Genomic DNA, 71,359 nt, shown 5'->3' with positions numbered 1-71,359 from the left:
TGCAGCCTGTGTTCTATAATAGGTGATTAGTGTTCAAATTCTGTGTAAAGTTGTGAGGTCGCATTTGCAATTATTGATTTATGTGTTCTTTTTGGTGTAACTTTAGGAGTAACCTCCAGTCCCTGTTACAGGTGTCTGAAATACAATTGTAGGTTATAGAGTAGTACTTCCTCAACTTCCTTGATTAGAAGTTTACATGGGGCTCTCATTAACAGCACAAATTCCTGGGTCTTACCCAGGAAAAAAGTTGTGGAATCAGGCTCTCCACAGGAGGGTCTCAAGTGGATGTATTGTTTAACAAGCACCACAGGTGAGTCTTAAGATCAAGAACCTGGCGGAGGGAGGCAAGAAAATGAGTGGTCACTAGCAATTAACATCTTTGTGGGAATTAACCCATTGTGTTATATGGAATGGGGGAGCAGGAGCAAAAGCCACGAAAAACAGGTTTCTGGGAGTAGAGATGGTGAAAGGATTTAGATTCTGACCAAAGGCATGATAGCAATAGTTACTCCTTTCCTCTGAAGCATATTTTCCAAAAACTGACATCTTTTTGCAAATGTGAAGGTCTTCTACCATGATAGTTAAGACTATGATGGGAAGACAATAGAGGATGGAGAATGGAAGGAAGATTCAGAGAGACTTGGTAAAAAGTGGCAATAGGCTAATGTGTTGCTCCACCTTCCCAGGCCCCACACCCAGGCTCTGTTTCCCCATTCTATGCTTTTTCTCCAATGTGTGAGGTCTTACCTTGGAAAGGGCAGCTCTGGTCTCAGCCCCAACTGGGCATGCTGGGAGACTAAGGGGCAGCACAAAAGCCCTAAGCAAGAGGGATGGTGATAAGGACATCGGAGACTAATTCATTAGTACACTTTGCTAATTACTACAAGACCTCTCCTCTCTGAGTGGGTCTCTCCCTGAGGGTCCCGAGGTCACTTCTCACTTGCTAATCACCAGACATTTCTTGAAGGGAATTTTAGGTTGTTATGCTTAAGAACAAGGCAGTGTTTTTGCCTCATTTAGGCAAGTACCCTTCTTACTTCTGAAAACCAGTTCTTATAAACAATAGTTTACAATTCTTAAATTCCAAGCTTGTTGTCTTTTTACAATTTAACATATTAATTGAAGACAACCTAAATGTTGTCATCAGGAGATGGCTAGATAAACTATGAATATCTTCAGATACTGAAATGAATCTGTGGATTCAGGTGGATCTGTGGATGCTGATATTAAAGATGTCCACAATGAAATTGGAGTCTTTGAGTTGTATATTTAATATGTTTTCATATTTTACTTTAAAAACCCCACTATGTGTATGTCTATAGATTTATGTGCCTGTGCATGGGTATATAAATGTGTATCTGCATTGAAAATCCAGGAAGGTAAGGCACCTGGGTGGCTCATTGGTTGAGTGTCTGCCTTTGGCTCAGATCATGATCCTGGAATTGAGTCCCACATCAGGCTCCCTCCAGGGAGCGTGCTTCTCCCTCTGCCTATGTCTCCACCTTTCTCTGTGTCTCTCATGAATAAATAAATAAAATGTTTTTAAAAATATTTTAAAAAACATTTATTTTAAGTGTTTTAAAAAATATTTTTAAAAAGAAAATCCAGGAAGGCATTTCCAGAGAGCTAACCATGTTACCCAGGGGAGGCGACCCTGCAAGTAATCAGGCAGTCCAGCCCAGTCTGGTTATGCTGGCTATTTACAATTTTTTTTTAATGGGTTAAAAATTGTAATTTATTGAAACTCAATTCAAAAAAATATAAGATGCTGTAGTGTACAATGTATTACACAAAGCACCCTCAGGTGCACATTCAAGTCAAGTAAGAACTCCATATCCCTTTCCCTAGCCCTCCCGCTCTGGGATCTTAGTATTTGTTCCATATACAATCATGCACACTTAATTTGAAAAAGGAAGCACCAACATATTTTATTAATTAGCACCAAACAAGAGTACAGTTCCATTTTTTAATAAACAAACAAACAAACAAACAGACCCAATCAATAAACCAACTGGAGAGATAATGGGCTCAGCCAATACTGCTGACATAGATATTATACATTCATGTAAATACACAGCCTATTCTACCCTAAACAACAGTGTGGCTGGTTCTCAGCCTTTGTTCAAATTGGCAATTGTCCTCATGTTGCAGTACAACTGTTGTTGGTTCTGATTTGTGTTCTCATTCTTCTACTGGTTATAAATATATGTACTAAATCATCCATGGGAATGGGGAGATGGGAAACTGCTGTTTTTCTGACTTTATTTTTTTCTATATTGATTGAATTGTCTTGGTGATAAAATAACAATTAAAATAACTTTAAAGTGATAACAGCAGTAACAGTAAATCTGAGTTGTTTTTAAGTGATCAGTGTAAGCTGTAGAATCAAAGGCTCATGAGTTCAAACTTCATGGTATAAAGGTATAACACCCAAGTGAGTAGATTTGGTTCATGAGGCTTCCAAAGTCCATATCCCTATTGTAAAATGAAGAAATGACACCTAAGAGGTTTGGTAACTTGCTCAAGATTATATAGAAATTAGCAACAGAGCTCTAGTGATAAACTAAGTCTCCAAGGTCCATTCCCAAACTCTTTCTAATTTGTTATGATTTTCTCTCTTTCTCTCTTTCTCTCTCTCTCTCTCTCTCTCTCTCTCTCTCTGTGTGTGTGTGTGTGAGGGGGTGTTGTAAAGCTCAGTGCTTCTCCTGCAGTTTAAGTTAGCTTTTAGAAGTACAATATGGCATTAATTAGAATTTAGCAGTATAAGATAAATAAGAAGTCTAGAAACTTCTACCAGCTATGCTAATACAGCTTAAAATAGCTTTCAAATGTCAAATATGAATTTTACTTAGGAAAATAAGTTAGACTATGTCAATGAGAATGTTCTTAAACATCATAAGGTAGTTCCTTGAACAGTGTAACTATACAATGTTGTCATTTCCCCCCATGGTTCTTTAGACAGATCCAAGTTGCACAACCCTCCTAATAGTCATGGGCTCAGAAAGAACTAGGACAAAGGCATATGAAGCTTCATCAACCTGTAAATATAGAGATAGGGAAGCTGAGGAAAATGGATGACTCAGAAGTTCTAAATAAAAACCCATACATATGAGTATCAATACAGATTACTGCATAGGTAGTAGCTAGGGCAGTGGTTACCACAGGTTTCCTTGGCAATGTAGCGTATTCCTTTTAGTTGATAGAATATGTTGAATATTAAAGTTCTGCAGCTGATGTGGAGATCTGTTGTAAAAGTCACCATCTTCCACTCCTTCCTGTACTCCCATCCCTTACAACATGCTTTGAGGTCAGCTTGTTCCCTGTGCCCTCCCTTCTCCTTAAATCTGGCTGGTTTGGCCAACAGAATGTGGTAGAAATGGCAATATACCAATTCTGAGCCTTGTTCTTGGAAGGCCTTTGTGTTTAGAGGTAGAGCCTCTAATTTAACTTAAAATGAGATCATTAGGATGGGCCCTAATGCAGTATGACTGGTGTACTTAAAAAAATAAAATTTGGACAGAGACATAAACAGAGGGAAGACAATGTGAGGACACAGGGAGAAGATGGCCATCTACAAGCCAAAGGGAGAGGCCTAGAACAGATCCATCCCTCACAGCCCTCAGAAGGAGCCAATACTACTGACACTTTGATTTTGGATTTCGAACTTCCAGAACTGTAGGAAAAAAATGCTATTGGTTAAGTCACCCAGTTTGAGGCACTTTGTTGTGGCAGCCCTAGAAGACAAATGCATATTCTCAGATTGAAATACAACTCTGTAGGGATCCCTGGGTGGTGCAGCGGTTTGGCGCCTGCCTTTGGCCCAGGGCGCGATCCTGGAGACCCAGGATCGAATCCCACATCAGGCTCCCGGTGCATGGAGCCTGCTTCTCCCTCTGCCTATGTCTCTGCCTCTCTCTCTCTCTCTCTGTGACTATCATAATTAAATAAAAAAAAATTAAAAAAAAAAGAAATACAACTCTGTGACTATAAAATATGTACTCTTTTTATTGTACCATGGTAAAAGATAGGATCAAAAAAGAAGAAGAAAAATGCAGAGGAAAGAGAAATTTGAAGAAAAGGCAGTAATTATCCATTTATGATTGACCTAAAGAAGGGAAAGAGAGTACCTACCTTTCTATTAGTACTACTACTACTTCTACTCTACTTCTGCTTCTATTTCCAGTAGGATGACTACTAATTTACATCCACTGCGTAATGACTACACACCACACATTGTATAAAGCATTTTCCAAATACCACCTCTACTTACTTGCAACAACCCTGTAAATAATATTACTTGTAATAACTCTGTGGAGTTTTCTTTTCATTTACTGGTGAGAAAATTGAAGCCCAGAGGTCATCTACCCAAATTAATGGCAGAATCTAGTTTCTGGTTTAAAGATTTTATTTATTTATTCATGAGAATACACAGAAAGGAGACAGAGGCAGAGACACAGGCAGAGGGAGAAGCAGGCTCCATGCAGGAGCCTGACATGGGACTCAATCCCTGGTCTCCAGGATCACGCCCTGGGCTGAAGGTGGCGCTAAACCGCTGAGCCACCCCAGCTGCCCTAATTTCTGGTTTAGTGTCCATCAATCCCTGACTTAAGAATCTGTGTTCTTAACCATTACCGTATTAGAGCTTTGTTTCAACACAAAGCGTGGTGTTCACAGTTGCCTAGTTTCCAGTCCAACTATCAGCTTTGAGAGAGTTGAATGGTTTTGATAGTATTTGATGATTTGCTAACAGGTGTTATAACATACTTCCCTTGTGGTAAATTCTGCCATCTTGAAACAAAATGGCAGCTAATACAGGTTTTCCAGTGATCATCGTTCTTGCAACTTTTATAAGAACTTAAACTTTGGGTAAAGTTTCAGGTCATATGATTGTATTTGATTGAAGCCTTCAATTCACAGAGCCAATAATTAAGTAGAAAGGGGGAAAAGGCAAAAGGAAAAGGAAATCTGTCTAGTTAACAGTCAGTTGATTGAAGTGTAGAATTTAAATTAATAGTCCCTGCTTAGACTATCCAGCATTCACATTTTAAAGAATTTGTTTTTGGAAACCTTTATAAAACTCTCCACTGTTACAATGTAATGCCATCTGGGATTTAGCATTTATAAAATGTGCAGTTAAGAGATGCCAAGAGATTCCTCATGCAAACCAGATGGTACAATAAGAGCTCTGTGTGTTTTTCTGGCATAAAAACAGGGCTTTGAATGGCTTGAAACTTATGTGAATACATTAAGGCCAATCAATACTTTAGGGACATTACAATCTCAATAGTCGACTTACCCAACTAAATATTTTCATAAATATTTTCATTTGGAAAAGAAAAAAACAAAAAGGCAGACAATGGTTCCTTTGATTGCCTCATGTTTGTATTTAACAATGTTTCTAAGAAAAACAACACCAATGACCTTCAACACAGGAAAGTTTCTCAGTATTTTAGGGGTAATATATGTGTTTAAATGAGAAGCAGAGTTGTTCAATCTCTTTTGAATAGGAAAAATCCACATCAAATAGGTTGAGGAGTTTTATTGCTGTGCTAAAGATGAAAAAATACATGTGTAAGTTACATTTTCTGGATAATGGACTTGAAAATGTCTTTACCTCAATAGGTAGATTTCTCACAAACCCAAGTTCAGCACATACAATCATGTATAAACGATGCCTGTTATGATCTTGCTTAATTCCTGTAAATTTTCTGTGTAACAACAGGACTTTTGTAATCCTTTTTATTTTTTTTCACTTTCTGTTATTCCTTTTATTTTCATTAAAATTCATAATAAGATGCTCATTAGATGAAGTAATCTTGTTAAAAGCAAACATTTTGCTTGGATCTTTTCTTTATCCTTATTTAGTAAAAATGTGCTTCCCTACCATACAAGTGAATTTCCTCTGTAATTAGTAGTGAATAGCTTTGTAGAACAAATACAGGCTGCTTTTGAAAACCAGATCTCTTGGGGTTTAGGGGGCAATCTCATTAATAAAAATATGTGTTTCTGGATTGCACAAGCCATTGAATTTCTTTCCCAATTAGCAGTGAATGGTTTTTCAGAACAAGGGAGAAGTTTGGTTTCCATTTTGCTGGCATTGGTTTTTCTTGGGGTAGACTAGAGAGACCAACTACCACTAATCTTTGTTCCTTCCATCTCTCTCCCTGGGCAAAGGAACACACAGAACTCTTTTATAGATAAGTCAGAATCCTAGGTAAATTCTCCATCCAAGGGCTACTTCCTCTTAGCCAGGATTGGACTCCAGGGCATGTGGGAAAACTGTTTACAACACTCAGCTGTCAGGTAGCTGTACTCTGGCTGGAGAGACTGCAAAATTATAACACAGCAATGAAGAGTGGACAATGCCTTTGCTTTGTGGGGAGGAGCAGACCCATTAGTAAGAGACTCCAAGTGCTGTCCCTGGGGGGCCAATTAACCCTGTGTTCTCTGGGTCATCGGCAAAAAGAACTGTTTATGAATCTACAGGGCATCTTAAAATTGAAATAGTTAAATGCTTGAAGTGCCAGGTAATAAGTGAGTTTAACAAAAAAAAAAAAAAAAAAAAAAAAGAGGAAAGAAAGCCTACTCCCTTTGAAACTAAGTGGCAGCCATGCCACTTAGCCATGTCCCCAAGAGGGACATATGTCACTAGTTGGATATTTCTCTATAAAGTCATACTAATAAAGCAGGAATATAAGGAGGCAGGGCAGGGCAGGTTTGGTTACAACAGGAAGTTGATAAGGCTTTGATTTGCTCAGAAATATTCAGGAGTGTGTCATGGACATTTAAGTCTGATCCTTAAAGTCTCTCTACCAGTGTGTAAGGCAGATATTCTTCTTTGACCTTCAGAGAATCCAGCAACATACTCTAGCAACAGACTCAAATACTTAGAAATAAGTATTTCTTATTTCTTATGAGAAAGTAGTATTTCTCAAATACTAGAAATAAGTATTGTGTGGAAACACAAGGCCAGTTACTGTCAAAACATAAAGTCACAAGCCACAATTGCCCCACAATTATCCAGATCTCTCATGAGCAGTTATTGTCTAAATTATATGCAAATCTGTCTTAGTTATTTTCATTAATCTCTGCCTTCACCATCTCCTACCAATTTTGTTTCCTTTTTACTCTGATAAGTACAGTAGCAAATAAAAAAGACCAATTACTAAGTTTTAGTTCTCTCTCTCTCTCTGCTCCCTTCACATGGGAAGCCACAGTCACATGGCTTCTTCCCATTTTTAAAACCATATTTTACACTTCGTAATTTTATCTCCTTTCACCTTTACTACTATAGGCTTAGAGGATGATATGATCATGAGCAATATCCTCCAATTTTATCCACAAAGAAATGGAGACTCAAATAGATGCAGTAAGTTGTAGATCATATGGACTTCAGGTCTTCTAGGTCCAAGTTCAATCCTCTTTGTCAACCTCATTTTGAGGGAATGGGTTAAGGAGGATCTTCAAGTTCGGCATTTGTTTCTGTTTTACTTCCCCTTCATAATCCATTCTTTCAAAGTTTTTCCAAGGAAATGCCAAAGAGTGCCAGGATTTTTACCATTAAAAAATAATAAAAAAATAAAAGCTCCATTTCACAGGAGAGTTTAAGTCCAAGTCATAAGTACTCCTGGAGTTGAGATCTCCATTTTCAAGCCTTCTTCTCATCCATGGTTGCTCTGTTCTCCTTATTCTTTGCCTCCATCTTCCCTTTATCATTCTCCTTCTCCCCATCATTATCACAATATCATTATCCTCATCTTCATCTCATAACAGACTCCTTGTCTGATTGGCACTTAGCATTCTACTTCAAATAATTCATCTTTGAGAAGCCCTCTCTCAAGTTACATATAATTTTCTACTTTAGAGTCCATTAATGAATTCAATTATGTTTAAATTTAAGTGGCTCGTGCAAAAAATAGCTAAGGAACATAACCTTGTTCTCAAAGTATCCATAATCATGTTTGAATATTTCACACGCTGGGCTAAAAAAATTATTTTTCCCCCTTTACAAATAAAAAATGTTGCCCTCCAGGTTGCTTCTACAGTGTCTACTGGTGTTCTCATAGAAACCAGAAAAAGGAACAAACATTGACCCTGGAGCTAATTATTGTGAAAAACTTGCTGATGAAAGCCTTGTATTTTCTCAGAGTGGACAGATAATTTATCGTGGAATAAAGGTTTGGACAAAAAGAGATAAGAAGAATAAATAGACACAGACTTTGAAAATAGGTCTTCCTCACTTCAGTTACATGGACTGTTTTTAAAAAAAAATTATTTATTTATTCATGAGAGACACAGAGAGAGAGGCAGAGACATAGGCAGAAGCAGAAGCAGGTTCCCTGGACTGAGCCTGATGTGGGACTTGATTTCTGGATCCAGATCACACCCCGAGCCAAAGGCAGACACTCAACTGCTGAGCTACTCGGGCATCCCAGTTCCATGGACTATTGTCCAAACATATTAAACCTTTTGTAACAATATGGGAAATATTTATGGTGGTTTAAGGAGAAGAAAAGATAATGCAAAATGGTATGTATTTGATGGTAAAAACTATGTAAAAAATACCACAGGAGAATATATAAATAGTTCATCAGTTATATAGGGTGATAGATTCTAATTTTATTGTTGTATCTTCAGAGGACGAGGACATGGTCTCCATGAAATCTGTCATCTTATATTTATTGAGGCCTGCACTGGTTCTATTAGATGGGAAATTTTTATAAATATTTTCTGTGTGCTTGAAAAGAACATGTATTTTCTATCCAGTAAGAGTTCTACATAGGATTCTTAAATCAAGCTTTTTAATTGTGTTCAGATCTTTTATATTTTTTCTAATCTTTAGTTTAATTGATATGTAATATTAAGAAAGTGTATTAAAATCTATGATTGTGGATTTGTTCTTTCTCTTCCATTTCTATGAATTTTTGTTTTTTTCTATTTGGGGGCTATGTTATTACATACACACAAGTTTAGGAATATCATATTTTATTGATGACTTGTTCCTTTCATCATTATGTATTATCTGTCTTTATCCCTAGCAATTTTTGTCTTAAACTATATTTTGTCTGATGTAAATATAGCTATACTATTTCTGTCGGTATTTTCTTAAAAAAAAAAAGATTTTGGGGGATGGAGTAACTAGGTGATGGGCACTAAGGAAGGCACTTGATGGGATGAGCACTGGGTGTTATACTATATGATGGCAAATTGAATTTAAATAAAATATTTTAAAAAGGAACAGAGAAAGAGAGTAAACACATGCATGCGCATGTGGGGAGACAGAAGAGAAAGAAGGAGAGAGAGAATTTCAAGCAGACTCAACATCAGGGGCAGAGCCCTATGTGGGGCTCAATCTCACCATCCTGAAATCATGACCCTGGTGGAAATCAAGAGTCGGATACTTAACCGACTGAGCCATCCAGGCTCAGTATTTTCTTGATAAAACTTCCATTTTTTGCTTTCAATCATTCTGTAATTTTATATTTTAGCTGTGACTATGGTAAATAAGATATGGCTGAATCTTCTAAGTGATGAATTTGGTCCGTTTACATTTATTTTTATTATAGATAGATTTGGACCATGTTTTTGGTCTTATATTGTGCTCTTTATTTACACTAATTTTTCCATTGTTTCCTTCTTTCTTTAAGGTAGAACTTGCAGTTATTGATTTGAGAAATTTTTCCTTCTCTAATACAGGCATAAAAACTGCAAATTTCTTCCCCAAGCTCTATTTTAATTGCATCCTACAAATTTTGAGATGTTGCATTTTCATTTTCATTCAGTTCAAAATATATCAGATAAATTATTTTTGTTCAAAATATATAAAGAACCCTCATAACTCAATAAGACAATATCCCAATGAGAAAAATGGGCAGAGAATTTACATATAAATGTAAGAATGGCTAATAAGCATATGAAAATGTGTTCAACATCATTAATCATTAGTAAATACAAATTAAAACCATAATGATACCACTTCACATCCACTAAGGATAGCTATGAACAAAAAGACAACAGAGGCTGCAAGGATATGGAGAAATTCTCACCATCCACTGCTGTGGGAATGTAAAAGAGTATGGTCACTTTGGAAAACAGTTTAGCAATTTCTGAAAAAGTTAAATATAAATTGCCATATATATTTATGCCATTTCACTCTGTGATATAAACCCATGAGACATAAAAATATATATCTATAGACTTGTGTGTAAATGTTCATAGCAGCATTATTCATAAAACCATCTAAATGGAGAAACAATCTAAAAGTCCATCAGCTACTGGATGAATAATGAAAATTTGATGTATTGGTATAATAAATATTATTCAGCAATAAAAAGGAAGTACTGTTACTTCCTTCCCAAAAAAGGAATTGAACTTCAAAACTTATGTGAAGCTAAAAAAAACCCCTAGACACAAAGAATATATATTTTGTGATTCCATTTATATGAAATGTCCATATAAGGCAAATCTATAGAGACAGAAACCAGATTAGTAGTTTCCTAGGGTTGGGAATGGGAATGGGAATAGGGATTGACTACATATGAGCATGAGGGATATTTTGAGAGTGGTAGATATGTTCTAAAATTGGATTATGGTGATACTTGCACCGCTCTGTAAATTTACCAACAATCATCAAATTATACACTTAAAATGGCTGAATTTCATAGTATATAAATTATACTTCAATAAAATATTTTTTAAAAATAGACCTCCTCAGTGAACTAGACTAGTTTTGAATTGTTTGGAAATTATTTTGTACACTCTGTGCCTAGATGACCAATATTGCATTCAAGACTTGCTAATGGACATAAAAAGATTAAATGTGCCTCACAACATTCAAGATGAACACAGAGGTCCTTAATATTCGATGTCATGGCCATGCCAGAAAGGAAAGGTCCAAGTTCAGTGCTGTGAATCTTTCTGGCTGCCTTCCATAGAGGAGGTTAGAATGAGCTTTGTCCTGGGGTGACACTCTTCCTTGTCACTGATTAACCAGCTTTATAGGAAGGCTGCTCCACTGACAACCTGCTTTGCCTGGAGAGTGATATCTGGCCAGGCTCTGGTGAGCAGAAAAAATGTCCACTCGCTACCACCAAGCTGCTAGTGATAGCTACCTGGAACTCTTGAAAGAAGCTACCAAGAGAGATCTGAATCTTTCTGATGAGGATGGTATGACTCCCACACTCCTGGCAGCCTACCATGGGAATCTGGAAGCCCTAGAAATAATCTGCAGCCGAGGGTAAGTTCAATCTGATACTTTTGATTGGAGACCATGTTTCCGGTAGGCTTTTTCAGACAACAGAGAGAGGGAAGCCAGTGAAAATATTTGGTTCTTTATAGACTGTCTAAATAATTGTCTTTTTTAGAGAAAGGGAGAAAACTACCTAGAGATTTTCTTTTCACACTAAACTGCCAACCTGAGGATGGCTCATCCCTTACGAACCACACATAGAAAGATCCTGAACTCTAAGTCTTTGTTATCTGCTTTGGGTGGGTGGGGGGACTATTTTAATTCTGCACTTTTAAAAAATCTTTTCCATGAAATGTAAATGGTTGGCTGTTTAAAAAGGAATCACTGTTCTACCTGACTTTAAGATGTCAACCTTGATTGGAACAAATGATGTGTTTTTATTTTATTTTTTTAAATTTATGCCATTATAATCCCACAGCCTTTTATTAATATTCAGTCCTAATGCAAGCCCATGATTCTTAGATGAAGTAGTTGGCTTCAAGCTATAAAAGGGAATCTCGGCCTGTCTGAACTTTATTATCTCTTTAGCTATTAGATACATACAAATGCCCCTGTACTCCCCCCAAATTCTAATGCAGGAATTAGCTAGCTCTTTTCTTTTGCTTGTTACCAGAGTGGCTAGGCAGTGTTGGCAACCAAAATCCAACAGGAGTAAAGAATGGAAAAAAGAAAATGCTAATAAAAGAACTAAGTGAATTAATTTCCATTTAATACATATTTATTTATGTATATATCTGCAATGTGCCAGCCATTTTACTGGCCACTGGGGATGCTGTGATCAACAAGAGAGATACCATTCCTCTCCTCATAGCGATCAGATTTAAGAGATGAAGACAGAAATTAAGTAAGTCATGTATAATATATGTTACAAAGGGGGAAAGAGAGAGCACTAAATAAATAACACAGGAATCTATCCCAATCCAGAGACTGATAATAGGCTTTTTAGAACTTTGAAGTTGGGACCTGAAAGGTGAGAAGCAGCTGGCCAGAAGATGGAAGACAGAATGTTTCCCCCAAGTGAGAGCACTGTGCAGTCTAGGCATTGAAGTTGAGCATAGCTGGATGTGGCTGTAAGGGGAGAGGCTAAGTTATAAGAGACAAGGCCGGATCACAAGAGCTTTGTAAACTCTGTTGGAGAGTTGAACTTTGTTCTAAAGGCATAGGAGCTATTGTCAGGTTTATCAGGTTTATATAGGATAGCCACCTGGTAGATTTGTGTTGTGTTGTGTAAACACACAGCTCAGGTAGCTGTATAGCAGTCACAGAAAATGTTTAGGGGCTGTTTTAATGGTTGAGATGAAAGACAAATTGGACTATGGCAGTGGCAGTGGGAATGGGAAGACAGGGATGGATTTAATTGGTAGTTCGGATGCAGAATCAATTATAGTTGACTGGACATTGTGGTGGGTGGAGGAAGAGGAAGGTAAGGCCCCACATTCTGTTAAGTTGCCCTGGAGTACACAAGCTGAAAAAAAAAATCTTGTACAAGTTTTTTAGGTTCCCATATTGACCATAGCTTAGGAATTGTGTGAGATCAATTTGCCAATTAAATTTAAGGGAGTTAAAAGGGAAACTTTAAAATTTGAATTTAGAAATTAATCCATCATTGATCATTGACAGTGGATCACATGGTAATCATTAATGTCCAATATCTGGCTTTGTTAAAAATTGTGTATTCTTTCTTTTCAAGATTTAAAGATGAAAAGCAATAATTACATATGTTATCTTACATTTGGAAAATGGCCCCAATTAACAAAATTTCATTTTGCCTATTAAGTGTACATAGATTTTTTTCAGTTTTGTTTCATTTTTTTTTTATTAACTTTTATTGGTGTTTAATTTACCAACATACAGAAAAACACCCAGTGCTCATCCCGTCAAGTGTGTTTCATTTTTTAATGGAAGCAAGTTATCTTCCTCCCTGATTCTTAAAGGGACACACACTTATTGCAAAATTTTATATTGTTTTAGAAAGATATAGTTAATAAAGTAAAAATCAAACCAGTTTTCACAGTCATTAACATTTGGGCATATATCCTTTAAGAACATGTGCATACATGTATATTTTTCCCCCTTACAAAAGACAATCATATTCTACAAACGATTCTGAAATCTGCTTCTAATTATTTAACAATAGATTATAGACTGTACTTTTTTTTCATTTGCAACTTTAAAAGTAGAAATCTATGCCGCTGTTTTTTAATGACTACATGCTATTCTGTTTTATGGTCTTATCATAATTTATTTAATCAGTTGCTTGTTCATGACACTTAAATTTGAATCCAGTCTTTTAACTCATAAATAAGTAGAGATGAACATCCTTGCTTATTCATCTTCATACAAGGGCCTAATACTTCCTTAGGATATATTCTTAGGATAGGCAGACCTCTTGGTTCAAGAGATTGCTATGTTTTAAAAGCTTTTGGCACATATCATGCCAGGAAATTTGAGCCACTTTATGATCCCTCAACATTGTTCATTTTCGCATACTCTTGTCAAAACTGAGTATTACTATTCTTTTTAATCCTTGTCTATCTGATGGGCAAGAAAATGGTGGTACATTGTTTTCATTTACATTTCTTTGATTATTAGTAAATCCAAATATTCCTTATGTAGAAAAACATTTTTGAAAGGCTATTTTTTTTTCCTGAGAACAGCTTCACACACAAAACATCAAATTAACTCCAAAACAAAAAATTGAAATGGACCAGATGCTCAGAGTAAGTTAAGCAATTTGCCTATTTAGTGACAATACCAATCCAGCTTTAAGAATTATTGCCCAAATGTGCTGACCTACCAAAAAGCAAGGGCAAAATATGGATTATTTTAAAATCTCTTCAGTGAGTTTCTCCTTTGGAAAAAAATTGGAAAAGAAATCCATGCTAGACTGAATTTAGCCCAGGCAAGCCGTATAGCATCAATATTGGATGCAGATCATTGAATGAGGGGGATTAGTTAATGAATATCTGGCAGGTATGTGTAATGGTTCTATCAAGAAGTACAAAAGACACCAAGGATTGAAAGACAAAGATTGAATTCAGAAGGACCTCATGAAATTTGTCATTAGAAAATATTTTTACTTCAGTTATACACAAGCTTGGAAAGTTGCCTTTAAATAGAATTTTTGCAAGTGAAAAATAGCTTAAAAGCATGAGAGAAACACTTAAATCATCTTACCAACAGTTTCATTTATAAATTTTGGAATTTTGCATTTTAAATGTTCTTAAAATGAGACCCATCTTTGGGGTCATCTCAAGGTTTTCTTCATGTTCTTCCTCCCATTTTGGAGGGGTCATTTGAGTTCCCTTGAGACAGGAAAATTCTACTTCATATGTCCCAAAGCATGTAAATTTAACCTAAACTTTTTAATACCCTTAATATCCCCACCATAGCTCACTTCTCTCAATAATTTCCTTTTTAAGTTATGCAATCCAACAATAATTTCAGGAAAATTTAACCAGTATGTTTTTGTTTAGCTTTATAGTACCATCTTGGATGTTTTTACAATCCCTCTTTGATGTCTAGAGTACTTAAGGAGTCTTTTGAATATGGTGCTTGGCTAAAATAAATAAAAAGCAAAACTACATCTTTGGGGGGTGAGACACTGCCCTCCTAAGATATACAACTGTGCTAAGGCTGAAAAATGTTTCCTTTGATCTAAAGCAATTAAATCAGGAGTACTGACCAGACCTCTTGGAACTGGCTGCCCAACAGAACTGTCTTATTTAATATTTGCTTTAGATTGAATTTCATTTTCTTACCTTCCTCTTTGCACTGATTTCTCTTGCCCCATCTCCATGCACTCCTGTCACGCTGAAATGTACCCCTGATTCCCCAGATATGCCATGTTTAACATCACCCATATGTGCATCTGTTCATGCTGTTCTCTGCTCAGAGTGAAGTTGCCAACTACCAGCTTATGGGCTGGATCTAGTCCACAAATATGTTTTATTTGGGCTTCACTGTATTTTTCTTTTAAATTCAAGCCAACATCTAAAAATCAAAAAATCCCACATGAGACTGTGGATTTCTGGCTCTGTTTGGAAAATGGAAGCTCTCACTATATTGTGTCTGCTTTTATTTGAGGTGGCAGTCAGTTGCTACAGAGTGACAGCTCTTCTTTCCTGTTGGAACTTGCACTCGACTATGACTTTGGCTCCATTTAGTTGCTTACTTACCTGCTTGGTTTCTTTAGGTTAAGACTGAGACTTCTGCTAGGAGATATGATACAAAGGACAAAAAGACATAGGCTTGGCCCTTTGAGTCATGTTATCTTATCAGGGAGGTTGGTGCATAAAGGTTGAACAGATTAAGTAAGATTTTAAGTGTTAAAAAGTTGCAGGAGCTATTATAGCACTATGAGAATTTATTAGATGGGTGTGAGAAAAAAAGATATGAAATTAGGGATTATGAGTTTAGAGACAAGGGAAATGATAACAATGTTTATGGAAGATTTGCTATGTATCAAGCACTTTTCTAGTGCTTTATGTCAACTTATTCACATAAAAATTCCATAAAAACTATTCTCATACTCATACAGATGAGGATGCGGAGTCCTATGAAAGTTAAACTTGAGGCCTCATAGCTGGTGAAGTAGGAAAACTGAGGTGTGTTAATGTAAGGCTGTATTGTATTGGAGACTATTAGACTTGGAGGCAGGCCTGATCCAAAGTGTGCTCCCTGTGCAACAGTGGACAAATCAGTTAAGTACTTGGAGCCTTATTTTACCCCTCTGATAATTATCCTGGTCTTTCTCTAAGAAGGAGATGATGATGGTTGTTGGTGGTGATGGTACTGAATGTATAGATACTTCACAATTGAAAAAATGGGAGGAGATTAGGGGTTCCTACAGAGAAATGACAAATCTGACTCATCAAATTATTGGACACTGGTTGGGCCACATTAACCAGTGCAGCTCTTCTCAATCTGCAATGAGCCTATATACCACCTTGGGATCTTGTTAAACTTCAGATTCTGATTCAGGACATCTGGGCTGGAGTCCAAGACTTCACATTTCTAGCAAACTAGCAGCTGCCACTGATACTACTAATCCAGAGACCAAACTTTGAGTAGCACAGAATAGTGGAAGGGTCACAGAGCCTTGATGTAGTAGTTGCAAGGGCACGGATCATCTTGTCTGTTTCTACATTCTACTCCCCAAGAATGTCAAGAGGCTTTCTCAGACCCTCTCTCCTGTCCTTCCATGGGGCCAGCCTGGGGGAAGTTTAGTGAGATCCTGATTTGGGAGTCTAGTCTAGGGTGAGGGAAGATGCCCTTTAGCACCTGTATTAGCAGAGTTCTCAGCAGTGGTTTGGGCTTGGGGCCAGAGTCATATTAACAACAAGTTACTTCTTTACTTTCTGTTTGTGCCTATTTGTAACTCAACATCTTACAGGAGGGCTGGGGTTGTAGTCTGGGGCAAGACTCCATTAGGCATTCATTCATCTCAGGAATGCTTACTAAGCATCAACCATGAGCCAGTTTCTATGCTGCCATGAGGTCTCCAGCCTTAAAACCATCTAACAGTGCCCTCAATTCCACCATAAACTATTGCAGAACTATTCACATATATGACATTGTAATTGCATGGAAGTGAGTTGGAGAACCAATGGAGATGTTCTACACTTTATATGAATAATGGTTATATCAGACACAGTTTGCTACCTAACTAACATCCATTCCCCTCTTTTTTTTTTTTTGCTGGTGGGAACCTAGTTTTGTTTATTATTATTTATTTTCCTACATGTGACTCCAGTGTTAGAGTAGGAAACAGCTCTTACCAGTTTATGAGATGTGATTGCTAAATTTTCAGGAAGTCTGAGAGTCCATTAAACAGTCATGATTAAAAATAAAGGTATTTAAACTTATGACTTAACAAATTATATTTTTAAATACTCAAAAATTATCACTTCCTAATTATTTGAGTACATTTTACTGTTATCTATACTCTTCAAGTTTTGCATATCTATTATATCTACATATATGGTGGAAATAATTTATAAAGGTATGCTTTTGGACATCTCTTCCAAATTCCATGTCCTGTCTTATCACATTAGTAGCTTGAATTTTGTCATGGTGGGTGTATTTACAACACAAATATTGGCACATGCTATAAATCAGAACTTCGATCTTTTCTCCAGTTGTTAAGCATTTACCAGCACACCACTAGGTAATCTTATTCCTAGCTGCAGGGTAATCAACTTAAATTTAAAATGATAGCTCTATTTCTCTTATAGGCATGATCGACTGCAGACAATGAGACATGAAAGTTGCTTTTTGAGGGTGTTCTTGGAAAGCTTTTCTTCTAAAAAGGAGACAAAAGGGGATGAGCTTTTGTTTCTGATCATGTGATGTCTAGATAGATGTGACATATCTGGACTTTCAGAAGTTTTAGAATGCTAAGGCAGGATTAATTAAAATGTATTTTAAAAAAAATAAAATAAAATAAAATGTATTTTGTTCATTTTTGTTTTGTTTTGGACCCCATGTTCTAAGAAAAAAATGTTTTTATATATATTTTTGGTATTTTCTCTTCTAGAGGGGATCCCAATAGATGTGACATGTGGGGAAATACTCCTCTACATTATGCAGCTTCCAATGGTCATACCCACTGTGTTTCATTCCTGGTTAACTTTGGTGCCAACATTTTTGCCCTGGACAACAGCTTACAGTCTCCGCTGGATGCTGCTGCCAGCAGAGAACAAAATGAATGTGTTGCTCTCCTGGATAAGGCTGCCACTACCCAGAATATCATGAACCCCAAGAAAGTTACCAGGCTGAAGGAGCAGGCTCAGAAAAATGCTAGGAGGCAGATCAAAGAATGTGAGAGGCTCCAGGAGAAGCACCAAAATAAAATGGCTCGCAACTATAGCAAGGAAGAATCTGGGACTCTTTCTTCTTCCAATGGCACATTCTCCAGGTCATCCCTTGCAAATGCTTCTGCTTCTGGTACATTTGGGTCACTGTCTAAGGGCATTAAAGATACCTTCAAGTTAAAGCTCAAGAAGAACAAAGATACAGCAGAGCAGGTAGGGAAAGAGAGCAGAAGTGGGCAGAGGAATGTGATGGAAGTGTTCAGAGAAGAGGAAGAAGATGCATTCTCAGGGGACTTCCAAGAGAAGCCCCAGTTCTCAGCAGAGGATGATGGATGTGTGCAACATGAATCCATTCTCAACCGTCCAGGTCTAGGAAATATTGTTTTTAGAAAGAACAAAATATCAAGTCCCGAAGACATGTCAGACATAAAAAGGGGGTTGGAGTTTAAAATGTGCAGTGAATTGCTTCAGAGACAAGGAGCAGCTGAGGTTGATGAAGCTGAGGCAGATAAAGAGGGAGAGGAAAACAGTCATGAAGATGATCTGCCTTGGGATGAGGATGAAGTGGGGTGGGAGGAAGATGTGGTTGATGCTACTCCTCTGGAAGTATTTCTGCAGTCTCATCATCTGGAAGAATTCCTTCCCATTTTCATGAGAGAGCAGATTGATCTAGAAGCTTTGCTGCTTTGTTCTGATGAGGACCTTCAGAGTATACACATGCATCTTGGTCCCAGGAAGAAAGTTCTTAATGTTATAAACAGAAGGAAGCAGGTGCTACGAGAGCCTGGGCAACTGGTTGACACCAGCCTCTGACTGAATGTTGGGTCCACAGGGTGAGCCTGCAGCAATGCGGTGATGCTGTGGCTCCCTGGAAACACTCAGGCAACACCCCCTCTGCCCAATGCCAGACTGCTGAGAATGGTTTCTAGGGTTTCAGAAATACCCTCCTAGCAAAGACGCCCAAATGTACTCAGAAATACTCTAAACCATGAGTGAGCAACTCAAGGAGAATCAGGAATAAGAAAATGGTGTTTCTCTTCAATTATCCTTTTGATATTCTTGGCTATAGAAAGCATAAAATGGATGACAGAGAAGCGGAAACTTTACTTTTCCAACTCTGAACTATAATCTCTTGTCACACAAGTGTGCTGCTTACTTTCTGAGCTTCATAGCCTGGGGGACTCCCAACTCCAGTCATCTCCTTAGCTCTGTGACTTTGTAGGTAGAGACTTGAGTTTCTTCATTGACCTGAGGCTTCACGGCCAACTTAAATGTGTCTAAACCCTCAACAGATGTTTACATGTTTAGAAGTAAGAGACATGGGTCTATAACACTCCTTCCTGGTGACAGAGACAGAGTGGCAGACAGGGAGAGTGAAGAAAGAAATAGAATATGGAATATACCTTTTATGTAATATTAATTGTATCTCCCCAAAATTCATATGCTGAAGCCTTAAGCCCCAACACAGCTATATTTGGAGGTAGGATCTTTAAAGAGGTGATTAAGATTAAATGATGTCATCAGGGTTACAAGGGACACACACAGATGGTGTCCTTGTAAGAGGAAGAGTTACCGGGTTTGCGCACACACACAGAGAAAAGATCATGTGAGGACACAACAAGAAGGCAGCCACCTTCAAGCCAAAGAGAGAGGAGAAACCAAACCTTCCAACACCTTGAACTTGCACTTCTGGTCTTCAGAGCTGTAAGAAAATAAATTTCTGTTGTTTAAGCCACCCAGTCTATGGTACTTTGTTATGGCAGTCTTAGCAGTCCAAGTCCAGTGTTTAAGCAAGAGGATAGGAGTGGAGAGAAAAGAAGGACACTGAAAAAAGTCTGGCCTATTTGATGATTTTTCTAAAGGTAAGTGCCTTCTGAAATTTCAAAAGAGGAGGAAAAATCTAGGTCATTTGTAGGAGAAAGCTGATGGCAAAAGGAAATTCTACATTTTCACATTTGTTATGTACATATCTTTAATTTACTGTTGTCTGTCACCATCACCACATGTCTGAATACATGTAAGTTCTACAATATAAATTGGCAGCATTGCTGCTGACATTTTTGAGTGGCAGTCTCAAATTCAAATTGAAGCCCTACTGAATAACTAAGCTTCATTGGATTTTTATAGCCAGGACTTACATCAAGTGAATTTACCATTGCTTGTGTGTATAATATAGAAACAGCTGTTTATCTTCAGCATGGTTCCTAGTGCACATCTGTTTGGGTTACTTCAAGAGGCACCATGGAGAGGATACACTTAAGGAAGATATAGATGTTTACATCTGATGAACAATTAGCTCATTCTTCCTCAGTGGATTGATTCAGAAAGATTGCCAGCCATGGAATAAATATGTTGCACTAGGGGGATGATTATGTTTGCAAATACTGCATTTTGTTGGTCTAGAGTAAATGGAGGTTGTGCTTGCTTTTAAAAAATGTGCACGAAAGCAGTTGGCTTTCGTAGAAAGACATAGAAGACCCTCAGAAAAGTTGGTTGTGTTTGACTTTGTATGTAGAGACTTGAGTTTGTATCATATTTCATTATTTTAGATGCCTCTGTATCATATTTCATTATTTTATTTATTTTTATTTTTTTATTTTTTATTTTTTTTATTTCATTATTTTAGATGCCTCTCTCCACATGTTTCCCAGAATCTGCCTGGTGAGACACTGGTTCCTAGGATATAGGAGAAGCAGAAGCCACCAGGGTAGTGCTACTGTTAACAAAAAGGATGCTTTCTAGTGGTGCTTTCTACATTATTTTCAGAGATAAAAGTAATATAGAAAGCCTGGTGATGTATTCTAGCAAACGAGAGGCAGCATGAGGTGGTACAAAGAATTTTGAGCTGGAAACCAGCATTGCTATGCGGAGGATAGAATATCATGTTATGGAAATAAAAGGATAACTCTCTGGGAGAATAAGAAAAGGCAGGCCAGTGGAAATGTTACTGGAATTCAACCTTAAAGAATTTAGCCCTAAGCATTTTGTGGGCGTTCCTCATTTCTAGTTGGAATCTTCCATGCTGTCCTACCGGAGGGGCAGCACTTGGCTCAGAAAATACAGGAAGGGGAACATTTGTTTGTTCAGTAGAACTGGAAGTTCTTCATGACTATCCCTTCAGCCTTCATGTCAATTTTGTGATGAGAGAAAGGATATGAATTTGAAGGACATGTGGATTATAAAACATCACATGAAAATTCCATCAAGAATTGCTGGATTAAAAAGAAGGGACCAAACATAATCCCTTTATGTTGTCACAACGAATAATCATAAACGTCTGGAGGCCAGAATGGGTTGTGAGACTTACTTTTTTTTTCAACAGCTGAATTTTATTTTTATTAAGGTAACCCAGCTTGTATATTCCATTGGCTCACCTACCATTCCTGAACATCTCCTGTTGCCCCATTTAAAGGGTATCTTTATATCCATATCTGCAATTGTCACAAAAGTTGGCTCAAAATATATGAATGAAATATAATTACCAAGGGTCCTATATACCAGGGAGCAAAGAAGGTGAATTAAAAAGTTCCCCCTACTGAGAACTCTCTTATGCCCACCTCCCTATCAGAGAAGCCAAGTTCTGCCTTAATACAACATAAGCCCCTTGAGGACACAGAGATTTTCTGTCCTATATTCACTGATGTAGTCCTTGCCCCAAGTGCTGGTCTGTCATACAGAAGGTGGTCAATAAATATTATTGCATAACTGATGTAATGAGTAGACTGGAGGCGAGATGCAATTATGTTGGTCTTTTGATTCCTGGAAGTTTCACTGACTGTAGTTTTCCACATGATATCTGAGGGTAAGAGTAGTTTATGTAACATCAAAAAGGAGTAACTTGGAAAAGTAAAACCTTAGCCCCATTGCACAAACCACTTTCAATCCATTTTCTGCCTCAACTGTAATATAGTTGGAGTCAGTCATTGGCCAAGTTGGAGAAATGAGTCTAAACATGAAACTCCCACCTCTTTTGGGGAGACATTTGCCATTGGAGGTCTTGCCAGGCACATTTATGCTTTTTTTTTGTAGGCTCTTGGCCTCTTATGATTTATTTACAGAATCAGTAAGTGAGGGTTCTCCCAACTTATCATCATCAAGGATATAGCCTCTCCATTATGCAGCATTGCTATAAAGAAGACTTATACTAAAAAAAAAAAAAAAAAGACGACTTATACTATATTATAAAAGGTTACTAATGTTCTAAAAATTCTAGACATTTCAAACTAAATGAAACAAAAGAGACCTAAGAGAAGCTAGAGCAATATAAATACCTTGTCTAGAGACAGATTAGAGGACTATGAGCCAGGATGAGGCTAAATATTCACTGAACTCAGACCTCCATCCCTTAAACTAGATGCTTAGAATAGCTCAGTCCAGTGCTGTCAAACTCTCCCTCTCTCTGTATTCTAACATGAAAGTCAATGAGAAAGAAAAGAAAGAACATTTCACTGAAGGAGTTTGAGAAGTTAGGGTGTGCAAATGCATGTCGTGCTTATATCTCAGGCCATCCTGTTACACAGTTCAGTTGTATGCTTGCAATTCCTAAATGAGTCATCAATTCAGACCATTGTTTTGGGCTTCAAATCCATAAGCCTGAGTGCTTATCTGACATCTCCCCTCGAATGTCTCACAGGTACCTCAAACTCAATATGCTTAGAAGTAAACCCATCTTCTTCCAAGTCAGTAGTCCTTAACTGGGATAATTTTGCCCTGGGAACATCTGGCAATGTCAGGAGACATTTTTTATTATATTGTGTTGGGGGCAGAGGGGTTTAGTTCTTTTAGTTTTGTTGGTTGTTTCCTTTGCTGTGTAGAAACTTTTATTTTTATGTAGTCTCAATAGTTTATTCTTGCTTTTGTTTCTCTTGCCTCAGGAGATGTATCTAGAAAGAAGTTGCTATGGCCAATGTCAGAGAAATTACTGTAATCAAGGTACTTTAAAAAAAATTTTTTTTTCAATTTTTATTTATTTATGATAGTCACAGAGAGAGAGAGACAGAGGCAGAGACATAGGCAGAGGGAGAAGCAGGCTCCATGCACCGGGAACCCGATGTGGGATTCGATCCCGGGTCTCCAGGATTGCGCCCTGGGCCAAAGGCAGACGCTAAACCGCTGCGCCACCCAGGGATCCCTAATCAAGGTATTTTAATGATTCCATTATCACATACCCTTCTCTACCCATCCCTTAGGGTTGTGACCATTGAGTTCCCCAGAAAGACTTCACAGTCATTTGCCATGTGCAGAAGCAGGTCATATGAATATATATATATATATTTTTTATCTATCCATGAGAGATACACAGAGAGAGAGAGAGAGAGGGAGAGACATAGGCAGAGGGAAGAGCAGGCTCCTCGCAGAGAATCTGATGTGGGACTTGATCCCCAGACCCCAGGGTCACGCCCTGAGCCAAAGGCAGATGCTCAACCACTGAGCCACTCAGGCGTCTCTGATCATATGAATATTTTATTCCAGTCCAAAGGCCTCCATCACACAGCCTGGTAAACATGATAAACTTGGGGCTAAGTCACATAGAACATGGAAAGGACCTGTTAGGAGGAGTTTGGGTAGGAAAACAAAGCAGTAGAAAATGATTTTTTTTTTTTTTTTGGCTTCTGACTTATTTGATAACCAGCCTAGGAGTGGGGGTGGATTTGGATGGGGTCTTTGGCAGGACAAGGGCCACACAACTCTGCTTATGATTCAGGGGAGCTAGGGAAAATACACCTCAGTTTCCCCATCTGTAAGTTGAGGAGGTTGGACTAGATAATTCCTACTGACCCTCTCAACACTGATACTTTAGTGGACATCCAATACCCATTCCTCTCTTTTTTTTTGCTAAGACCCTCTCCCTTCTGTCAAGTCATGTGGTCAGGTGGGCTAATTCTACTCTTGACTTCCAGGGGGTCATGTGACCCAGGCCTGGATAATAGGGGCATCAGATTCCCCTGGATGATGTTTCTTCAGGGATAGGTACATGGCACTGGCCTGGGCCAGAGTATTCCATCTAAGTTAGCTCTAATGTTAGGCACAAAAATGGGCACATGATCTACAATGTCCCATGAGTCTCAGTTCTGGGGTAATCTCCATTTCTGCTAGGGTTGCTAAAGAGGAAAGCCAGAGGAAAACCTACTTAGCAAAGGACCCAACATTGAAGAAAACAGAGTCAAGGGATGGAGAGAGCAAGATGAGGTGCTGTGGACACCTGGAGCCCTGGATACAGCTGTAGCTGTGACCAGTTACCTGTGTTATTCTTAATTACAAGAACCAGTACATTCCATTCCTCATCCGTCCATTCTGCCTAAGGTAGTTTGAGTTGTGTTTTCTGCCACTGTGACCAAAAAAGTCCTGACTAATATAGAAGCTCCACTGCTCCTTGAGATTTAAATTATAAGAAGCCAGAAACAAAAGTCTATATAATATATGATTCCATTTATATGAAATGTCCAGAAGAGGCAAGTCCATACAGATAAAAAGCAGATCAGTGGTTGGCAGGGGCTGGGAAGAAGGGAGAAAGGGGAATGACTGCTAATGAGTACCAGGATTCTTTTTTGGGGGTGATGAAATGTTCTGGAATTAGACAGTAGTGATTACAGGTTTCACCCTGTAAACATGCTAAAAATCACTGAATTGTGTAAACTGGTAAATTTTATGGTACATGAATTGTATGCTAATTTAAAAAATAAAAATAAATGATAGTCATTGGAACTCCCCCAGGAAGTGATGGAAACACATGATCCCCTCACTTTCTTTGCCATGAAGCATAGAAATGACCAAAGCAAGAAGTGCAGAATTGGAAAATGCTTTATTTCAAGGAATTACAAAAATGCAGTGAAATATAGGGAAAGGACGTTTGCTATAATCTGGTATAACAGAAGAAATGGCCCACCTAGTTTTGCTTTCCAACTACACACACAAATGGGGATCTCATTAGTTAAGGTAAGACATGATAAGCTCAAAACTATATAGCTCACTAGGCACTGGACTCCCTCATTTGATCTAGAAATCATGAGACAGCTGGTAACAGCATCACTTGATCTGTAACATCTACTTCAATGCAAAGATCCTTTGTTTTATTTACCAGATGACCAGGAATCGTACACTAGTTTGGCTGCAACCATGTCTTCCACCGCCATTCCTGGAACAGACAGAAATGTCGTTCAGTTTTTGTCAGAACAACTTTTTCTGGAACAGCCCAGACCCTGTGACTGGCAGTTTTTGAAAACATTGTCTGTGCTGCTAATGCTCATCAGGGTAACACAGAATGATACCCGAGGTGAGTGTAGGCTTGGAAGGTCTGCGAAGGACAGAGTGGGGCAGGGACAAGATACTAAGTGAGAAATGCCCACCAAATACATTTTGAGTATCTTTCAAAGTTTAGTTCACAGGTCATAAACCTTTCTGTGAAGGGCCAGATGGAAAATATTTAGGCTTTGCAGGCCCTATGGTCTCTTGCAATGAACTCAGCCCTTGTAGTGCAAAAGCAGTCATAGGATAGGTAAAGAAATAAGCCTGGCCATGTTCCAATAAAACTTTCTTTATGGACACTGAAGTTTGAATTTTATATCATTTTCATTTGTCATAAAATATTCTTTTTTTCCCTCTAGTCATTTAATTAGAAACCATCCCTAGTTTGGAGGCAGGACCAAAACAGGTAGTGGGCTTAGTATGGCCCACAGGCTATCATTTGTTGACCCTCGGTCTAGTCCAAACCCTGCTTCCTTCAGCAACTCCATTTATCTTGTTGTTTTGGATACATAACTCAACCTCATTGGGTGTATGTTCTCAAAGGACAGGGGCTGATTTATTAATTCTTGTAGTCACCACTGTACCCAATACAGAGTCTGATACATAGGAGATGTTTAATATGCATCTGCTAGATGAAAAGATATGCCGATAAACCAAACCCCAAAGCAAGAAAACAAACATTGCTTAAGACGGTGGAACAGACTTCTGTAGTATCGTCTTCTGAAGGGGTTGCTAACTTCTGATCTGCTCTGAACTTGAAATTTTGTCACAACTGGATCAGTATAATGTCTTTGAACCAGGCACTGGGTAAAGTTTATACTGCCTTTGCCTATCTCTCTGTGCATGAGAGACTTTTAAAATATTTAAAAGCCACCAAGGCACAGATACTGACTGGCAAGAATGCTAGGTGGTCAGAGCCCTCTTAATAATGTTCTCCCAAGCATGAGAGCTTTGTGTGCTTGATCATAGGAAATAGAAAAGATCTTGAGGGAGGGGCAGAGGACAATCGTGAGGGGCTCAGGGCAGCAACTATTTATCAACCAGTTTGGGAGTGTATCAGTATTTTAGGTGTATTAGCTGACTATCAGTTCTACGGGCTCCCAGTAGCCAATCTGCTCCTCTTCCCAGCAACTACACCCTACCAAGTCTAAAGAAATGGACACACCCCATTTCTTTAGACTTGGTAGGGTGTAGTTGCTGGGAAGAGGAGCAGATTGGCTACTGGGAGCCCGTCCCTGGTGGTACTTCTGCCTGCACAAGTCTGGTGGTAATGGGGCTCCCCATGGAAGCCCTTCTCAAATTAGCAAGTAGAAGCATAGGGAAGGAAGGAAAAAAAGGGGTCTCCAGTTATACTTCCTGCATGGATCTCTTTTGGTGGGTCTCCTTGCCATTTCCCTTAAGCTCCCTGTCTTACAACATCTTTATCCCCTGAAGGATACCTTCTTCTGACTTTCATTTACCTTATTATTACTTTTTTGGTTTTATTTAAATTCAAGTTAGTTAACATGCAGTGTATTATTAACTTCAGGGTAGAATTTAGTGATTCATCAGTTGCATATAACCCCCAGTGCTAACTACATCACATGCCCTCTTTAATGCGCATCACCCAGTTACCCTATCACCCCACCTACCTCCCTTCCAGCAAACTCCAGTTTGTTTCCTATAGTTAAGAGTCTCCTATGGTTTGCCTTCCTCCCTGTTTTTAATCTTATTTGATTCTTCCAACTTTTATTTAGCTTGAAGTGTAAATGATTTATTGCTGATACTTGCTATGTGCAAATTGTTTTACACACATACACACACACACACACATCACTGAATTCTCAAAAACATTGGCGTTAACAGGTGGTGAAGAAACTGTGGCTCAGACAGGTGAGGTCCCTTCCCTAGGACACATATCCAGGGACTGGCACAGAAGGGAAGCCAACCCAGGACCACCCAGTTCTAGAGTTCATGGGCTTACCCACTATTCTATGAGCCTGGCCATGTGTGAATGATGAGTGAATCATTGTGTGAATAACTGACCCAAGTGATGGATTTCATGACTCAGCTATGGAGTCCAGTGACTCATTCCTCTTTCCACCAATGGGTTAACCTGCCTTGTGCTCTGGTTGGATGTGTGCCCTGGGAGCTATAGTCCTTACCCAAAGACTTGAACACCGTTGTCTTGTCACAGTGTGCTGGCTTCACTCCCTTCACTACTTCTCCCAGCTCAGCGAAGATCTTGGCCTATGAAATGAACATACACTGACCCAGGCCATGGAGCCAATGTCCACTCCAGCCAGCTCCTGAGGCAGGGCAGGGAGGGCATCGAGAACCAGGTAAGGGAAAAACCTGACAAAAGGCCATTTATAAAATGGCTTCCCTCATTAAATAAATAAATAAACAAAATAAATTTTTTTTTTTTTTTGCATAGCATCTGCCTTTGTGTTACCATGAATGCAGAGATATAAGTTTGTGACCAGGGGAATGTCCAGCCAAGACAATAGGTCAGTGAGGAAATAAGCATGTTCTTATCTGAATACCCATTTTGGCAGCTCTCTTTTTTTCCTATGCTCTGATTACAAAAGAATACGGCCAGAAAGTGACCAACTCCAGTCCTATTTTGTTGGCCACATTGGGAAGGTTTTCAGGCACTTATCTCCCAACCTTACTGCTTTGTAGGACAGCTTGATCTGATGGAAAAATCCATCAGGCTGCTCTCTCCAGGCAAAGGGGACAGGAAAACACATGTCACTACCATAATGGCCACATTACTTCAGAGGGGATTAGATAGGGTTGAGAGATGTTTAGGAGCTGTCACACAGCCCCCTCCCCCTCAAAGAAGTGGGGGTGACTGAGGTCTGGAGCTGTCCAAATGGAGGTTAATGAAACCTTGGGATCCCAGTGAAACCAGCTGGACGGCAGCCCACCGGGAAAAGAGGCTCACCCCTGACAATAGGACATCTCCAGACTCTTTCAGAGCAGCCTCCTGGGAGTCCACATACAGCACAGCCTGTTTCATCAGCTCATCATCCAGCTCTCTCCAGTCGGGTCTGCTGGCTCCGATGGCTGAGAGATAGCAAAACATACCCTGAGCTCAGAATTAGCAGCAAGGGACGCTACTATGTCAAAGAATAGAAGAGGGGTAGGGGAAAAGGAAGTGACATATGATACACAGGAACATTCAGATTTGGGATTCCTTATTTCCCAGTGCCAACCCCTCCCAATCAGCAAGAATAAACACTCATCAATAAGAATAATGCCGGTCTTTTTTTTTCTTTTTTTGCATTTCATATCAAGATCTTTCTCAAAGATTTTGAGGCAACTCAGCATTTATTGGTTGCCTACTAGCTGTGGGATGTTTCACACGTATTATTTATAGTCCTCACAAGTACACTTCATGTCTGATTCCCACTTAAAATATGCACAGAGGATCTAAGAAGTGAAGGTGCTCACCACAGTTATGTATCTAATAATTATACCTCCTGGCTCTGAGCGAGCCATGCCTTTCATACCTCTTCCATTTATCTGGGGCAGCAACTTCTTCATAAGAGCCTTGGAACAGAGACATCACTTAACAGCTTATTCATACTCTGCACTCCTCCATCATCTGTCAATCTGCTTGCTTTTGAATCATTCTCATTCCTCACCCCCAATCATTTCTATCTTAACTCATGACAAAAGAGCTCAGGGCCAGGGAAATGGAGAAGCCCCAATAAAGAGGAAACTGGCTCCATGCTGGCACCAAGATTTCACATCCTTTGCAGAGCCCAGGAGCATAATGAAGAATCCAAGGAATCATGCCTCCTGGCACTGGCATGTGAGATAATGCAGAAGCTGCCATCAAATGCCTGCAGGGCCAGGCAGGTAATGAACAGGAACAAAGCTGGTCAGAGGGACTGGGTTGGACATGGTAAAGGCCCAAGTACACAGAAGAAAGCAGGCCCTTGTAAAGACAGCAATCATCCTTCAGCTCCAGCTAATTGTGGCCATGTGAGAATGCAGGGCTGCTGTTAGATATTCTCCTCTTCCCCCTCATTTTTTTTCTTTTTAAAGAGAAGCAGGAAATCTATTTGCATGTGTTATTTCTTGATTTTTGGAGCATACTATGGTCCAAACAAAACACATCTGCTGGCTGGATCCAGCCCATGGCCAGCTAGTCTTTGGAAACCATTATAAAGCCTTAGCCCAACATAAGGCAGCATTTATATGCCTTCTCACACTGTGTCCAGTTTTCTTTACTTGCCCCCTCTCCTGCTGTTGTCCCCCTCACTCTAATTTCAACGAGAGTGGTGGAAAAATGTCCTTCTTGGAGGTCATTTGTGTGGGCGAGTTCTATAGAACAAAAGCACAAACTAAATGAAGCTTGTAAATAAATCATAAGCTGGTGGGAAAAACCCTAGCTTCTCAAGCCACCTCTTCTCATTGCCCTTGTGTCTCCCCACAACCCCCACCCTCTCCTGCCCCAGTTCTTCTGAGCAGGGTGAGTTCTCAAAGGGTTGTGTGAGGCTATTTAGGGAGATGGAGGTGGGCCAGGCAGCAAAGGGAGGGGGCCTGACTCAGAATGGGTGCTGGCCTTGCTTCAGTGGAGCAAGAATGGGTGAGGGTCAGACCCCAGCTGGGGTGGGTATGCAGGCAGGATGAGGGAAGTGCAGGGGAGGGTGGAATTGGGTCTATCTCTAAGCTAAGCTGCAAAGTAAGGGAAATCTATTGTTGGTATTTCCCTGTCAACTGCACTTGTAACATACTTCTCTGAAGTATATTTGATGCCTCTGTAAACATACAAACCAATTTTGCCTTTAGGCTAGGGAAATAGAAGAGACATCTTGCCTCAAAATCAAGACAGCCCTTCCTGGGGATTCACAGTGTGAGAGAGATTCTCTATTGTTGGCTTTGAAGATGGAGCATCCACATTACAAGGAAGGTGGGTTGCCTCTAGAAGTTGAGAGTCGCCCTAAGGAAACAGGAACTCCTGTCCTACAATGTAAAGAATCTGCCACAACCACCTGAGCCTGGAAGAGGGCTTTGAGCTCTAGATGAGATAGCAGCTTGGACAACACCTTGATTTCCTCCTTGTGTGAGCAGAGGACCCAGCTGACCCATGTCCAGACTCCTGAAACCATAGAAACTGCATGATAATAAATACATGCTGCTTTAGGGTTAAAAAAAAATGAAGCTTGTCTTGCTGAAGATTGAGCAATATCCATTTCACCAAGAACCAGTTTCTCTTGATTTCCAAAGTCCTTCCAGAAATGGTGTTACTGTCCATAAAGCCAGAACTGACCCATCTCTTGCCTATCTACCCCCTGGACCCATATCATAATACCACTCACACAGGCTGAGAGCTTCACTTGGCTTTGGCCCATTCCTCAGATATGCCACACTTTTGTCTCCTCCACAGAACTTAATCTTTAGCTGGATCCATCAGCTCATCTATTTATTTACCTGTTTGTTACCTATTTCCCCTCCCTAGAATGTGAGCACCAGGAAAGCAATGACCTTGAGTGCTGGTTTATTTTGGCCTGCTCAGCATCTAGAACAGTGCCTGGCACATGGTAGGCATTCAATACACATTTGTGAGTGGATGCATAATCATGACACTTGGCTACTGCCTGTTCATCTGCCAATGTGTACAGAATTCTTAGCTTTTGAGTTCACACCCACCATGTGCTTGTCACTAAAACACAGGGCACTGAGAACATGTTTAAATCCCTAGTGTTTGGCTGCTCGATCACCAGATTCCAGTCTTCTTATTGGAAGATAATATAGAACATAAGTTGAGAGCTTGGGATCTGAGGGTAGATCACCCCAGTTCAAATCCCAGCTCTATCTCTAAAGACTTCTAACTTTGGGCAAGTTACTTGATTTCTCCATGCCTCGGTTTACCCACCTATAAAATGAGGGTTGTGATAATAATAGCTCCTACCTCATAAGGTTGTCGTAAGGACTGATTGAATACAAATAAAGAATTTAGAACAGCATCTGCAGTAGTAAGTATTCAATATAGACTAGCTCTTGCTAAAACCTCCAGAGCCATTTGAGAATCTTCAGAAGCCCAGGAACTCTTATGTTTGGAGTCCTACATATCCGATCACACATATTAAAGAGCATCCATATGGCACATTGAATGTCTTGTGCTACAATTAAAAAAAAATCGGGGGGGAGTTAGTCTAAGTATCATTAAGAAAGAATGAATCATTTAGCTTTTGTGATTTAAATTTCATTACATTTAAGAACTTAGCTGTGACTGACCATGTGTCATAATGTTACATTTTATAGAACTTTAATTAAATTTATTATAGGTTTCATGTTTGTGACTTCTGTTTCATATTTTTGAGTGAATATTGTTTTTTAGGGCTCACATGTTTCTGAGGACCTTAAAAGGCCTGCTCATTTTGCATGAGTAAAACATCACTGCAGATGCAGCTGTTTGGTCCAGCCTAGGGACAACTCTGGCCACTGCCTACCCGTGGTTTATGGAGTTACTCTGCTTACCATTGATATGAGCCCCCGGCTTCACCCATTCACCAAACAAAATGGGCTCTGTTGCCATGGTGACTGTGATGATCACATCTGCACCCGTCACAGCCTCCTGGACTGATGAACAGACCTGTACCTCTCCTTGAACTGTGTCTGCAAACTTCTCTGCATTTTCTTTGGTGCGGTTCCATATCCTCACCTTCATTGAAGGGTAACAAGAAGGACATTGGTGCCATGATTGACTGTTTATGTTTCATCAAGCCCAGGGGTACCAGGGGAAAGCTGAACCACTCTGGGGTAAGGGCTGTGGTTGTTTAAATCACCCCCTATGGAGAAAGAGCATTTGATCAAGGGTACAGCATTAATCAGGGAAGACACCTGACCAAATATTTGAAAATGACCTTCCTCTACTCCTTTCTCCTTGCAAGAAGTGGAGGCAGTTTTCCAGTTCTAGCCAGGGATACCTAGCCTCTATAGCTTAATAGACACTACTATATAACTTAATAGCAGAGCGAGCTCTGGAGCTAGGCAGGCTTGGAATCAATCCTCACTCTGTCACTTTCTCCTCACTCTTGAAATGACTTAACCTCATGCAGCCTAAGTTTTCATCTCTATGAAATTCACATGATAAGTGGGTACAGTGAACATGATACTCCCACTTTGTGTTTGAGACTCTGTAAAGGACTCATAGCAGATGTGGGATTCTATGGCAGTGCCGTGCATAGAGTAACTGATAGAGTAACCTGATCTGTGAAGGGTATGTAGGGGGTTGAAAATGAGAAGTGTTGGAGAAGTGAACTGTGTAAGGGATGAAAAAGTCAAGAGTCGTAGCTACAGTTAAAATTCTGGCAGATGCTGGTGGGAGTAGGGTCATTAGCCCCACCACGAGGTGGGGACTCGCCAGCCTGCTTAGCAGACTTCCACGTGTGGAGTGGAGGTTGTCGACCTTCAAATGAAAACAAGGCCTGAAGAATCTCTCACAAGGAAACATAAGAAATACAGAAGTAAATGTTATGTTTAAGTAAGTTCATCAACCAAGGTAAGAAACAATATAGGATACCCAGTCAAAAGAGAATGGCTACCCATTGCACCTTCCTTGATAAAAAATTATGCAAATAGGATACAAAAGATAGGTAATCTGAAAAGTGATGGTGTTAGAACATTTCATGAAAAGACAGGATATACAACTGGGTATATCTAACATGATAGAAATTACTTTATGAAAAGCTAATGAGAGGACTGGAAAGTGTGAACTGCTTATTATTGAAAACAGATAAAAGGTACCTTTTTTTTTGTTCTTCCTTGTAGTCTACATTTGCCAGAGCAGAGGTATTATTTATTATCATTAAAAAGTCATATTTTAAGGGGCATCTGGGTGGCTCAGTTGGTTTAGCAGCCAAATCTTGATTTTGGCTTAGATCACGATCTCAGGGTTGTGGGACTGAGCCCTGCATCAGGCTTGCACTCAGCGGGGAGTCTGTTTGAAGACTCCTCTCTCCCTCTGTCCTTCCCTGCCCACATTCTCTCTCTCTCAAATAAGTAAATAAATATTTTTTTAAAATGTCATATTGTGGCAGCTGAGTGGCTCAGTCTCTTAAGTGACTTCCTTTGGCTAGGTCATGATCTCAGGGTCCTGGGAATGAGCCCCTGAGTTTGGCTCCCTGCTTTTCCCTCTCCCTCTGCTCCTCCTACAACTCATGCTCTCTCTCTCAAATAAATTTTTAAAATCTTTTAAAAGGTAAGAATAAAAAATGTCATTTTAAAATCTTCCCTATCCCTCTCACACGTACAAAAAATAAAAGTAGCATCAAATGGTCCCGTCAGAAGTGGGAGTCATGACTGGGGAACGGTGGACCAACACCCAGGCTGTAGAAACAGGGTGCTGGGCCTCTTGTCTTCTGGGCCTGGTTCTGACTTTGTGGGTCCATACCCCTGAATACAGAAAGACCCCCAGATTCTCCTAGGAGAAGCATGGAGAGGGACCCAAAGGAAAACTGAATGTATATATAATGGATATAATATAATCCTTTAACTGCATAGGCTTGCTATGTCCTCTGGCATACCCTAGGAATAAAGAAACTAGAGACAGGTGATTCACGTCTCTTTGCCTCCAACAGGACTTCTGGGCAAGTCATTAAAAGAATGGTCTAAATCTGACTCTCAACCTAACTATTTTAGAATAGCCCACATCGTTGCAGTGAAGGAATATAGATAAATGCCCCCGACTGCTCCCTCCTGTCTTCTCCCCCAACCTTCCCTGGACTTACCTCCTTAAAGAAGAACTGCTCTGTGAAGACCTCGTAGTGGCTGTAGGCCTGGACCCCAGCCCCCAGGATGCACAGCACTTCACTGCTGGGTGGTTTCAAAAACTATTTGAGAGAAACAAGGTGGCAAAGGTCAAGGGAGAGACAGCAGCCAGGTGAAGAGCAGGTATGGTTTGAATATCAGGTGTCTTCCACCCTATCTTCAGCTCCTCACTATCTCTCAGGCAATGAAGGAGATGTCATTTTGTGTTTCAGTTTCCCCTCTACAGAGTGCAGAGAGGAGGAGGGAAGCTTCACTGAGCACTAAAATATGCCAATGCTTTATAGCCTCATGATCTCATTTAGTCCAATCAATGACCCTGTGAACTAGGCCCTCCTACTTTTACCCTCTTCTTCCAGATGAAGAAATTGGGGTCCAGAGAGGTTAAGTAACTTGCTCAGAGTCCTACAACTATGAAATGGCACGATGGAGCTCCAAAACCACATCTTTCACTCTCCAAAGCCCACATTCTCTTTCCTGTGCTACTCTGTCTTGGGGACATGAGAAGCCAAACCCACCTTGGGGACATGAGAAGCCACATCCACCTCTCAGAGCTCTGAGTTACTTCTAAGAGCTACCTAGAATCCATGGGCCCTTGTTACTCAAGGTTCTCAGTTATATTTTCTGAGCCCACTTTTGATCCTTTCTCAGCCTCCATCTTCCTTTAGAGAGTAATGTAGAGCAATTGTGGCAGCTGCTGGGGATGTATGTGTGTCTGTTTGGGACTGGGGTTCTACGACCAACTCATATCAAGTGTCACCTCTCCAGGAGGTCAAGCGAGAAATCACCACTTCACAGTACTTATTTGTTTACAGATTTCTTTTTTCTTTATTTTTTAAAGATTTTATTTATTTATTTATGAGAGAGAGAGAGAGAGAGAGAGAGAGAGAGGCAGAGACACAGGCAGAGGGAGAAGCAGGCTCCATGCAGGGAGCCCGACGTGGGACTGGATCCCGGATCTCCAGGATCAGGCCCTGGGCTGAAGGTGGCGCTAAACCGCTGAGCCACCAGGGCTGCCCTCTTTTCTTTAAAGATTTAAAGATTTTGTTTATTTATTCATGAGAGACACAGAGAGAGGGGGGCAGAGACACAGGCAGAGGGAGAAGCAGGCTCCATGCAGGGAGCTTGATGCAAGACTCAATCCCAGGACTCCAGGATCATGCCCTGAGCCAAAGGCAGGTGCCAAACTGCTGAGACACCCAGGGATCCTGGGATTTATTTTCTTGTGCTGGTCTGTATGCCCATGAGGACAGAGACTGTCTTATTTGCACGGATTTGGCACCTATCCACTGTTTTGTATAAGATATAAAGTGGGTTCCTGAACCTCAGCACTGTCTGAGAACCTGACTGGTTCCACTGACTAGGAACCTCTAATGTCCCACTACTGACATTTGGGCTGGATAATTCTTTATTGCTCGAGTTGGTGGGTGGACTGTCCTGTGAATGCACAGGATGTTTAGCAGCAGCCCTGCCTCTATCCATTAGATGAAGCATCACCTACCTCCCCTAATTTTGACAACCAAAAATGTCTCCAGATATTGCTAAATGTCCTTGGGGGTGGGGGTAGGAGGCAAAAATCATTCTGGGTTGGGAACTACTGGTATAGAGGACATCACTTGCCCCTCAAGCCATTCATATTAAATAAGACCTTCTTTTGCCCTTTCTCTATTTCATTTAGTAAAATCTGAGTCCCTTGGGCCTGCTCTTTCTTACAATGTTAACTATTGTATTTCTGAAATGTAATCTTAAAAGTGACAGTCTCTTGAATTATTAATTAGTAGCAAAAAAGGAGTCTTAGAAATATGAGCAAATGTTCATCTCTGCTTTAGCTATAGAAGGAGAGATACCATTTTGTGCCATAAACTATTGTTCAAGGTATCTGACTTGAAAAGTTTTATCCACAAAACAAGCAATCTTATGCTCTTAGCCAACAAGGAGAATTAGGTGATTTTTTCCTTAACTAAATCAATTTTTTTTTCTGTCCTCAGTTAATATGAATCTATTCTTAGACGTGTACTGGGCTGCAGAAATTCTTGTGGTGTCCTCTAAAAGTAACCTTCCACTTCTGAAACTAAATCTCTAATTCTGATTGGTTATCTTGATAATTTGTTGCCTTGGTAATATTACAATTGGCATCCCTCTCCCTAAATAGTATAACATTTATAAGACTTACTAAAAAACAATAGGACTAGTGGTACTTCATTCTTTTTCCAAAGCATGCAGATAATTAAAAGCAGGTATACGAATCTGCTAGGTTTCTTAGGTAGAGTTTGAAAGTGTGTTTCATCTGCATTTGCTAATGAACAGCACTGTGTAGTCTACCCCTGCCATCTTACCCAGCCCCCTCTCAGGCCATGCTCCCCTGCACTTCTTGTCCTTCAGCCATACCACCTTCTTTGTGGGTTCCCAAGCACATGTGCTTCCATCAACCACAGGGCCTTTGCACAAGTTCTTTCCTCTTCATGGAATACTTTCCTTTCTGTCCCTCACAAGTAATTCCCACTACAAATTTCTGCTCAGATATCCTTTATACAGGAAAAGCCATCCCAAGTCCCACAGACCCTCTGTTATACACTCTCACAGCACTTCATCTCTTGCATTCAATGTATTTTTCAGGGTTGCAGTTTCACATTTATTGGTATGATCTTTGGGTTAACATCTGTTTTCCCAAATGGATACTCTGTTCCATGATAGCAGGTACTGTTATCTGGTTTTGCTCACCATTCTATGCTGCAGGCCAAGCACTAGATCTGGCCCCTGGTAGACCCTTAAATATTTGTTGAATAAATGCATGCCAGGGATAAACCCTGATATATACAATCACTTTGCAAAGGCATGTGAGCGTCCTCAACTCAGGTTATGTGCAACCCAAATGCAGAGGAGTTATAGTGACTGTCAGCCGAAAACTTCTCATTCTCCTCCCTGGAGCCCTAAATGGACGAGAAGTGGTAGAAAAGAAAATATTCTCTATTCCAGGGCAAAAAGAATAATAGGTCCTTTGTTCCTTATTGAAATAACCCATCTGCATCCCTGAGCATAAAGCTGTGACATTTCAGCTTAAGCTCTGAAGCATCTTCTTAATGATGCTCAGCTCTTGTGGGAGTGCAGATTTTTATCAATACAAAAAAGCAAAGTGTAATTGGATGCTATAAGAGTTGGGTTTCCAAACCTGGTTGATCATCAGACTTAACCAGAGACTATTGAAAAAAATAACTAGTTTCTTGGGCTCTACCCTCAGTGATTTCAGATCAGTGGTTTGGGGGTCTGAATTTTAAAAAATATTCCCCAGGTGATGCTGCTGCATAGCAGGGATGAAAAACCACAGACCTGGGCCAAGAGACCAGGTGGCCTCAGAAGACCTCCAGCTACATGGGCTACCCGACTTCTGGAAGCCCTAGTCTCCATCTCCTTCCATGTGAAAGGAGGCCAATAGTACGTTCTCTGCATTCCTCACAGAAACCCAAAGATGTGTCAAGACAACGGGTGGGAAGTTATGTTGAAAAGACCTTTACAAAAGAATGTAAGGCAGTACTGTATCAGAGAACAAATATATCTCAAGGAGTCCCTTGATTATTTCAGTCTGAGTTGAGTCTGGACATAATTCAAAAAACTAGTTCGTGTGCTGTAGTCTGCCCCCTTCCCACACGGATTACCAGATTCATCCTCACATTCCTCCTTCCCTATCCTGTGTTTCGAATATCTTAACACTCTCGCAGTCTGAACACCTGGTCTCTGCTGCTCCCCAGATCCCACACTTCCTTGATGCCAAGGCGTCATAAACTAGTGTCAGCAGACCTTGAACTTCTCCATTTCATGTGAAGACACCTAGTTTTCCAAGCCTCCTCTTAACCCTAACCTCTAAAAATACTGTTTTTCTTGTAGGATGCTCTGACACTGCTTGGGAACATCATCACCCCTTTCATGTGCTTTCCCTTCCCTCTAGAGGGTTCCCCCTTTCCCCCTTCTCACTCACTTCTTCAGTCTTTATTCAAATGTCACCTTCTTGGTAGGTGAGATTTTTCCCTGGATAATTTGGAAGGTTACCCCTCCCTAATATTCTCGATTCTGCTTTATTTTCATCCAGCACACTGCTTTCTGCTGGTAGTAGGATTTTTTTAAAAAAGCAAATCCTAGTATATTATTAAACTCAAAAGGGATTTGTTTTTGGTTAATTATTTTCTGAGCAAATCAAACCTTTCATCTTGTTTATTCTCTAACCTCCTATGTGTGTGCCACTCTGTTTTTTTCACTGCCATATCCCTGACATTTAGAACAGCACTCGACACATGGTAGGGCCTCAGGTATGGCCTAGCTGAATGAATACATGAGTCTGCTCAGATCTCCTCATTTTCTTGGCTTTGGCCTATGGAGCAATTACACCGATTTACCAGGAGCAGTGTGGTACAGGGGCCAGAAAGCAGTCCTAGGAGTCATAGAAGTCAAATTTTAAATTCTTGCTCTGTTGCTTAGTAACTGTGCAATCTTCGGCAACTCACATAACCTCTCTGAGCCACATTCCCTAAACCTGGCAAATGGAGATATTCATATCTACTTTGCAAGGTTGATATGAAGATCAGGAATAATGTATGTAGGGTGCCTAGAATCTGGTAGTCCTCATTAAATGGTAGCTAATAATTTTGCGAATCACTGTGCTCACCTGACATCCCACATTTGGGATATGTGGGGTTCTAGCTATGTCCAAAGGAATACCAAAATAAGTTCCTCACTTCTCCCTTAAGCTTTCAAGCCAGAGACACCTGACCCCACTCTCCAGCAAACCTTAACAGCACAGCCTAGCACTAGTCTTACCTTGGTGGCGATGGCAGAAACTGCAGCTGTTCTCTTGGCAGTTATGACATTTCCATCCATGACCTTGGAGGGAAGGAGAGACAATGAGCCAGGGGCACTTCTTTAAGAGTAAAGAAGTAGCTCAGAAAGGGCAGCCCTAGGGAGCATCATAGTATCCTATAAAGAGCATAGGCTTGCTATCAAATCTGGATCTAATTCTTCCACTTAATGAGAAATGCAACTTTGAGGAAATATCTTAATCTCTAAGGACCGTTTTCCTCACCTATAAAAACAAAGATAATGCCAACCATTCAGAGGGTTTTTGTAAGGGTTAAAAGCACTCACGTAAACGTACACAGTCTTGTGCCCAATGAGCCCTCATGGATTGCCCATTTTCTTTTCTTGTCCTGGGTCTCTCAAAATACCAAATGACAGATAAATTTGAAGAATTAGAGCAAGTCATTTGATATCTGTGCCAGGGCCATGAAATTCTATCTCAATGGCTCTCCACTCCTGCCATACCTGTGGGGAGCTTTCTGAAGATACCAACGCCCAGATGCATTAACTAATCTGCATCCCTAAGGGAGGAACCCAGACATCCTTGTTTTCAAAAGCTCCCCAGGTGATTCTGAATTACATCTAGCTAAAAATAACCACCATCCTTTGACCATTCTCCTGTTTTTAAGTTATTCATCTTAGTTGACCTTACCAGGTAGCATGAGTATTCTCATTTTACAGACAAGGAAGTGAATTGCTTTTTACTGAGCAGATTCAGAAAGCATCTAAGGTCTTGTCATTTCATTTAAAAGCCTGAGCTGGTTCCACTTTGCTGGGGAACCACCATTGGTAGGTAGCATGAATGTCATCTCCTTTGAATAAGTGTATGTTGGGAAGAGCTAGACAGTCTTTTCAGAGGAGTAATGTTACAGTCAGGTTCCTTGGGGAGCCTGAAATCAGGGGAAGAGGATTTAAAGATCCGGAGGAGGTTTGGGAGGAATGAAGCATTTGTCCCTGATAACAACTCAACCGCATGGTCTCAGAGCCAGCTTGCAGGGTACAGGGCACAGAGCACATAAGTAACGAATATTGGTTCCCTAGTCAGAAAGATCTCGCAATGATTCCCTGGGCCTTTCACTCACTAACCAGCTGTGTGACCTCAAGCAAAGTGACTCTACTACTCTGAGGCTCAGGGACCCCAACAGAAATTGGGAGGGAGGGTGTGTGTGCTAAAATAAAAACTCCCATGGAGGAATGTTGTCATAATTGAGATCAATTTCTCTTTTTGGGCACATGGTAAATGCTAAGTGGCAGTTGGATAGGCAGTAGACATAGTCTCCAAAAAACCAAAGACCGTGGACTTACACCGAGTAGGTCTGAAGTCTAGCCATACACTTATTAGTTATGTAAATCTGCATAAGATAGGGCATTGGTGCTCTACAACTCAGTCTCCTCATCTGTAAAATGGGCATAATACTACTACTTACCTCAAAGAGTGGTTCTAAGTATTAAGAAAATTAATACATGTAAAGTGTTCAGAACCATGCCTGACACATACAAAGTGCTCAGTAAGTGAGCTACTGCTGTATTTTGATATTATCATTAAATGTTAAAACAGGTTACTGTGTATCTGTCAGAAAAGACTCCCAGGGATTACAGGACATTCCTACAGAAAGATCTTCCACATTATAGAGATTCACTAAATAAATGTTTCTTTGGCTACTGGGTTTGATCAAACTGTATATTGGAGCTACTGGTATAGGACAAGAGCATATATACATGAATGATGAGATTATTACTTCCACACTGTCTGTCACACACTTGAAGTAGCAGTGGGCTCTGGTGCTGGATTATGCATCTTCAGGCAGTCCTAGAAACAGATACACGTCACAGATAACCTCTACCATTGCTGGATCCAGAGACATCATCACTCATACGGGGCATCTGTGGTCACAATTAAAACTTCACCCAGCTATCTCAGAGAGCTAACTTTGGGCACTAACTCTAGGCCCCAGGGCCCCACTTCACCCCAGGGCAAGGAGTTGCTCACCGCCAGAAGGGAGCCATTGCTGGGCTCAAAGAGCAGCACAGTGGCCTGGTGGGAGGGGACCGTGGAGGTGGTGCTGTGGCCCTCGTAGAAGGTGACCAACTTGGTGGTCAGGGCGTCCTCTGCAGCACTGTAGGCCGGCATGACCCCCAGGAAACTACAAGGAGAGAGGGAGTAGCTTCAACCCCTTCCTACCAACACTGGGGTGTGCGATCAAGTCCCCATAGACCTTCCTTTCTCTTTCCTGTGTCCTCCCGTCCCCCTGCCCCTCCTCTGCCCTTCCTTTAGGCAGTATGCAGAGTATGTTGGACAGTCTGGCTTTGGATGAGAAAAACCATTCTAGTTCTGCCACTATCTACCGATGTAGCCTTAGGTAAGTCACTTAACCTCTGAGTCTCCATTTTCCCCATCAGTAAAATGATTCCATCAACACCTACCCATATGAGCATGTGTTGAATTAAGCAAGATAACCCTTGAAAAGCATCCACTTGGCACGGCCGAGAGTGCAAATATTAGGTGGCAGCTGTTACTAGCAATGATTAGGCAAGCTCTCTCTTCCTTTCCCCCGCTGCTTCCCTTCGCATGCATGCCTCCCTTTCCACCTTTCCAGTTTCTCCAGCCCTTAGCCCCAGCCTTCCTCACTCACCCCCTGTGCTTGGCCACCGGCACCACGGTGCGCACCGGCTGCATGACCCCTCCGTCGGGGCCGCTGGAGAAGTTGGCCAGAGCCGCCTCCAGAGGCGGGATGAGCAGGCTGGAGCTGCGGAGGTGCTCCTGCACCTCGGCAGCGCTCAGGAACGCTGGCGCCCAGCTCATCTCGCCACCGACCTTCTAATTTCAGGTAGGGCTCAGAGATCCGTACTCCCGGGGCTGCGCCCTATATGAGCGCGCTGCGCGGCGGTGCCGCCTACTGGTCGCCGCCCAGCTGCGGGGGCGGAGCAACGCGGGTCTCCGCCGACCGCAGCCCCGGCTCCCCGCGCCCCGCCTCGGTTGGCCGAGCTGGGTCCCCTCCAGCTTGGTTTCCCCAGGGTTGCAGTGGAGTTAGTATTCTTGGGTCCACTTTCACAATTCCTATACTTAGCTGGAGTCACGTTCCTTGCAAAGCGCTTAGGCGTCTAACTAGTCGTCCTTACCCGGAAAGAGGAGGCTGGGGTGATAGGGTGGTGCAAAAGGTGGCAGGGCTCCCTTTTTCCTTAATTTTTTTTCTGCTACTAGGAGATCTTAGACAAAAGAAGATAGTTATTAAAAACAAACAGAAAACAAAATACACTTCTTTTCGATTCTGCCGCTGTCTGGTCTCTCTTATCTCAACCTCCCTCCTACTCCCACTGCCACCTCCAGATCCCAGACTATTGTTTGCTTTAAGCTCACCCTGTTCTTCTAGACTAACTCAACTAACCTACACCTTTTAAAAAGGGGGAAGTTCCCAGGACAAGATGTAAAGGCCTCAGTCACACAAAGAGCCAAAATGCCTAAGAATGCAGTAAGGTGACTTAGGTCTTTTTTTTTTTTTTTTCCAAGGAGTTTATTCTAGAGAGGAGGGAATAAGACAGTATGTGCACAGGAAGGTAACCAACAGTGCAGGGCAGTAAATTCTAGCTGTCAGATCAGATAGGAAAAATGAATGCGTTTGATACTTCAAAGAAAAGATATCATTTTGACGTTGATCACTTAGATAAAAAGGTTTTATGAAGGATGGGGGAAAAATCAAGCCCCAACATAAAGTTAATGGTAACAGCAACAATGATAACAGGGACAGGTTATTGAACTTTATTATGAACCAGATACCACACCATGTATTTAGGTGCATCATCTGACTGATACAACAACATCTGTGGTAGGTAGATGTTTTTAGCTGTGCTGCCATTTGAGGCTCTGAGAGGTGAAGGGCTTTGTCCTAGGTCACCCAACATATCAGCAGAAGAGTTGGGATCTGCTCTTGACGTCAGTCTCCAGAACTCTACTCCTAAAGGTTAAGAGATACATTGGCAGAGAGGAAGAGGGTACTTCCATGCAGGTGAAGCCTATGGATGGAGGAATGTTGTTTAGTTCTTGGGAACAGTGTCTTGCCAGACAGGGTTGAGTTGGAACAGGGGGCTGATGTCTGGGAGCACCAGAAGATAAAACTGGGAAAGCTTCTTGGAATCAGGAGGCTAAGAAGTGTGATTCTTTGGGAAGAGGTAATATGCCCCCAAACTTTGACTATTTAAAACGACGATTCTTGCACCAACGTATAGGATGAAACAAAAGAGCAAAAATATAGTCTGGGAGACAGATAAGGAAGCTGGAGTGCTTGTGTTGTCACTCCCTTGATATCTGGGTTGGGAGCTAAGTAGGGTTTTTTAAATTAATTAATTAATTTTATTTTTTAGGAAATAGTCACATTGTAATAAAAGACAGTATATGAGGAAGTGTCAAAATATTTACCAATGAAATAAATTGTATGTCATGTACTTAGAACAAGTCTTGGCACCGATGAAATAAATTGTTTTATACTTAATACAGGTCTTAGCACAATATATTGTATGTCATATACTTAGCACAAGTCTTGGGATTACAGAAACATTTATGGACCATAACTTATGTTATTACTATTAAGTCTTATTTATTGGGTTTACAAATATAGAGGTATAAAGAAAATAAGGGGTTTGGTCTGTTATTCTTGAGGGGGAAAATCAAAACCAAATATTAAGTAAAAGAGATAGAAGAACCATTTGTTCATTTGTTTCCATTGTTAATTAAATTACTGAGCTTTGGTTAAGTAGAAAACTCCTGTATTTGTTTCTAGAAAATCCTGTAGGAATAAGACTAGTCGGCAAATCACCTCAAATCATTTTCCTTACAAAGCTTTGAGTGGCATCACCCAGGTCCTTAGTAAAGTATCACCCGGAAAATTGGTCTTGATTGAATTAATTCTGTTGGAGCCAATGACACAGGGTAGTCACTGATTGTGAGGCTTTGGAATCTTTACAAAATGAGAGTTATGCGATATCTCTGGCTGGAGTCAAGAGTTATATGACCTAGCGGTTGAAGGGAATTTTTAGGTGACCACATATACCAGCAGCCCAACTGCCCGGTTATGTGGAGGCTCTAACACCTCATGATGTCTCTTTTATTATTTACTTCATATATTTTCTTAAAAATTATATTACCTTCTTTGGTTTTAGTAGAAGCAAAATTAGCATATGATTGGAGATTAATGTGCTGTTTTAATCATTTTTAATTTGCATAAAAAGAAATGCATAACTATTTAAGAGACAGAGTCTGTGAATTACTTACAATCATTTTCCTTATATAGCTTTGGGTAAGGTTACCCAGGTCCTTAGTAAAATTTAAGCTGCCAAACATGAAGATCTGGTTTGAGCTCAGAAGCCTGTAACCACCTTTGGAAGAAGTCCTCATAAAAGGGTAGGGCAGCCTTCTTCCTCCCTCACAGACTGGTGGTAGCAGCAATGGTTTTAGGGGGGCTTATTGGTTCTGAGTTCCAGGTGACTAGCACAAGTCTGATGTCCAACTGTAGAACATGATTTAGAATCTAGATTAGAAGCTGGTTTAGCAGGTATCGGGTTGTATAACAAACACCTCCTTGCCCCAAACATTCCAGAAGTAGGAGTCGTCGTTGAAGTTGTGATGTCATTATCACTTGGCTGAGGCTCTGGGGGATATAGCATGCTGTTGGGTCACGTAGAAACAAATACCCTGTTATGCCTCGTTTAGAAAGAACTTTCATCTGGAATGGTTGTTAAGAGTGTTATATGCATTTAGAGGTTTATGAAAGTGATTACAGTTGATCCTTGAACAACACAGGGGTTAGGAGCAACCAAAATACCCCTTCAAAAATCCGCTCCCAAAAACTTTGGACTCCCCAAAACTTAATTAACTACTGTTGACCAGAAGCCTTCCTGGTAACATAAGCATAACATAAACATACCAATTAACACATAATTTGTCTTATATACTCTATTCTTATAATAAAGCAAGTTAGAGAAAAGAAAATGTTAAGTAAATTATAAGGAAGAGAAAATACATTTGTAGTACTGTACTATATATATTTTTTAAATTCTGGAGTGGACCTGTGTACTTCAAACCTGTATTGCTCAAGGACCAACTATGTAATATTTTCCTACTTTAACTCATTCATGTGATGCATTGTAACAGATATCCTAATATCCCAATTTGTTTCTAAGGTTTTATTGGCATTCTAATGCCTTTTTTGATGAAATGTACATGCTGGATATACAGCTTGTACATGCTGGATGTAAAAGAGACTTCACCACCTTGACCCCGTTTCCCCTCCTGCAAAATCAGATAATATTAGTAATATTAGAGCCAACCTTCCAGAATTGTGATGAGGCATAATTGAAATCATTTTGTTGTTTAGCAGGTTAGTGTTTAATAAGCATTATTAACAAATATTATGTTCATATTATTAAGTGTTATTGATTTTTTATTCTTAAAATAATGAAAGTACTCTTAGTAATAATGACTTATTAGAGAAAATATTAATAAACTTATTAGGAATGTGGGGGCCAGTAAGCAGGTCGCATGTGTAACTCTTCTTTCCCTGTCCCCTGAGGCTTTGTCCTGGGACAAGGCAAGTCAGCTTCTGGAATTCTGGAAGTTCCCTGCTATCTCCTCCAACTGCCTGCCCCCCTAAACCTACCCCAGGGGTGGCCACTTGTACTTCTCTAGATTTTCTGCCACTACCATATTGAAGGTGACAGCAGGGCTGAGGATGAGGAAAACAATGGCTAAGGTCCTCACTTTTAGTGCCAAATTTAAGGGACATATTCAGAACTTAAAATACACAGTACTGAAGATTTTTAAAAAAAATTTTTTAAATGATGCAATATTGAAAAAAATGAAAACACCAAAAAATCCATATTGAACAAAAATATCAACATTTTAAATAAAAACAGGGTCAGGATGACTGATTTTCCCTTTTGCATTAGCCTCCCATAGAGCACCTTGTGGCAATTTTATATTTAATTTCTGTATTTTTAAAATTAAAAATTAATGACAATTTTTAATCTCGATTACTGAGTTGGCTTTCTTTTAAATGGTGTCGGCAAGGTGAGCATCTCACCCCTCTCCTGGTCTCTGTAGTTGGAGAGGTGTGGAACTGTGGGGTGGGCCAGGAGGAGGAAGCAGTGAAACAGGCGGGAACTGGGGAAGTGGGGCTGGCCCTCCAGGCGTTGCCTGGGTGGTAGGAAGGGACTGGCTGGGGAGCTGGGGACTCGAGGGAGTGTGGGCGCATGCGCGGGGAGCGCGCTGAGGCGGTGCGCTCTGGGTCCTCCCGCCGTCAGGTAGCGCGCTCCTGGACGCCCTGGCGGCCAACCGGTTGTGGGCGGTTGGGGGGCGTTGGGACGCGACGTTGGTCTTGCGAGGACCGCGCACGTGCACCTGAGAGGTGGAGGCTGAGGCGCAGGTGTGGCGGTTTTGAGGCCTGAGTGGTGAGCGTGGGACCTGTCTGCCGTGGGCTCGTCCTGGCCCGACCCAGCCGCCCGGGTAGTCCTCCCGGGTAGTCCTCCCCCAAGTGCCCAGGCTGAGGCGGGGGCTGCTCCACCCACAGGCCAGCCCCTCCTTGTGCGCGCACTGAGCCCCCAAACCCATATGGCCACACAGCCCCCAAAACCAACAAACAGGAGAACCCACTGGAGACTTAGGGTTTGAATTTTAACTGTTAATCTTTTTGTTTGTTTGTTTTTACATTTGTTGGTGGTAGCTTATTGGTTAGGAAGGTTTTGGGGAGCAACTGGGTGGCTCAGGGGGTTGAGTGGCCTCGTTTTGGTTTCTGTTCCTGTCGCGGTCTGGGGGTTGTGAGGTCGAGCCCCACGGGGGACCCCAGTGCGTGGGAGTCTCTCCCCTCTCTCCCTGTTCCTCTCCCCCCGCACGTATGCTCACTCTCTCTGAAAGAAATCAATCTTTTTTTTTTTTTTTTGAGATTTATTTATTTGAGAGGGAGAGAGACCCTCAAGCAGATTCCCTGCTGAGTGCGAGCACTAGGGGGGGCCTCCAACCTCACGACCCTGAGATCATGACCTGAGAGGAAACCAGCAGTCCAGAGCTCAGTGGACTGAGTGAGCCACTCGGGTGCCCCCTAAATAAATAATCTTTTTTTTTTTTTTCTTAAAAAAAAGGTTTTGGGGAGGTACCTCAGCTTTGGTTTTATTTGAATTTAGTAAAGTGAATTAACCTTTGTGAATCTCAGCTATGAATCCTCTTACCCATTTCATAGGGTTTTTCTTTTTTTTACAACGGGGAAAAATTAACCATTCCTACCATTCATTCATTCATTTATCTATCATTTCTGCCATTTAAAGTATTAGCACTGTGTGGCTTTTGTTACATTCACGGTATTGTGCCACCATTACCAGGACCTAATTCCAGAACGTTTTTGTTTGTTTAGGACATGTTTTATCCTTAAAATAAATCCTTTGCTCACTGAACAGTCACTTGTGCTATTGCTTCATATCTGTAGTCTCTGGCTACCACTAATCTTTCTATCTCTATGGATTTGCCAATTCTAGGTATTTTACATAAATAGAATCATATGTGGCTTTTTGTGTTTGGCTTATTTTACTTAACGTTATGTTTTCAGGGTTCTTGAGTGTTGTTATGTACCTCATTCCACCTTTGGATATACCACATTTGTTTATCTTTTCATCAGTTGATGAGCTTTTGTGTTTCTACTTTTTTACTATCACCAATAATGCTACTATGAACATTACATGATTTTGAATGGACATGTTCTTCTATTCTGTTGAGTGTATACGTAGGAGTGGAATTGCAGGGTCATATGGTAATTATATGTTTAACTGTTTTAGGAACTGCCGAAATTTCACACCCAGCTCTACCATTTTACATTCCTACCAGCAGTGTGTAAGGGGTCCAGTTTTCCAAGTTCTTGCCAAAACTTGTTTTTTTCTGTTAAAAAAGTTGTTACTGTTATTTATTTAAGTGGTATCTCATTATGGTTTCAATTTGCATTTCCCTAATGACTAGTATTGTTGAGCATCATTTTGTGTCCTTCTTGGCCATTTGTGTAATTTCTTTGGAGAAACGTCTTTTTATATCTTTTTTTCTCATTATTTAGTTGGTTTGTCATTTTGTTGTTGAGTTTTTAGAGTGCTTTATATATATTCAGTATATGAAACCTTTATCAGGTATGTAATTTGAAAATATTTCATTCATGAGTTGTTTTTTATATCCTTCGATACACAAAAGGTTTTGATTTATGATTGATGAAGCCAATTTATATTTTTATTTGATGTTCTAAGAATGTATTGCTGCATCCAAGTTATGAAGATTTATTCCCAATATATTCTAAGAATTTATTGTTTTAGCTATTTGATCCATGTTGAATTGATGTTTGTATGTGGGCCAAGGCAATAATTTAACTTTATTATTTTGCCTGTTGCTTATACTGTTTGTTTAAAAGACTGTTATTTCCTCATTGAATGATCTTGGCACCTTTATTGAATATCAGTTGACCATAGATACATAGGTTTATTTCTAGACTCCCAGTTCTAATCACTTGATTTGTATATCTGTGCTAATGTCAGTACCATACTGTTTTGATTATTGTCACTTTGTAGAAACTATTGAAATTAATAAGTATGAGACCTCAAACTTCATTCTTCCCTTTCAAGATTCTTTTGGCTATTCCAGGGTTCCTTGCCATTCCATATAAATTTTGGAATCATTGTGTTTATTTTTGTAAAAAGGCAGTTGGGGATTGATTGATTCTGTAGACCAATTTGGGAGGGGGGCGGGTACTGCCATCTCAACAATATTAAATCATTTAGTCTATGAACATAGGATGTCTTTTCATTTGTTTAGATGGTTTTTAATTTCTTATTTTCCCAGCTTTTTTTGAGGTATAATTGATAAATAAAATTGTTGTATATTTAAAGTGTAGAATATGATGATTTGGTATACATATACATTGTGAAAGAATTCCCTCATTCAAGTTGATTAACACATCAGTCACCTCACATAGTTGCCCTTTTGTGTGTGTGAGAGAGAACACTTAAGATCTATTGTCATAGCAAGCTTCAATTGTACAATACAGTATTTTTTTAAATAATAAATTTATTTTTTATTGGTGTTCAATTTGCCAACATACAGAATAACACCCAGTGCTCATCCCGTCAAGTGCCCCCCTTATAGTCATACCATAGATCCTCAGAATTTGCTCATCTTATAATTGAAAGTTCAAAAAAAAAAAATTGAAAGTTCATACACTTTCACCAGTCTCTCCCTACTTCCCTCCACCTCTCAGCCCTTGACAATCTGGAGATTACACAGAACCTGTAGATAGATGGCTTTAGGCAGTCTCGACGTTTTAACAACATTTTCAATCCATGAACTTAGGATAGCTTTTCCATTTATTTGTGTATTCAGTTTCTTTCATCAATGTCTTACATGTTTCAGTCAATGTATCTTTCATTTCCTTAAGTTATTCCTAAGTATTTTATTGTTTTTGAGGTTATTGTGGCTAGGGTTGTTTTCTGTCTCTTTTGAACTTCTCATTTTGTTCTTATAATATTTTTCTAATTCATTATTTATCTGTATTCTCTGGAGATCTTTGAGCATCTTTATAACATTTCTTTTGAATTCTTTCTTGTGCAATTTATCTCTTTGGGGTCAGTTACAGAAAGTTTACTATGTTCCTTTGGTGGTATCATGTTTCTTCTATACTTTGTGATTCTAGTGGCCTTGCATATGCATCTGCACATTGGAAGAGGCGGTCACCTTTTCCAGACTTTATGGACCAGCTTCGGTAACGAAAGACCTTCACTTGGTGGGAGCATGTTGGGGTGTTTTGTGACAGAGTCTTGATGTGTGATGCTTATGACTGCTCTGGGTCTGAGGGATCAGGATGTCTTTTGGGGGGTCCACAGCATTGGGGGTCACCACTGCTGGAGTCCGCACCATTGACAACTATGTGGCCTTTGGTGAGTACCATGGGGGTTCACCTTTACTTCAAGATAGGCCCATAATGTGTACACACTTAGCGCTGGGGGCCAGCTGCTGGTTCCCAGGTAGTAGCAGGGGATGGTTGCAGACACACAGTGATGGGAATCAGAGCCAACGAAGGATGCACTGGCAGCCCTGATGTGCTGATTGTTGGCATGCCCTCTGTGGCTAGGATCATATGTCAAGTACTTACTGCAGTGGAGGCTGGTGACGTGAGTCTGGCTGTTTGAGTGCAGGTGTACAGCTGGTAGGGCTAGCTTCAGGTAAGCCCTGTGGTGCAGGCCAGTGCCAGGAGACAAGGCTGAAGCTGGGGGGGCCTGGCTGTCAGTGTGCACTATTGTGGCTGCAGTATCTCCACAGCAGTGGAGACCAGTGTTAAGAATCAAGCTAGGGAGTGCAGGTGTGCAGCTGGAGGGGCTAGCTGCAGGTGAACCCAGTGGTGCTGGTGAGTGCCTGGAGATAGGGCCAAATCTGGACCCATAAGCAGCTGTAAGGGTTGATGTATCCTTCTGTGGCTTTAGACTATTGGCTACAGGTATGTACACTTCAGTATAGGCTTGTTATGGGAAGGCAAGCTGGTGGCAGGCAGGTGCACAGCTGGAGGGGCTAGCCTCAAGTGTACACATGGTGGTAGGGGTCAGTCACAGGGGGCCAGATTAGCATCTTGCACTTGTGTAGCTACAGAAGCCTGGGGTCAGTTCCTGGGATTTGGTGGGAATAGGGAGCTGGGGAGGGACTCAGGCATCTGGTATTTACAAATACAAATATCTGTGGAATAAAAACTAGTGAATTCTGTAGGGGATCAGTTGGTTGTGCTGGCTAATATTTTCTTCAGTGGTGAAAGATGCTCATGTTGTTTGCAGAACAGGTCACTGAAAACCAGGGTCACTCCTACTGCTTGGCTATTACTTGTAGCCTCTCCTTTATTCTTTATCCCTAGCCATCTCTGTATGTATCAGTTTTGATGGTCTCTGGGTGGGGTGAAACATATTCAGGTCCTTTGTGTGGTGCACCAAAAGATGGGGGAAGCGTGTTGCTCACCTTGATCTCCCTCACCTCACCTCACCTCACCTCACCTCACCTCACCTCACCTCACCTCACCTCACCTCATCTAGAAAGAGAGAGGAACTCTTTCTAGATGGGATACTTCTTGGTACTGAGCAGTGCCAGCCTGAGGGACTGGGATGATACAGACAAAAATGAATATGAATCTTGTTCTTCCTTCCCCTTTTCTGTGTTTTTTTTTCTCCAGTTTTTTGTTCCATTATATTCTTGAAGTTTCTTAAGTGGACTCTGGAGCTCTCCTAGAGCTATTTTTGTTCACGAATAGCTAATTGTTGATGTTTGTGAGGGAATGGAGAGGCTAGAGTTTCCTACTTTGCCATCTCCGTTATGTCATCCCTTCTTTTTCCCCCTTTTTTTCTTAATGTAGGCATTCATTACTAAAAATTACCTCTTAGAACTACTTTTGTTGCGTCCTATAAGTTTTGGTGTGTTGTGTTTCCATTTATATTTGTTTCAAGATTTTTTTTTTTAATCTTGGAGCATGGGGCCTCACATGGGGCCTAAACTCATGACCCTGAGATCAAGACCTGAGCTGAAATCAAGAGTTGGATGCTTAACTGACTGAGCCATCCAGATGCCCCCTCAAGACTTTTTTATTTCCCTTTTGATTTCTTCTTTGACCTATTGGTGTTTCAGGTGCATGTTGTTTAATTTCTATATATTTTTAAATTTCCACTGAATTTCCCAGTTTTCCTCTTGTTACGGGGTTTCTAGTTTTATACCATTAAGGCTGGAAAAGATACTTGATGTGATTTCAGTGTTCTTATACTTGTTAAAATTTGTTGTGTGACCTAACATATTATCTATCCCTGAAAATGCTCTGTGTATGCTTGAAAAGAATGTATATTCTTTTCATTTTATTTTTTTTAAGTAGGCCAACATGAGGCTTCAACTCACAACTCTGAGATCAAGACCTGAGCTGAGACTGAGTTGGATGTTTACCTGACTGAGTAGCTACCCAGGCACCCCTGAGAAGAATGTATATTCTGCTGCTGTTTGATGGAATATTTTGCATATGTCCATGAGGTCCATCTGGTCTAATGTCCAGTTTAAGTCCCATATTTCTTTATGAATTTTCTGTTTGGATAATCTATCCCTTGTTGGAGGCAGGGTATTGAAGTCCCTTCTGTTGTTATTGTATTGCTGACTATTTCTCCCTTCAGTTCTTCTAATATTTGCTTTATACATTTAGGTGCTCTGATATTTGGTGCATAAATATTTACAATTGTTATATCCTCTTAATTGATCCCTGTTTCATTATAAAATGATCTTATTTGTCTCTTGTTACAGTCTTGGGGCTTAAAGTCACTTTGTGTGCTGTGAGTATAGCTACCCCTGCCCTCTTGTGGCCACCATTTGCATGGAATGTGTTTTTCTATCCATTTGGTTTGAGCCTATGAGTCATTAAAGCTGAAATGAGTCTTTTAATCCATTCAGCTACTCTGTGTCTTTTGATTGGAGAATTTAGTACATTTACATTTAAAATAATTATTGATAAGTAAAGATTTACTTTTGTCATCTGATTAATTTTTTTTCTCTGTTGTAATTCCTTTCTCTCTCCCTTGCTTGCTCCCTTCTTTTATGATTTGATAATTTTCTGTAGTGGTGTGCTTTGATTCCTTTCTTTTTACCTCTTGTGTATCTGCTTTAGTCTTTTGTCATTAACATGAAGCTTACATAAAACAACAGTATAAGCTGGTAACAACTGAATTTTGAATGCATACAGAAGCTCTACATTTTTGTGCTGTACCTTTCACGTTTTGTGTTTTTGATGTGTTTTGATGTCACAGTTTACATTTTTTATACTGTGTATCCATTAATGAAATTATTGTAACCATTATTTTTAATACTTCATGTTTTAACCATTATGTTAGAGTTAAAATGATTTATTTTTAATTTTTTTAAATAAATTTACTTTTTATTGGTGTTCAGTATGCCAACATATAGAATAATACCCAGTGCTCATCCCATCAAGTGCCCCCCTCGGTGCCCGTCACCCAGTCACCCCTACCCCCTGCCCACCTCCCTTTCCACCACCCCTAGTTTGTTTCCCAGAGTTAGGAGTCTCTCATGTTCTGTCTCCCTTTCTGAAATTTTCCACTCATTTTTTCTCCTTTCGCCTTTATTCCCTTTCACTATTTTTTATATTCCCCAAATGAATGAGACCATATAATGTTTGTCCTTCTCCAATTGACTTATTTCACTCAGCATAATACCCTCCAGGTCTATCCGCCTTGAAGCAAATGGTGGGTATTTGTCGTTTCTAATGGCTGAGTAATATTCCATTGTATACATAAACCACATCTTCTTTATCCATTCATCTTTCGATGGACACCCAAGCTCCTTCCACAGTTTGGCTATTGTGGACATTGCTGCTATAAACATTGGGGTACAGGTGTCCCGGCGTTTCACTGCATCTGTATCTTTGGGGTAAATTCCCAGCAGTGCAATTGCTGGGTCGTAGGGCAGCACACTTCTGAAAGAAATTGAGGAAGGCACAAAGAGATGGAAAAATATTCCATGCATGAATATTATTGAACTTCAATAAAAAATTAAAAAAATAAAATGAACTATAATTTTAAGTATAGCGTATTCCTGCATCATCTGAATCATTCTAGTAAATTATAGAACTTGAGGAAGATTGTGGGATTCCTTAAATTTGTAGTTAGCTTATATGAGGACATTTGAGCCTCACATCTAAAGTAGGGGCAGGCAGTCTTATCAGACTCAGCCTTTAACCTGTGGGCTTTGTGCTAACTCTGGGTAATTTAGTGTGAGAACTGAACTGAATTGTAGAAGACCCATTTGGAGTGTAAAAAATTGGGGAATTCAAGAAGCAAACAGAAGGATTGGTGTAAATCATTTTTTAGATGTTTGGTAGAATTCAGCATTGAAGTCATCTGACCCTGGTCTTGTCTTTCCTGGCAGGTTTTTGATTACTGATTCTATGTTATAAGTGTATTTATATTTTCTACTTGTTCTTGGTTTGAATTGGTAGTTTGCATGTTTCTAGAAATTTGTCATTTCATCTAGGTTGTCAGATTTGTTGACTGTAATTGTTCATAGTATTCTTTTAACATCCTTTTCATTTCTGTAAGATTGGTGGAAGTATTCTTAGTAATTTGAGTCTTTTTTCTTATTTTGGTCAGTCAAGATGAAAATTTGTCCCTTTGGTTACTCTTAAGGAACTAATATTTGGTTTCCTTGATTCTGTTTTTTTTTAATATTCTCTTTTATTTATCTCCACTTTAATATTTATAATTTCCTGCTTATGTTATCTCTGGTTTTAGTTTGCTCCTCTTGTTCTAGCTCCTTAAATTGGAAGGCTAGGTTGTTGATTTGAAATCATTATTGATTTGAAATGTGGGAGTTTATAGTTCAATTGCTTCCACTCTATCATGTTTTAATACGTTTTATTTTTATTTTCATTTATCTCAAAGTATCTTCTAATTTTTCTTTGTATTTTCTTCTTTTACCTATTGGTTGTTTAAGAGTGTGTTGTTTATTTTCCACATATTTCTGAAATTTTCAAATTTCCTTCTATTACTGATTTCTAATTTTATTACAGTGTGGTCGTGTTCGTGGAAGATTGGAAGATTTTTTTTTTTTAAGATTTTATTTATTCATTAGAGACACTCAGAGAGGGGAAGAAGCGGACACATAGGCAGAGGGAGAAACAGGCTCCATGCAGGGAGCCTGATGTGGGACTTGATCCAGGACTCCAGGATCACTCCCTAGGCTGAAGGCAGGCGCTAAACCACTGAGCCACCCAGGCATCCCTGATTGAAAGATACTTTGTGTGATTTCAGTCTTTTAAAAGGGAGGGACAGAGTGAGAGGGAGAGAATCTTAGCAGGCTCCATGGTCAGCATGGAGCTTGATACAGAGTCAATGTCATGCCTGAGATCATGACCTGAGCTGAAATCAAGAGTTAGACGCTTAACTGACTGAGCCATCCAGGTACTCCTATTGACACTTATTTTATGATCTAATGGTCTATTCTGCAAAATGTTACTTGTGAGCTTGAGAAAAATATGTATTCTGTTATTTTGGGGTATATTCTTCTATATATGTTAATTCCAAATGGTTTATAGTATTGCTTATGACTTCCTTTTTTTTGAAAATTTTAATAATTTATTTATTTTTTAATAAATTTATTTTTTATTGGTGTTCAGTTTACCAACATACAGAATAACACCCAGTGCTCATCCTGTCAAGTGCCCCCCTCAGTGCCCGTCACCCATTCACCCCCACCCCCCACCCTCCTCCCCTTCCACCACCCCTAGTTCGTTTCCCAGACTTAGGAGTCTTTCATGTTCTGTCTCCCTTTCTGATATTTCCTACGCATTCCAAATATTAAGTTTTCAACAAAAAATTACAAGGCATACAAAGAGATAAAAAAGGATGGTCCATGCATGGGAAAAATTAATAAGAATAGTCCATGAGGAAGGCTTCAGGGTTACTAGACAAATGCTTTATCTGGTTGTTGCTGTTCACATACCTTTGTTGAGTGTGTATCTTCTTTTTTTTTTTTAATTTAATTGGAGTTCAATTTGCCAACATATAACACCCAGTGCTTATCCTACCAAATGCCGCCCTCAGTGCCCATCAATCACCCAGTCACCCCAATGCCCCACCCACCTCCCCTTCCACTGCCCCTTGTTCATTTCCTAGAATTAGATGTCTCTCATGTTTTGTTACCCTCACTGATATTTTCACTCCTTTCCCCCCTAAACACAACCTTTATTAGAATCCTTAGGTTTTATTTTTTTAAATTTCTTTTTATTGGACTTCAATTTGCCAACATATAGCATAACACCCAGTGCTCATCCCATCAAGTGCCCCCCTCAGTGCCCATCACCCAGTCACCCCAACCCCTGCCCACCTCCCTTTCCACCCCCCATGTTGGTTTCCCAGAGTTAGGAGTCTCATGTTCTGCCTCCCTCTCTGATATTTCCCACTCATTTTATCTCCTTTCCCTTTATTCCTTTCACTAATTTTTATATTCCCCAAATGAATGAGACCATATAATGTTTGTCCTTCTCCGATTGACTTATTTCACTCAGCATGATACCCTCCAGGTCCATCCACATCAAAGCAAAGGGTGGGTATTTGTCGTTTCTAATGGCTGAGTAATATTCCATTGTATACATAGACCACATCTTCTTTATCCATTCATCTTTCGATGGACACCAAGGCTCCTTCCACAGTTCAGCTATTGTGGACATTGCTGCTATAAACATTGGGGTGCAGGTGTCCTGCTGTTTCACTGCATCTGTATCTTTGGGGTAAATCCCCAGCAGTGCAATTGCTGGGTTGTGGGGCAGATCTATTTTTAACTCTTTGAGGAACCTCCACACAGTTTTCCAGAGTGGCTGCACCAGTTCACATTCCCACCAACAGTGCAACAGGGTTCCCCTTTCTCCACATCCTCTCCAGCATTTGCTGTTTCCTGTCTTGTTAATGTTCCCCATTCTCACTGGTGTGAGGTGGTATCTCATTGTGGTTTTGATTTGTATTTCCCTGATGGCAAGTGATGCGGAGCATTTTCTCATGTGCGTGTTGGCCATGTCTATGTCTTCCTCTGTGAGATTTCTGTTCATGTCTTTCGTCCATTTCATGATTGGATTGTTTGTTCCTTTGCTGTTGAGTTTAATAAGTTCTATATAGATCTTATAGATCTATATAGTATAGATACTAGCCCTTTATCTGATAGGTCATTTGCAAATATCTTCTCCCATTCTGTAGGTTGTCTCTTAGTTTTGTTGACTGTTTCTTTGGCTGTGCAGAAGCTTTTTATCTTGATGAAGTCCCAATAATTCATTTTTGCTTTTGTTTCTCTTGTCTTCGTGGATGTATCTTGCAAGAAGTTGCTGTGGCCAAGTTCAAAAAGTGTGTTGCCTGTGTTCTCCTCTAGGATTTTGATGGAATCTTGTCTCACATTTAGATCTTTCATCCATTTTGAGTTTATCCTTGTGTATGGTGTAAGAGAATGGTCTAGTTTCATTCTTCTGTATGTGGATGTCCAGGTTTCCCAGCACCATTAATTGAATAGACTGTCTTTTTTCCAGTGGATAGTCTTTCCTGCTTTCCTGCTTTTTTGAATATTAGTTGACCATCGAGTTGAGGGTCCACTTCTGGATTCTCTATTCTGTTCCATTGATCTATATGTCTGTTTTCGTGCCAGTACCACACTGTCTTGATGACCACAGCTTTGTAGTAGAACCTGAAATCTGGCATTATGATGCCCCCCACCAGCTATGGTTTTCTTTTTTAAAATGCCACTGGCTATTCAGGATCTTTTCTGATTCCACACAAATTTTAAGATGATTTTTTCCAACTCTCTGAAGAGAGTCCATGGTATTTTGATAGGGATTGCATTAAATGTGTAAATTGCCCTGAGTAACATTGACATTTTCACAATATTAATTCTTCCAATCCATGAGTATGGAAGACTTTCCCATCTCTTTGTGTCTTCCTCAATTTCTTTCAGAAGTGTTCTGTAGTTTTCAGGGTATAGATTCTTTACCTCTTTGGTTAGGTTTATTCCACGGTATCTTATGCTTTTGGGTGCAATTGTAAATGGGATTGAATCGTTAATTTCTTTTTCTTCAGTCTCATTGGCAGTGTATAGAAATGCCACTGATTTCTGGGCATTGATTTTGTATCCTTCCACACTGCCGAATTGCCGTATGAGTTCTAGCAATATTGGGGTGGTGGAGTCCTTTGGGTTTTCTATGTACAGTACCATGTCTTCTGCAAAGAGAGTTTGACTTCTTCTTTGCCCATTTGAATGCCTTTTATTTCTTTTGGTTGCCTGATTGCTGAGGCTAGGACTTCTAGTACTATGTTGAACAACAGTGGTAAGAGTGGACATCCCTGTCATGTTCCTGATCTTAGGGGAAAGGCTCCCAGTGTTTCCCCATTGAGAATGATATTTGCTGTGGGCTTTTTGTAGATGGCTTTTAAGATGCTGAGGAATGTTCCCTCTATCCCTACACTCCCAAGAGTTTTGATTAGGAATGGATGCTGTATTTTGTCAAATGCTTTCTCTCCATCTATTGAGAGGATCATATGGTTCTTGTTTTTTCTTTTGCTGATATGATCAATCACATTGATTGCTTTACAAGTGTTGAAACCAGCCTTGCATCCCGGGGATAAATCCCACTTGGTCATGGTGAGTAATCTTCCTAATGTATTGTTGGATCCTGTTGGCTAGTATCTTGTTGAGAATTTTTGCATCCATGTTCATCAGGGATATTGGTCTATAATTCTCCTTTTTGGTGGGATCTTTGGTTTTAGAATTAAGGTGATTCTGGCCTCAGAGAACGAGTTTGGAAGTACTCCGTCTTTTTCTATCTTTCCGAACAGCTTTGTAGAATAGGTATGGTTTCTTCTTTAAATGTTTGATAGAATTCCCCAGGGAAGCCATCCGGCCCTGGACTTTTGTGTCTTGGGATGTTTTTGATGACTGCTTCAATTTCCTCCCTGGTTATCAGCCTGTTGAGGTTTTCCGTTTCTTCCTGTTCCAGTTTTGGTAGTTTGTGGTTTTACAGAAATGTGTCCATTTTGTCTAGATTGCCTAATTTTTTTGGTGTATAGCTGCTCACAATAAGTTTTTAAAATCCTTTGTATTTCCTTGGTGTTGGTAGTGATCTCTCCTTTCTCATTCATGATTTTGTTAATTTGAGTCTTTTCTCTCTTCTTTTTAATAAAGCTGGCTAATGGTTTATCTATATTCTTAATTCTTTCAAAGAACCAACCCCTGGTTTTGTTAATCTGTTTCACAGTTCTTCTGGTCTCTATTTCATTGAGTTCTGCTCGAATCTTTAATTCTCTTCTTCTGCTGGGTGTAGGATCTATTTGCTGTTTTTTCTCCAGCTCCTTTAGGTGCAAGGTTAGCTTTTGTATTTGAGTTCTTTCCAGTTTTTGGATGGATGCTTGTATTGTGATGTATTTCAACCTCAGGACTGCTTTTGCTGCATCCCAAAGATTTTGAATGGTTGTATCTTCATTCTCGTTAGTTTCCATGAATCTTTTTAATTCTTCCCTAATTTCCTGGTTGACCCTTTCATTTTTTAGCAGGATGGTCCTTAACCTCCACGTGTTTGAAAACCTTCCAAACTTCTTCTTGTGATTTACTTCTAGTTTCAAAGTATTATGGTCTGAAAATATGCAGGGGATGATCCCAATCTTTTGCTATCAGTTCAGACCTGATTTGTGACCCAGTATGTGGTCTATTCTGGAGAAAGTTCCATGTGCACTTGATTTTTTTAAATTAATTTTTATTGGTGTTCAATTTACCAACATACAGAAAAACACCCAGTGCTCATCCCGTCAAGTGTCCGCCTCAGTGCCCGTCACCCATTCCCCTCCAACACCTGCCCTCCTCCCCTTCCACCACCCCTAGTTCGTTTCCCAGAGTTAGGAGTCTTTATGTTCTGTCTCCCTTCCTGATATTTCCCAACATTTCTTTTCCCTTCCTTTATATTCCCTTTCACTATTATTTATATTCCCCAAATGAATGAGAACATACACTGTCCTTCTCCGATTGACATATTTCACTCAGCATAATACCCTCCAGTTCCATCCACATTGAAGCAAATGGTGGGTATTTGTCGTTTCTAATTGCTGAGTAATATTCCATTGTATACATAAACCACATCTTCTTTATCCATTCATCTTTCGATGGAGACCGAGGCTCCTTCCACAGTTTGGCTATTGTGGCCATTGCTGATAGAAACATCGGGGTGCAGGTGTCCCGACGTTTCATTGCATCTGAATCTTTGGGGTAAATCCCCAGCAGTGCAATTGCTGGGTCGTAGGGCAGGTCTATTTTTAACTCTTTGAGGAACCTCCACACAGTTTTCCAGAGTGGCTGCACCAGTTCACATTCCCACCAACAGTGTAAGAGGGTTCCCTTTTCTCTGCATCCTCTCCAACATTTGTTGTTTCCTGCCTTGTTAATTTTCCCCATTCTCACTGGTGTGAGGTGGTATCTCATTGTGGTTTTGATTTGTATTTCCCTGATGGCAAGTGATGCAGAGCATTTTCTCATGTGCATGTTGGCCATGTCCATGTCTTCCTCTGTGAGATTTCTCTTCATGACTTTTGCCCATTTCATGATTGGATTGTTTGTTTCTTTGGTGTTGAGTTTAATAAGTTCTTTATAGATTTTGGAAACTAGCCCTTTATCTGATATGTCGTTTGCAAATATCTTCTCCCATTCTGTAGGTTGTCTTTTAGTTTTTTTGACTGTATCCTTTGCTGTGCAAAAGCTTCTTACCTTGATGAAGTCCCAATAGTTCATTTTTGCTTTTGTTTCTTTTGCCTTTGTGGATGTATCTTGCAAGAAGTTACTGTGGCCGAGTTCAAAAAGGGTGTTGCCTGTGTTCTCTTCTATGATTTTGATGGACTCTTGTCTCACATTTAGATCTCTCATCCATTTTGAGTTTATCTTTGTGTATGGTGAAAGAGAGTGGTCCAGTTTCATTCTTCTGCATGTGGATGTCCAATTTTCCCAGCACCATTTATTGAAGAGACTGTCTTTCTTCCAATGGATAGTCTTTCCTCCTTTATCGAATATTAGATGACCATACATTTCAGGGTCCACGTCTGGGTTCTCTATTCTGTTCCATTGATCTATGTGTCTGTTTTTGTGCCAGTACCACACTGTCTTGATGAGCACAGCTTTGTAGTACAACCTGAAATCTGGCATTGTGATGTCCCCAGCTATGGTTTTATTTTTTAAAATTCCCCTGGCTATTCGGGGTCTTTACTGATTCCACACAAATCTTAAAATAATTTGTTCTAACTCTCGGAAGAAAGTCCATGGTATTTTGATAGGGATTGCATTAAACGTGTAAATTGCCCTGGGTAACATTGACATTTTACAATATTAATTCTGCCAATCCATGAGCATGGAATATTTTTCCATCTCTTTGTGTCTTCCTCAATTTCTTTCAGAAGTGTTCTATAATTTTTAGGGTATAGATCCTTTACCTCTTTGGTTAGGTTTATTCCTAGGTATCTTATGCTTTTGGGTGCAATTGTAAATGGGATTGACTCCTTAATTTCTCTTTCTTCAGTCTCATTGTTAGTGTATAGAAAATGCCATTGATTTCTGGGCATTGATTTTGTATTCTGCTACGCTACCAAATTGCTGTATGAGTTCTAGCAATCTTGGGGTGGAGGCTTTTGGGTTTTCTATATAGAGTATCATGTCATCGGCGAAGAGGGAGTGTTGGACTTCTTCTTTGCCAATTTGAATGCCTTTAATGTCTTTTTGTTGTCTGATTGCTGAGGCGAGGACTTCCAGAACTATGTTGAACAGCAGTGGTGAGAGTGGACATCCCTGTCTTGATCTTAGGGGAAAGGCTCCCAGTGCTTCCCCATTGAGAATGATATTTGCTGTGGGCTTTTCGTAAATGGCTTTTAAGATGTCTAGGAAAGTTCCCTCTATCCCAACACTCTGAAGTGTCTTGATCAGGAATGGATGCTATATTTTGTCAAATGGTTTCTCTGCATCTAATGAGAATATCATATGGTTCTTGGTTTTTCTCTTGCTGATATGATGAATCACATTGATGGTTTTACGAGTGTTGAACCAGCCTTGTGTCCCAGGGATAAATCCTACTTGGTCATGGTGAATAATTTTCTTAATGTGTTGTTGGATCCTATTGACTAGTATCTTGTTGAGAATTTTTGCATCCATGTTCATCAGGGATATTGGTCTGTAATTCTCCTTTTTGGTGGGATCTTTGTCTGGTTTCGGAATTAAGGTGATGCTGGCCTCATAGAACGAATTTGGAAGTACTCCATCTCTTTCTATCTTTCCAAACAGCTTTAGTAGAATAGGTATGATTTCTTCTTTAAACGTTTGATAGAATTCTCCTGGGAAGCCATCTGGCCCTGGACTCTTGTATCTTGGGAGGTTTTTGATAACTGCTTCAATTTCCTCCCTGGTTATTGGCCTGTTCAGGTTTTCTATTTCTTCCTGCTCCAGTTTTGGTAGTTTGTGGCTTTCCAGGACTGCGTCCATTTCTTCTAGATTTCCTAATTTATTGGCGTATAGCTGTTCATAATATGTTTTTAAAATCGTTTGTATTTCCTTGGTGTTGGTAGTGATCTCTCCTTTCTCATTCATGATTTTATTAATTTGAGTCTTCTCTCTCTTCTTTTTAATAAGGTTGGCTAATGGTTTATCTATCTTCTTAATTCTTTCAAAGAACCAACTCCTGGTTCTGTTGATCTGTTCCACAGTTCTTTTGGTCTCAATTTCATTGACTTCTGCTCGAAGTTTAATTAACTGTCTTCTTCTGCTGTGGGTGGGGTCCGTTTGTTGCTTTTTCTCTAGTTCCTTTATGTGTAAGTTGAGCTTTTGAATTTGAGTTCTTTCCAGTTTTTGAATGGATGCTTGTATTGCGATGTATTTCACCCTCAGGACTGCTTTTGCTGCATCCCAAAGATTTTGAACGTTTGTATCTTAATTCTCATTAGTTTCCATGAATCGTTTTAATTCTTCCTTAATTTCCTGGTTGACCTTTTCATCTTTTAGCAGGATGCTCCTTAACCTCCACGTGTTTGGGGTCTTTCCAAACTTCTTGTTGTGATTTAGTTCTAATTTCAAGGCATTATGGTCTGAGAATATGCAGGGGACTATCCCGATTTTTGGTATCGGTTCAGACCCGATTTGTGACCCAGTATGTGGTCTATTCTGGAGAAAGTTCCATGTGCACTTGAGAAGAATGTGTATTCAGTTGAGTTTGGATGTAAAGTTCTGTAGATATCTGTGAAATCTATCTGGTCCAGTGTATCATTTAAAGCTCTCGTTTCTTTGGAGATGTTGTGCTTAGAAGACCTATCTAGTATAGAAAGAGCTAGATTGAAGTCACCAAGTATAAGTGTATTATTATCAAAGTATTTCTTCAGTTTGGTTATTAATTGGTTTAAATATTTGGGATCTCCCACATTCGGGGCATATATATTGAGGATTGTTAAGTCCTCTTGTTGGATAGATCCTTTGAGTATGATATAGTGTCCCTCTTCATCTCTCACTATAGTCTTCGGGGTAAATTTTAATTTATCTGATATAAGGATGGCTACCCCTGCTTTCTTTTGAGGACCATTTGAATGGTAAATGGTTCTCCAACCTTTTATTTTCAGGTTGTAGGTGTCCTTCTGTCAAAAATGAGTCTCTTGTCAACAGCAAATAGATGGGTCCTGCTTTTTTATCTAGTCTGAAACCCTGCGCCTTTTGATGGGGTCATTAAGCCCGTTCACGTTCAGAGTTACTATTGATAGATATGAGTTTAGTGTCATCATATCTATTCAGTCCTTGTTTTTCTGGATTGTTCCACTGAACTTCTTCTTAAAGGGGAATTTTAAGAGTTCCCCTTAAAATTTCTTGCAGAGCTGGTTTGGAGGTTACATATTCTTTCAGTTCCTGCCTGTCTTGGAAGCTCTTTATCCCTCCTTCCATTTTGAATGAGAGTCTTGCTGGATAAAGTATTCTTGGTTGCATGTTCTTCTCATTTAGGACCCTGAATATATCCTGCCAGCCCTTTCTGGCCTGCCAGGTCTCTGTGGAGAGGTCAGCTGTTACCCTAATATTCCTCCCCATAAAAGTCAGGGACTTTTTTTCTCTTGCTGCTTTAAGGATCTTCTCCTTATCTTTGGAATTTGCAAGCTTCACTCTTAAATGTCGAGGTGTTGAACGGTTTTTGTTGATTTTACGGGGGGATCTCTCTATTTCCTGGATGTGAATGCCTGTTTCCCTTCCCAGATTAGGAATGTTTTCAGCTAGGATTTGTTCAAATACATATTCTGGCCCTCTGTCCCTTTCGGCGCCCTCGGGAACCCCAATTAAACGTAGTTTTTTCTTCCTCAGGCTGTCATTTATTTCCCTTAATCTATCCTCATGGTCTTTTAATTGCCTGTCTCTTTTTTCCTCAGTTTCCCTCTTTGCCATCAACTTGTCTTCTATGTCACTCACTCATTCTTCCACCTCGTTAAGCCTCGTCGTTAGGACTTCTAGCTTGGATTGCATCTCATTTAATTGATTTTTAATTTCTGCCTGATTGGATCTAAATTCTGCAGTCATGAAGTCTCTTGAGTCCTTTATGGTTTTTTCTAGAGCCACCAGTAGCTGTATAATAGTGCTTCTGAATTGGCTTTCTGACATTGAATTGTAATCCAGATTTTGTAACTCTGTGGGAGAGAGGGTTGTTTCTGATTCTTTTTTTTTTTTTTTTTGAGGTGAGGTTTTCCTTCTAGTCATTTTGCTCAGTGCAGAGTGGCCAGAAACAAGTTGTATTGGGAAAAGGAGAAAAAGAGAGAGAAGGAAAGAAAAGAGAAAAAGAAAAAAGAGAAAGAAGAAAAAAAAGGGGAAAAAGAGAAAGAAAAAGAAAGAAAGGAGAAAAAAAAAGGGTGGGGTGGGGTGGGGGAAGCAATCAGAAATCAAGAATAAAGAAAAAAAAAGCACAAAACAAAACAAAAACAAAAAACAAAAACAAAAAAACACGGGGGAGTATCTTCCGATTCTGTATACTTTAAGTCCCTTGACTTCGCCTGGAACTGGTCCGTATCGCTGGTCTTCTGGGGGAGGGGCCTGCTGTGCTGATTTTCAGGTGTTAGCGGTTGGGGGAGCTGCTCAGCCCCTGCCTGTTGCAGGGCTCAGTGGGGGGTGTTTACCCCGTGAGGCCCCGGGAGGAAGCCACAGTGGCGGGGCGGCAGCTGTGGAGCCCTGGAGTCAGCTCCCGCAGTACCTCCGGGGCTCTCCGTCTGCAGGGCCTGGGGGCTCCCGGGCGGGGCCGCTGATCTGCTCAGCTCCGGGCAGGAGCGTCCTTGCTGTCCTGGGCCCTCCCGGCCTCTGCCTGTCCCGGGGTAGGCCGGATCCTTGGCTGTGTCCCGGCGCCCTGTGCTCCGGGGCCTGTGCTGTTGGATTCGCGCTCCCGGCGGTGCAGCCCCCTCCACGGAGCCGCCGCCCGAGCCCCTCCGAGCTGTTCCCGGAGCCGCGCCGCCCCCTCCTCGGAGCTTCTTCCTCCGCCCGAGCCCCTTCCGAGCTGCTCCCGGAGCCCCGCAGTCCCCTCCGTGGAGCCACCGCCCGAGCCCCTCCGAGCTGCTCCGGGTCCCGCCGAGCGCTGCAGCCCATAGGGAGCTCGGCGCACTCTCCCTGGGCGCAGTTCCTGTTACTGTCCCCGGGAGCCCGAGGGCATCCCCGCCTTTCTGGGGATCCTGCTCCAATTCCCCGGGAGGCCTTTCCGCGGGGAAGGTTGGTGCAGCTCCTGCTCCTCCGGGACGGGGCTCTCCTGTCCTGGGGACACTCGCCCCGGCCTCAGCCCGGCTCCTCGCGGGCCCCTCCCCCTCGGAGGCCTTTTGTTCCTTTATTTCTTTTCTTTATTTTCTTTATTTCTTTTTCCCCGTCTTCCTACCTTGATAGAAGCGCGAACTCTTCTCACTGTAGCATTCCAGCTGGTCTCTCTTTAAATCTCAGGCCGAATTCGTAGATTTTCAGGATGATTGGAAGGTTTTCTAGGTAATTTGTTGGGGACAGGTGATTTGGGGACCCTACTCTTCCACCATCTTGCCCCTCCCCCAGCTGCTTCCTTTCTCCATGTGCACTTGAGAAGAATGTGTATTCAGTTGCGTTTGGATGTAAAGTTCTGTAAATATCTGTTAAATCCATTTGGTCCATTGTATCATTTAAAGCTCTTTTTTCTTTGGAGATGTTGTGCTTAGAATATCTATCGATTGCAGAAAGCGCTGTATTTGAGTCTCCAAGTATTATTGTATTCTTATCTAAGTATGTCTTAACTTTGGTTATTAATTGATTGATATACTTGGCGGCTCCCACATTCGGGGCATAAATATTCATGATATTTAGGTCCTCTTGTTGGACAGATCCTTTAAGTATGGTATACTGTCCCTCTTCATCCCTTACTACATTCTTTTGGATAAACTTTATCTATATGAGGATTGCTACCCCTGCTTTCTTTTGAGGACCATTTTTAAAATAAATTTATTTTTTATTGGTGTTCAATTTGCCAACATATAGAACAATACCCAGTGCTCATCCCGTCAAGCACCCACCTCAGTGCCCGTCACCCAGTCACCCCCATCCCCCTCCCACCTCCCCTTCCAACACCCCTAGTTCATTTCCCAGAGTTAGGAGTCTCTCATGTTCTGTCTCCCTTTCTGATTTTTGAAGACCATTTGAATGGTAAATGGGGGGATCCTTGGGTGGCGCTGCGGTTTAGCTCCTGCCTTTGGCCCAGGGCGTGATCCTGGAGACTCGGGATCGAGTCCCTTGTCGGGCTCCCGGTGCATGGAGCCTGCTTCTCCCTCTGCCTGTGTCTCTGCCTCTCTCTCTTTCTCTCTGTGTGACTATCATAAATAAAAAAAATTGAATGGTAAATGGTTCTCCAACCCTTTATTTTCAGTCTGTCGGTGTCCTTACGTCTAAAATGAGTCTCTTGTAGACAGCAAATAGATGAGTTTTGCTTTTTTATACAGTCTGAAACGCTGTTCTTTTGATGAGATCGTTAAGCCCATTCACATTTAGAGTTACTGTTGAAAGATATGAATTTAGTGTCATGATAATACCTATTCAGTCCCTGTTTTTGTGGATTGTTTCCTTGGACTTCCTCTTTCTTTTACAGGGTCCCCCTTAATATTTCTTGCAGAGCTGGTTTGGTGGTCACATATTCTTTCAGTTTCTTCCTATCTTGGAAGCTCTTTATCTCTCCTTCTATTCTGAATGAGAGCCTTGCTGGATAAAGTATTCTTGGCTGCATGTTCTTTTCATTTAGGATCCTGAATATATCCTGGCAGCCCTTTCTGGGCTGCCAGGTCTCTGTGGAGAGGTCTGCTGTTAACCTAATACTTCTCCCTATAAAGGTTAGGGATCCATTGTCTCTTGATGCTTTAAGGATCTTCTCTTTATCTTTGGAATTTGCAAGTTTCACTATTAAATGTTGGGGTGTTGATCTGTTTTTATTGATTATAGGGGGAGGTCTCTCTATCTCCTGGATCTGAATGCCTGTTTCCCTTCCCAAGTTACAGAAGTTCTCAGCTATGATTTGTTCAAATACACTTTCTTGTCCTCTGTCCCTTTCAGTGTCCTCTGGAACCCCAATTGAACGTAGATTTTTTCCTTCTGAGGCTGTCATTTATTTCCCTTAACCTTTCCTCATGATCTTTAATTGTTTTTCTCTTTTTTCTCAGCTTCCTTACTTGCCATTAACTTGTCTTCTGTGTCACTCACTTGTTCTTCTACCTTGTTAACCCTCTCGTTAGGACCTCCAGTTTGGATGGCATCTTATTTAATTGATTTTTAATTTCGGCCTGATTAGATCTAAAGTGTATAGTCATGAAGTCTCTTGAATCCTTTATGCTTTTCTCTAGAGCCACAAGTAGCTTTATAATGTGCTTCTGAATTGGCTGACATTGAATTATAATCCAAATTTTGTAACTCTGTGGGAGAGGACTATTTCTGATTCTTTCTTTTGTGGTGTTTTTCCTTCTAGTCATTTTGCTCAGTGCAGAGTGGCTAAAAACAAGTTGTACTGGAAGAAGGAGAAAAAGAGAGAAGAGAAAGGAAAAAAAAAAGGCGTGGGGGAAGCAAACAAAAGAAAAAACAAGGTGGAGTATCCTCTGATTCTATATACTGTAAATCCCTCAACTTCCCATGGAACTTTCCAGTGCTGCTTGGTCAATAACTTGCTCTTCCCCTGTCCTTACAGCTGGTCTTCTGGGGGAGGGGCCTGCTGTGCTGATTCTCAGGTGTGCACCTTGGGGAGTTGCCCTCCCCCCTGCCAAGTGCAGAGCTCAGTGGGAGCTGTTTATTCTGTGAGGCCTCGGCTTGCTGGTGGCCCTGCTCAGTCCCAGGCACAGGGTGACACCAGGAGGAACAACAGTGGCGGTGGCCAGCTCTCCAGCCTTGGAGTCAGCTCTTGCAGTAACTACTGCAGCTCCCTGTCAGCAGGGGCCTGGATGCTCTGGATGCACGAGGCGGAGGTGGGGGGGTGGCGCTGATCTGCACAGCTCAGGCCTCTCAGGCGGCAGGAGCGTCCTTACAGTCCTGTGTCCCCCTGGCCTCCACCTGTCCGGGAGGTGCGCCGGATTCTGGGCTGTGTCCCCCGGCGCCCTTGGCTCCGGGGCCTGCACTGCTGGAATTGCTGTCCCGGGATGCACAGCCCCCTCCTCGTGGAGCTGCCACCTGAGATGCCGCCTGAGCTGCTCCCAGGGCCCCACTGGGCGCCAGCTCCAGCCCCTTAGGGAGCTCGGCGGCGGTGTGTGGCATGCTTCTCTGGGGCGCAGGTCCTCTGTTAGTGACCCTGGGAGCCTGAGGGCATCACTGCCCATCCTGGGATCCTGCCCAAGTTCCCTGCGAGTGCCTTTCCATCTGGGAAGATTGGTGAAGCTCCTGCTTCTCTGGGACTGGGCTTTCGTGTCCTGGAGGCTCTTGCCACGGGCCTTAGCCTGGCTCCTTGTGGGCCCCTCCCTCTTGAATGCATTTTTATTTATTTATTTTTTCCTCTCTTCCTACCTTGATAGAAGCACAAACTCTTCTCACTGTAGCATTCCAGCTGTTCTCTTTAAATCTCAGGCTGAATTCGTAGGTTTTCAGGATGATTTGAAAGTTAACTACAGAAGTTGGTGGGGACAGGTGACTTGGGACCCTACTCTTGCAACATCTTGCCCCACCTCCTCCTCTTCTGATATTTTTTAAAGAGTTTTTTATTTGTCTTAAGTTTTTATCATGTTTGATTATGATGTGTCTAGACGTATCCTGCTTGGGATTTGCTCAGTTTCTTATATCTACAAGTTAGTGTCTTTTACCACATTTGGGAGATTACAACCATTATTGCTTTAAAAATCTTATCAATGTCACACTCTTTCTCCTGTCTTCTGAGACTCTGAAAATTCTATGGTAGACTATTTTTGTTGCCCCACATAATCCTGAGGCTGTGTTCATCTTTTTAAATCCCCTCCTCCCCTGTTGTGTTAATATTGGATAATTTCTATTGCTCTTTCTTCAAGTTCACTCACTCTTTCCTCTGTCACCTTCATTCTGCTATTGAGTCTAGTCAGTGAGTGTTTTATTTTGGTTATTTTCAACTCTAAAATTCTTCTTTGTTTTTTCCTTATTATCTTGTTTCTTTGCTGATATTTTCTACTTTAAATTTTGTTCGAAGAGTGTAATTGTCACAAAAAAAGACTGTAATTGTCTCTCAAGCATTGTAATAGTAGTTGTTTTAAAGTTTTTTTTTTTTTTCAGGTAATTCTAACATCTCTGCCGGCTTGGCCTGGGTCTAGGATTGCCAGATTTAGCAAATGAAATACAGAGTACCCAGTTAAATTTGAATTTCAGATAAAGTATGGATATTTTAGTATAAGTATGTCCCCCCAATATATTTGTCATTTATCTGAAATTCAAATTTAACTGATCATCCTGTATTTTATCTGGCAACCTTACTTGGTTAAGTTTAAGCTATAAGTTCCAACTCACCTCTCTGGGCTGTGGTTGCAATGTCAATACAGTTTTTAAAAAATTTTTTAATTTGAGAAATTGACAGTGGTTTCAAGCACAGGAACAACATAAATATTGTTTTCTAGGACATGTTAAGCTGTACTGTAAGACTTTGGGATATTGCAAGTCTTAAATATTTATTAATGAAGTATAGTTGACACACAATATTAAATTAGTTTCAAGAGTACAACATAGTGATTCAACAACTCTAAATATTATTCTGTGGTCACCATAAGCATAGCTACCACCTGTCAGTATACCAACACTGTTACGATACTATTGATTGTGTTCTCTATGTTGTGCCTTTCATTCCTGTGACTTATTCATTCCATAACTAGAAACCTGTACCTCCCACTCCCCTTCACTCATTTTTGCTCATTTCTCTCTCCTCTTCCGCTCTGGCAACCACTAGTTTGTTTTCCATATTTATGGGTCTGTTTCTGCTTTGTTTGTTTTGTTTTTTCACTTCCACATACAAGTGAAATCACATGATACTTGTCTTTCTCTGTCCGACACATTTACTTAGCATAGTGTCCTCTAGGTCCATCCATGTTGTCACAATCAATTGTTTTTTAAAACTTTGCTGTTGTCCCTGGCTCTTCCTGGATCTGAGTCATTCATCTCACTGATCAAAGTGATTAGCATACACACTGGGATGAGATCAGTTTATGCTTAGACCAAGGGTGAGCGCCTCCTATCCCTCTGTCTCCCTTGTGCCTTTAGGTTCTCTTAGGTAGTCTTCATCTTGGTCTTCTGGCTGGAAACTGTGCGCATTACCATGAATGCTTGCCACTGGAAATTCAGAAGCATTTGAGGTGCTCTTCTTTGCTGCATTCCCTGGTTACTCTTGCTAGATCACTCACTGAAAGGATGCAACACCTTTTAGTACTAAGGCAATACTCACCACATCCGTCCCTCTCTTTAATATGTCTTGAAGTCCAATGCTGATTTTTTTTGCTTTTTTTTAATAAATTAATTTTTTATTGGTGTTCAATTTACCAACATACAGAATAACACTGAGTGCTCATCCCGTCAAGTGTCGCCCTCAGTGCCCGTCACCCATTCACCCCCACCCCCCACCATCCTCCCCCTCCACCACCCCTAGTTCATTTCCCAGAGTTAGGAGTCCTTATGTTCTGTCTACCTTTCTGATATTTCCCACGCATTTCTTCTCCCTTCCCTTATATTCCTTTTCACTATTATTTATATTCCTCAAATGAATAAGAACATACACTGTTTGTCCTTCTCCGATTGACTTACTTCACTCAGCATAATACCTTCTAGTTCCATCCACGTTGAAGCAAATGGTGGGTATTTGCTGTTTCTAAAGGCTGAGTAATATTCCATTGTATACATAAACCACATCTTCTTTATCCATTCATCTTTCGATGGACACCAAGGCTCCTTCCACAGTTTGGCTATTGTGGACATTGCTGCTAGAAACATTGGGGTGCAGGTGTCCCCGCGTTTCATTGCATCTGGATCTTTGGGGTAAATCCCCAACAGTGCAATTGCTGGGTCGTAGGGCAGGTCTATTTTTAACTCTTTGAGGAATATCCACAGTTTTCCAGAGTGGCTGCACCAGTTCACATTCCCACCAACAGTGTAAGAGGGTTCCCTTTTCTCCGCATCCTCTCCAACATTTGTTGTTTCCTGCCTTGTTAATTTTCCCCATTCTCACTGGTGTGAGGTGGTATCTCATTGTGGTTTTGATTTGTTTTTCCCTGATGGCAAGTGATGCAGAGCATTTTCTCATGTGCGTGTTGGCCATGTCTATGTCTTCCTCTGTGAGATTTCTGTTCATGTCTTTCGTCCATTTCATGATTGGATTGTTTGTTTCTTTGGTGTTGAGTTTAACAAGTTCTTTATAGATTT

General features: G+C 40.6%; 2 protein-coding genes across 2 annotated transcripts; one reads left to right on the top strand and one right to left on the bottom strand.

Moving 5' to 3' along the window:
• The first annotated feature begins 11,020 nt into the window (after positions 1–11,020).
• ANKS4B (ankyrin repeat and sterile alpha motif domain containing 4B) lies at positions 11,021–19,798 on the top strand. The gene is made up of 2 exons (XM_041750717.1): positions 11,021–11,236; positions 17,787–19,798. Exons 1-2 carry the CDS (start codon positions 11,073–11,075, stop codon positions 18,874–18,876), a joined length of 1,254 nt encoding a protein of 417 aa, XP_041606651.1. The 5' UTR covers positions 11,021–11,072; the 3' UTR covers positions 18,877–19,798.
• A 5,048-nt stretch (positions 19,799–24,846) lies between these two features.
• On the bottom strand, positions 24,847–41,814 carry CRYM (crystallin mu). Its single transcript, XM_041750741.1, has 8 exons — positions 41,553–41,814; positions 40,910–41,063; positions 38,884–38,946; positions 34,038–34,139; positions 31,786–31,969; positions 28,238–28,359; positions 27,453–27,537; positions 24,847–25,198 (listed from the first exon to the last, which is right to left on the bottom strand). Exons 1-8 carry the CDS (start codon positions 41,720–41,722, stop codon positions 25,134–25,136), a joined length of 945 nt encoding a protein of 314 aa, XP_041606675.1. The 5' UTR covers positions 41,723–41,814; the 3' UTR covers positions 24,847–25,133.
• Positions 41,815–71,359: the final 29,545 nt, after the last annotated feature.

The sequence above is a fragment of the Vulpes lagopus genome, chromosome 3 (assembly GCF_018345385.1).
Source record: "Vulpes lagopus strain Blue_001 chromosome 3, ASM1834538v1, whole genome shotgun sequence".
NCBI lineage: Eukaryota > Metazoa > Chordata > Mammalia > Carnivora > Canidae > Vulpes > Vulpes lagopus.
The sequence above is the reverse complement of the archived record's forward strand: the minus strand, read 5'-3'. Positions and strand labels throughout refer to the sequence as shown.

Coding starts and splice junctions, on each gene's coding strand:
- ANKS4B (XM_041750717.1), top strand. CDS start 11,073: ATGTCCACTCGCTACCACCAAGCTGCTAGTGATAGCTACCTGGAACTC. Junction 11,237..17,786: donor GAAATAATCTGCAGCCGAGG/GTAAGTTCAATC, acceptor TTTCTCTTCTAG/AGGGGATCCCAATAGATGTG.
- CRYM (XM_041750741.1), bottom strand. CDS start 41,722: ATGAGCTGGGCGCCAGCGTTCCTGAGCGCTGCCGAGGTGCAGGAGCAC. Junction 28,360..31,785: donor GCCGGGGGCTCATATCAATG/GTAAGCAGAGTA, acceptor GCTATCTCTCAG/CCATCGGAGCCAGCAGACCC. Junction 27,538..28,237: donor GAGATGTCCTATTGTCAGGG/GTGAGCCTCTTT, acceptor TTCATTTCATAG/GCCAAGATCTTCGCTGAGCT.